The sequence below is a fragment of the Rhipicephalus microplus genome, chromosome 3 (assembly GCF_043290135.1).
Source record: "Rhipicephalus microplus isolate Deutch F79 chromosome 3, USDA_Rmic, whole genome shotgun sequence".
NCBI classification, from domain to species: domain Eukaryota; kingdom Metazoa; phylum Arthropoda; class Arachnida; order Ixodida; family Ixodidae; genus Rhipicephalus; species Rhipicephalus microplus.
Window position 1 is genome coordinate 10,106,306 of NC_134702.1, and position 60,948 is coordinate 10,167,253.

Here is a 60,948-nt window from a genome sequence, read left to right on the forward strand (position 1 = left end):
TCTTCGGCGGAACGGCAAATGATTGAGGAAAATGTCGCCGACATGCTCATAACGGGATATTATTCGACCTTCATCTAGCTCTTGGTCGTCTCCTGTGGTGTTGGTCCGGAAAAAGGATGGCTCTGTCCGCTTTTGTGTTGATTACAGAGTGCTAAATAAGATAACGAAAAAAGATGTATATCCGTTGCCACGCATAGATGATGCCCTGGACTCCTTACAAGGCGCAGAATATTTCTCCAGCCTTGACCTTCGATCCGGGTATTGGCAAATACCTATGCGCGAAGAAGACAAGGATAAAACAGCGTTTGTAACGCCTGATGGTCTTTACAAGTTCAACATCATGCCTTTTGGCTTATGCAACGCTCCAGCAACATTCGAGCACATGATAGATACTGTCTTACGTGGTCTAAAGTGGAAAACCTGCTTATGCTATTTGGACGACATCGTAATTTATTCCTCTACTTTTCCTCAGCACCTTAAGCATTTGGACGAAGTTCTTACGTGCATTTCGAACGCTGGGCTTCAGCTCAATACAAAGAAGTGCCACTTCGCCAGCAGGAGCATCAAAGTATTGGGTCACTTTGTCAGCAAAGATGGCGTTCGACCCGACCCAGACAAGGTTGCTACCGTAATTAATTTTCCACGTCCGGGCAATCAAAAACAATTGCGAAGTTTTGTGGGCCTGGCGTCTTACTTCCGCCGCTTTATCAGTCACTTTGCTGCCATTGCGGGGCCGTTACACAAGCTTCTGACGTCAGGAACGGCCTTCACTTGGACTGACGAGTGCGAGTGTGCTTTCCAAGCCCTTAAACATGCTTTGACATCAGACCCCATCCTCCGTCACTTCGATGAGAGCGCACCCACTTTCCTTCACACAGATGCCAGCGGCCACGGAATCGGTGCCATCCTTTTCCAGCGCGACGACACTTCACGTGAGCGAGTAGTTACATATGCCAGCCGCGCACTAACACCTGCAGAGCAGAACTACTCGATAACAGAGCAGGAATGTCTTGCTGTCGTTTGGGCCATCCAGAAGTTTCGACCTTATCTGTATGGACGCCACTTCACTGTCATTACTGACAACCATGCCCTATGCTGGTTGTCCTCGCTGAAGAATTTGTCTGGGCGACTCAGTCGCTGGATACTCCGTTTGCGAGAGTACACTTTTGACGTTGTGTACAGGTCTGGCAAACAGCATCAGGATGCCGACGCTCTCTCTCGCTGCCCTTTGCCACTTTCATCTCCAACCACGCATCCTCGATGCCCCTCAGGTGATCAAGCGGCTTCCTCTGCACTCACGTTATCACCCCTGGCAGTTGCTGGGCCACTATCTTTAAACAGCAGCGCTCAGTTTGCCGCGTGCCAACGTGATGACCCATACTGTAACCGCATCATCGGGTACTTGAATGACTCGCCTTCTCCACCTAATGCTAGACTACGTCGTCAGCTACGGCAGTTCAAGCTAGACAACAATGTCCTTCAACACTATACTTACAATGCGGATGGGCATCGGTGGGTGCCAGTACTTCCCCGTTCACTGCGAAAACAAGTTCTCGAAGCACTCCACGACGATCCATCAGCTGGACACTTGGGATTTCAGAAGACCTACAACCGCGTTAGGAGCCGTTTCTTCTGGCCTGGTCTTTCTACCTTTGTGGCTAATTATGTCGCTTCTTGTGCACTGTGTCAACGCCGGAAACGACCAACTTCTGCTCCTGCTGGATTATTACAACCCATTCCATGTCCCGATACACCTTTTGTCGTTGTCGGAATAGACCTCGTCGGACCACTTCCCGTAACGCCAGCGGGCCACCGCTGGATCGTCACAGCCGTCGACCACCTCACACGATACGCGGAGACTGCTCCTCTACGCACTAGCTCCGCCTCAGACGTTGCCGCCTTCTTTTTAGAAGCCATTGTGTTGCGTCATGGTGTACCTCGCACGTTGTTGAGTGACCGGGGCAAGGCCTTCATGTCGACAATTCTTGACGAAATTCTAAAAACTTGTGGCACAGTTCATAAGACCACATCCGCTTACCACCCGCAGACAAATGGCCTGACAGAGCGATTCCACCGGACTCTAATCGACATGATATCCATGTACATCGGACCAAACCACGATAACTGGGACAAAATCTTGCCGTTCGTAACGTTTGCACACAACACCGTTGTTCAACGAACCACCGGGTATTCACCTTTCTTCTTCGTCTATCGTCGTGCGCCGACATTCACTATTGACGCCTCTTTCTTCAATGTAACGACAAAAACGTCCACGACTACGCCAGAAAATTTCGTCTCCAGGCTCGCTGACGCACGGCAACGTGCTCAACTCAACACGGAGGCCAGTCAACTAGACCGCAAGCAACGATATGACAGCTTTCGTCGAGATGTCACTTTCCGTCCTGGAGATGAAGTACTACTTTGGATGCCTGTTCGTACACCCGGATTGTGTGAAAAGTTTCAGTCACGCTTTCTCGGACCTTACGTTGTTAGTGAACGAACATCTCCTGTCAATTACCTTGTCACTCCCGTCGAGGGTTCCTCGGACCGTCGTTACCGTGCATCCGAGATAGTTCACGTTTCATGCCTTAAACCTTTTGTTCGCCGTACCTTTCCCGCCTAAGTCTCGGCCGGGTCGGCCGATCAAGTGCGCGGGAAAATAAGTGTGAGCATCATTACTCGTTCCATCTTTTCATCTGTACATACTCATCATCACCACTCCAGTTTAAATTGTGGGGCACATACTCGAGACAATAAAGAAGAGTCTTGAGGGTACTGGACGCCATCTTACAGCAATATTGAACACAATTATTGAAACACCCTGCACACACACGCATACACGCACGCACACACACACATATATATATATAATAAAACGAAGAGCGGCGCGGCAGCTGTGGGCCATGGGCTGGACAGCGAGAAAGAAAAGGCAGAATAGAACAGCTTGCCCGACGAACGGGTGTTGTGTCTGTCTCGCTCATTATAATAGTGCAGTCGTTCAACGGACCAGTGCGCGACGACCTGCGTGAAGAAACCGTCCTACGGAGTGGACGCACTCTCCAGCGGCCCGCAGCTCCTGCTACCGTGGCCATTTCATCCGACCTGGCCACCGCGGGTACCGAAGCCAGCGCGCGGCCTGCAGGCATCCTTGCCAAACCACAAGGCGACTCCACTGACTTGGCTTCGCAAACCGCCTCCTTGTCTAGGGACGTCGTACACGCTCCCTTGGACTTCGCTTCAGGTACCATCCCTGGAGAAACGTCAGTACCGTCGCCAGAAGACAGGCGTAATTCCTCGCCTGTAGCCGCCAGCGAACTCTGCACGGTTCTGCACGCCATCGCTACTTCGAGCAAGCGTCTTGCAGACGCCTCCGTCGCCTTCTCAGCAGCCTGTGCACGCACCACGTTGCCTCCTCCGTCCATGGCTGAAATTCCTGGCTTTACTGGCGTTGATCAAGACCCAACTGTCTGGCTAGATGAAATCCATTCGTTGGCCCGTCGACATGCATAGACTGACGACGTGACGCAATTGCTAGCCCTAACCCGACTGCGCGAGTCCGCCAAAGCGTGGCATCAATACAATGGCTGCGAGTACAAATCCTGGAGTGATTAGACTACAGCCTACGTCACGACCTTCCCACCACTTCCAACCGCATATGACGACCATTTCATGCGCATGCGATCCTGTCGGCAGGCTCCATCGGAAGACGCCCGTAAATATGTCTACGATAAGCTCGGGCTTCTCGACAAATGTGGCATTACATGGATCTCTCCGGCTGCCCGCCAGTATGTCGATGACTTGGCTGACCCTACCCATGCTGCCATCTTATCTTGCCAGTCACCTGAAGCGTCACCCCAGGTTTTCGCTCAAAAGGCAGCCGAACTTCAGCAGAACTCTTGCGTCGGCTTAGCTTGGACACATTATCGACTGTCCGTTCGACTTACTCCTCCACACGACACGGATGCTTCAAGTGCGGTCGCATTGGCCACAACGCCAAGGAGTGTAGTCAACCGTTCCAGACCCGAATCCACTACCAAGCTTGTCAAATTCCTCGGACGTCCATTCATGTTGAGGGAATAGGTGACCTATGTGCTCTAGTGGATATCGGTGCGGAACGAACGGTGCTACCATGCTCCGGACACTATCCGACTCTGGACGCAACCTCCCCTCTGCGGACTTGGAGGAAGTGCTATGCCAGTTGGAATGCTCGACATTTCAGTCCAGACGGCAGCGGGCACTAAAGTTCTTCCAGGCATTCCAGTCTTTGAAGACCTCCCTGCCGACATGATCCTTGGTGCTGACTTCTTGCTATCTGATGACATTGAGCTCACCATACATCGCGGCCACGTTCAGCTCCGGTCTTCGACAGCTGGGACTACCGCCACAATCCTGCCACCACCGTCAGGTGAGCCGTCCTCTCCGCCTACCTTACCTTCTATATTGGCTCGCCATCAGCCAGTATTCGCTAGCAATACAGCAGAACTGCCAGGCACTAATTTGCTGCTTCATCGCATACCAACGGGAGATCATCCGCCAATATGCGTACCACTGCGACGATATGCTGAACGAGAACGGGCAGTGATCGCAGAACAAGTAGATGAAATGCTTTCCGTGGGCATTATTAGGCCGTCATCGAGTCCGTGGGCAGCACCAGTCGTCCTTGTTCGCAAGAAAAACGGATCACTACACTTCTGCGTGGACTACAGGCAGCTCAATAAGTGTACAATGCCCGACTCCTACCGTTTACCCCACATTGATGAAGCTGTTGATACAGTACATCACTGCAGGTTCTTTTCGTCACTTGATTTACGCGCAGGGTACTGGCAGATTAACGTCGCAAAGGAAGATAGATGCAAAACGGCCTTTCGCACACTTTTCGGTTTGTATGAATTCAACCGCATGCCATTTGAACTAAGAACGGCTCCTAGCACTTTTCAGCGTGCTATGAATTCAGTGCTCGGACCATTGAAAAACCAAGCCTGTGTGGTGTACTTAGACGACATCCTAGTCGTTGGCAGGATGGAGGATGAACACCTTCGCAATTTGGACGAAGTACTACACAGACTTTATGCAGCAGGGTTTCGTTTGAACCAAGAGAAATGCCAGTTTGGGGTGTCCAAGGTTTCGTACCTGGGACTTAATATATCTCCTGTCGGCATTCAGCCACTCCCGGAGCGAATAGCTGCCGTGTCGCAGTATCCCACACCAACCTGCTTGAAGCAGGTTCAGTCATTTCTGGGTATGGCCTTGTACTTGCGAAGGTTCATTCCCCACTTCGCAGCTCCCTTGAGCGGTCTTCTTAAAAAGGACACGCGGTTTGAATGGGGCGTCTCACAAGAAAATGCTTTTCGAGCTATAAAACAAAAGCTCACTTGTTGCCCCATACTAAGTCACTTCAACGAGGACTTGTCCACCAAGTGCACACTGATGCCAGCCAAGTCGGCCTAGGAGCTGTGTTAGTGCAGCATGATCCGGACGGCGTGGAACACGTGGTCGCTTATGCCAGCCGAAAACTTTCAGACACCGAGCGCCACTATCACTCCAACGAGCTTGAATGTCTTGCAGTGGTATGGACCGTCGATGATAAGTTTCGACGTTATCTTTTCTGGCGTAAATTCACTGTTGTGACTGATAATGCTGCTATAGCATGGATGTTCTCCAAGCAGTAACTTGAGCACAAATTTGCCCGGTGGATAATCACACTGCAAGAATACGATTTTGACGTGCGCCACCGCGCCGAGGGGCTAAACAACGTCGCCGATGCACTCTCACGGAACCCCCTTGACTGCGCCCAACAAACCAGGCAAACCCACATTTTTTTTTCGCCCAGATAGATATATCCCGAGCCCAACAGGAGGATAAAGATTTGGCGTCCATTATTGCATCTATCACTGACAAAGAAAATCACAGTACTTTTGTGATGCACAACGCCGCATTGTACTGGCGTCACTGGCGAGTGAACCGATCCGAAGAACGTTACCTCCTGGTGATCCCGAAATCCCACAGATCAGAAATATTACGAGCCATTCATGACTACCCAGAAGACGGACACACCAGCCAATGAGCCACGCTCCGAAAACTACAAGAACGTTTTGGTGGCCAAAGATGCAAAGTAGCGTCCGTTCTTATGTCGCCAGTTGCGAAATCTGTCAGCAGTTTAAGCGACTGCCTGGGTGTCAACCTGCATTACTAACACCAATCCAGATAACCGAAAACAATTTTCCACACGATTAGCATTGATTACATGGGACCTCGACCCATCACCACTGCGGGAAATCGTTACGTCATTGTAGCAGTAGACTACCTGTCAAAATACGTGGAAGTAGAGGCCCTGCCATCTCTTGCATCCACTTACCTAATCGACTTCCTCAAGCACCGATTTGAATGGAGACATGGTTTACCAAAAAAGTTAATATCTGATTGGGCTACAACGTTTCGTAGCGGGGAACTGAAAAAGTACCTTTGCACGGCAGGCTTGCAGCACCACTTCGCATCCGCGTTTCATCCTGAAGCAAACGGCCTTACTGAGAGAACTAACCAGATCATCCAGGCACGACTCGCTCCATATACGAAGGCAGGGAAAAGAGGAGAGGCCGAGTATATGTCCATCTTCCGTCAGCCGCTTTTGCGATTAACACGGCACTGCAGACGTCTACTGGGGAAACGCCCTACGAAATTGTTTATGGAAAACTACCACAGCTGAGAGCGATCCTCAGTCTGGATGCTCCCATTATAGTTCCAAGTGCCAACGATCGCCAAGCGGCCTGTCGGAAGATCCGAATTAAGGCGATCAAGAAAGCCACCCACGAAGAAGAAAATCAAAAGCGCCACTATGACAGACGCCGTAGGCCCGCTCCTGCTTACAACATTGGCGACGAGGTCTGGGTGCAAAGGGGCACCAGCGGGCCCGGCAAGAAGCTACTCCCCAAGTTCGACGGGCCATTCATAATTACTCATCATGTAGGAGAAAATACCTGGCGTGTGAACACCTCAAATGCGAACTTCACTCTCGATAAACGCAAAAGAAACAACTTCGCCGTGCATATGTCACGCTTGAAAAAAGCAGTCGGCCCGCTGCAGGTGCAATGAACTGTAATTTCTTTTTTCTTTTTTTTCAGGTCCGCAGTGTGGCCGAATGTAACGAAGAGCGGCGCAGCAGCTGTGGGCCATGGGCTGGACAGCGAGGAAGAAGAGGCAGAATAGAACAGCTTGCCCTACGAACAGGTGTTGTGTCTGTCTCGCTCAATATTATATATATATATATATATATATATATATATACACACACACACACACACACACACACACACACACACACACACACACTTTTTTTTTGTTTCTCAAGTGACGAAACTGTGAACAATGCTTCGGACTATTTAGAGGCAGCTATGTTTCAGGGAATGCCTCTAGTGTAGGCCACGTGTGTGTGTGACTAACTCTTCAGTGGCTTGCTTGAGAGGGCATGCTACTTTTCCACTTCTGTTTGAAATTGTGACCGCTTTTAAATCTTGCACGTATTGCAAACTTTGCATACTCGATCTCCTCCCAAGTGATCACTGTGCCATACTCGTTTGCTTTTAATCGTCCAAGTATAGTGGCAGGCCTTTTGTGAAGGGCATAATAGTACTCCACAAAGAGCAAGCATATGATATGGTAGCATTCTCAGCAGTGAGGCCTACTTGACGATTTCAAAATATATCAAACTTTGACAATAGACCCAGTTCTCCCTCTCTCCATGAAAACTTTGTTATGGAGCCTTCTGGTCTTTAATCAAAATGCTTTGTGCTGAAGAAAAAAAAAGCCAAGCCAGTTTGTGGGGGTGCTGACACCCCCTGCAGGGTTGTTCGCATCGCATGGCACACGTGTCTCGCGCAGAAGCCGTGTTTCGGAGTTATGGCTGTTGAGCAGTGGGTGGCGTGTTCGCGAGCATTGATCACCGCTATCATCATCATGGTTAGATTGGTAGCGCCGGTGGTGACCCCTGGCGGCGGGCTTTGGTGGCGGCAGGAGAGAATTGAGCGAGTCTCTCTCTCTGGTGGCGCTTGGCGCGAATGGTTGTCTTGCGCAGTGGGACCACGGTGCATGGCACCGCAGGCCGTCTGCCGGGGGGGGGGGCCCTTGTGGTGAGTCGGGCGTTGGCGACACCGCCTTGTTTGTCATGTAGTTGAGTGTCGTGTAATATTGTGTACCGTTGTTTGGTGTGTTGATCACGAGTGATGTATAGTTTTACGGCTGACGATGTCGTCGTTCCGAAAGTAGTAAAATAAAGGTGTTTGGCTTAGTTTGGTACGACCGTGCCTACTGTATTTACTCACTCAAAAAGCGTGGTGCTCGCTATTTCGAGGTCCTACACTGGCTTCCCAACACGGAGCTTTTGGAGCATCGGACGACAGTGGTCGCGGTTCGGTACAAGCTTTTGTTAGAGCTGGGGTAGAGTAGGCCTAGAGGGACTTCTTTGCTAGCATCGGCGTGTGCTTTGTTGAGAGCGAGGAGATAGATTTTCGTGGTGTATTTGAACTTGTCAGCACGTAGTTTTTTTTTTTTTTTGCTCGCAAGTGGTTTTTTGTAGTACTTGGTTTTCAAGAACGTTGTTCTGCTGGGACAAGAGCCATGCGGACTGCATACTGGGGTGAGCAAAGCTTAGAGCATGTGGATTGTAGGCCAGGCCCGAAGCAAGTTAGTACAGACGCCTCGTGGGTTGTCCGATTTTCTGTAAATAGCTTATTCTATTTCTTTTGGGCTCAGGGAGCCGGGCGTCGTTGCTGTCTGGTATTGCAGCTCGACGCCGGAGCGTCATGACACCGTCTGGGACGGTGGACGCCGATCGCTCGGTAAGCTGCTGTGTGCAGTGAGCAATAGGGTCACCTCACGTAGTGGATGTCTCCTTGCGGCTGCCTCTTCTACGCCTAGGCTGGGTGCTGGGTCGATGCCGTTTGTAGTTGAGAGACTCATTATACTCTGTTCCAGAAGCTCCATGCAGCACTGTGGAAGCTACAGGCCTTCTCAACCAATCAGGAAGGCGAGCACATCTAAGTGTACCCTTCCGCACCCTGTGGTCCACTAGCGACGTGCGCTGCAGCGAAAGCGACCAGAGCGTCTCGGGACACTGCGCAGTGAGATGAGCTGTAATTGTGAAAGCTGTTAAATATTCTTTTCGGCACCGTAAAAGTGCGCGTCTTCGAGACACTTGCACGTAGCCATTTGAGAGATAGGGTTCAGTGGCTCATGTTTCGGTGGAAAGCGCCGCACTAGCCAAATTGAATATGAAAGCACCATCCTTCATCAGATTTCGTAACGCATGCCTATGGGCATGCAAAGTGCCGCTCGTGTTCAATACCAAATGATGGCTCTATTCCCGGTACCTCGCCGTGCTTATCGTGCTCCGCTATCCACTTGTACAACGCATGCTCGCTGATGTTGGTGAACACAGCCATTCTCTTAATGAGAGAGCTCATGCTTGCATTTCTGCCGCCCTCCTATCGCAGTGTCCCGAACACATTTAGAGCCATTTGCTTCGCTCCCTTGTCGTAAAAGATAATCTGGGAACGATATCGCACAGGTGAACCAAGCGCCGCCATTTTGACAGGAGTGACCAAATCTGCCACGGCGGACTAATCACAACCCAAGATTGGGTCCTCTGCCGCGCTGTGGACGCTCGGGCTGTGTGGACTACTCATAAATGTTTAGACAGTGTGGTACCATTGCTTCGTACTTTATAAGTAAAAACATGACACATACGAGCCACAACAGCATTAATTTTTTCGTCATTTGCAGGTTATAAACACGTACAAGCAAGAACTCTTTTTTTCAGTATCATGGTGCTACAAAAATTGTTTTCGACAGAAAATGCGACAACATTGTCATAAAAATCAACTACAGCCCGCAGAGAAGCCTTTAAGTAAAAATCCTCCGACGAGACCGCTTGCAAAAATAACGAGGACAAACAACGGGCTACGGTATATGGGGCACTACATCTCGCTTCGCAACAACCTGCGTTCGAGGGTTGTGTAGCCTTGGCTCTGCTGCACGGAACTTCTGGAACCAAGCGTAGGCCTAAGGCTCTGCGGAGCCGCCTGTCGCACAACTAGGTAGATCGTGGCGTTGAGGTGTTGCGCTCTGCTTCTCTCATTTTTTTTTTTATCTTGCGATGCACGAGTTAGGACAAGTGATTTTTGTTTAATTTTGATGGCCGCCATGGCTGCCGCTGATGTATTAGGTAGCAGTACTGACCATCGTACCACGTGGGCGAAAAGCCCGAAGCTCCCTTCCCTTTGGCCTACTGCATTGTTCTTTCAAGTGTTTTGAAAGTACGCAGCGGGAGTGATGTAACCCACGGCTTGCTCTTTTGCACATCGTCAGCGTCGCTGGCCAGGAATGTGGTCATGAGGTCGGGCGATGGACATGCCTGGGACCTGCGTAACTGCCTGCAGTCCGGTGCCCTCGCGAGTGCTGGTCACAACTGAAAGACCGTGTCGGCGCGAGTGACTGTTCATTGCGCCGACGGCAACGTTGCTGTTACGGGACCTGTACTGAGGTGAAGTCGTCGAGCCGGACAGTGCTGCAGTGTCGACCGGCGCGGTGTCGTGGTGCACGGAGATTATGTAGGGACATGGGTTGTCATGTTTTGTTAGAGCTAGTGTAGCGGTTTCCTTCTTTTCGGGATATAGTTTGAATTAAGGTTGAGGGAATGTGGGGGTCTCGATATCCCCTGTAGGGTTGCTTGTGCCGCGTGGCACACGTGTCCCGCGCAGAGGCCGTGTTTTGAAGTCACGGCTGTTGAGCAGTGGGTGGCGTTGTGTTCACGAGCGTTGATCACTGCTATCATCATCATGATTAAATTGGTAGCGCCGGCGGTGACCCCTGGCAGCGGGTCCTGGTGGCAGCAGGAGAGAATTGAACGAGTTTCTTAATATGGTGGCATTTAGCGCGAACGGTTGTCTCTTGCAGTGGGACCCCGGTGCACGGCACCGCGGGCCATCTGCCGGGGGGGGCCCTTGTGGTGAGTCGGGCGTTAGCGACCCTGCCTTGTTTATCATATAGTTGAGTGTTGTATAATATCATGTAAGGTTGTTTTGGGTGTTGATCATGAGTGATGTTTAGTTGTTCGGCTGACAATGTCGTCATTCTCAAAGTAGTAAAATAAATGTGTTGGGCTTGGTTTGGTTCAACCGTGCCTACTGTCTCCGTACACTCCAAGAGTGTGGCGCTCGTCATTTCGAGATCCCACAAGTTGCATGTCATGAAAACAGACAGTGAACCTGTCACCTTTTTGTTATGCATTACACTTTGCTCCTATGTTTCATAAAGTTCTAGCGAAGGATTTCTTTGTTCTTCAGGTTAAGCCATACGATTCCTGCACAACAATATACTAATTCACAGCCGCACCGAAATGCTATGGTAGCATTACAGTGCCATTTTGGCCCATTTCATCTGCCCAAAACACGTATTACTGTCACGATTGCACTGCAACAGATGCAGCATTGCAAGCGCTCCTGCTAGGCATGACAAGCACAGCCATGCTAGTAATGTTCCACTACAGCCGCAACTCTTATACTCCACAAGTGTTCTTAGGTAAGCTGTTTGGTTCATGAACATTGTGGCAGAACAATGCGCAGAACGGAACAAAGGACATAAAGGACACAGTGCTGCCTGTCTATGACATAGCTCTGTGCTCTCGGTCCAGTTTTCCGCACTGTACAGCCACAAGGTTCTTTGTACCACCTTCAGTCACACATTATCTTTATAGTTGATAATGTAAAACTTTCCTCTCTCTCTTATAAAGCTCCTTCTTTACCCTGGTGCTCAGTCTATCCACTAGCTTCTCCAGGTGTGACACCCACTACAACGTTGGCACCGGCTGGACTAAGACAGCTTTACTGTATGTGTATGTATATATATAGAAGGTCAGCACCAGCAATCTATCGTAAGCCACCATGACAGCAACTTGATTAGTTTATGGGTCACATGAGAATAAGCAGTCAGAAAGCTTTTTGGCTTTATTATAATACACCACTGTTATTTTAACTAATGTGACCTGACACATCAAAGTGTTGCATTGCTTTTGCACACACTGCAAAATGTCAATGTTTCTTCTGATGCTTCCCTGAAGGTATGTGCAAATTTAAGTTGAGAAAATTTTATTATGTTGACAGACACCATCTCAAGCATCATAGCTATTAAAAATTTGTCACGGTGGAAGGTGAAAAATCACAAAAAAAAGTGCACAAATACTTTTTCTTTTCAGTTATTTAGGTATCCAAAAAAATTTTAGGTACTAAAAAACAAAAGATGCTGCTGAAATTCAAACTAAGAAATAACATATTTTTTTAGTGTTTCAGGCAAATGCAAACATCTTCAACTAAATGGTAAAAAACAATGTACACAGGCATCAGCAAATCAAGAAAGTGAAACGTACAGGTAGTGATGCACACAAGCAACACCAATTCATAACTGTATGCCAGAACCTTCTCAATATTAAAAAAGAAAGCAATTGCCGTCATGTTTGGTTTTAATTTATTTCATGGAGACTGATTAAAATGTAGTGCTCGATCACTCACTGAATCTACATTTTGCAGAAGTGTTGGCACTTGCATAAAAAGGCAAGGTGTCACAGTACGTGCTATGCCTGTCATTGATAAGTATGACCAAACCCAGACAGACTCTTGTCCATGAATTTCCTCTTTGCAAAACACAGCCACCACTGTAAAGATAAAAAGAATACCTTTAAAAAAACTTTAAGCTTGATTTAATAAATTTGACTGTGGAAATAAACTACCAGCAGCATAACTCAAACTCACTATTATCAATATCTTAAATTCTTTTTTATGAAGTCACAGTGCGACCAAAGACAAAGCACTATGAAGAGATACAAGCTACAGATGATACAGACAGTTCATTCATGAAAGCCGATACATACAAGCATTGTGAAACAGTAGTCCCTAATATGGCTTTCTGAAGTTATGCGAGTGATCAAGGCTACAGCTGGTGTAAATAATTTGCACCTGAATTTAAGTAAAACACCTTTTATCAAGGATGACAATAGCAATTACAGGTTGCCCTCCTCCTAAGCTGCGCTTTTTCTCTTGAACTAGGTTTTGCCTTCTACGATCGTCTACTGGTGCACTGTAAATTGCAGAGTGACTGCTCCATGTAGCCGGAGGGGAGAGTTCGGAGTGTTTCAACAGTTTCAGGGTTCCTTCAATCCAACATTTTGCACGACAGCTGCATTATCCTACGAATTATTTTTTTGTCAATGCACACACACTACAGTAGAAATATGAACGTTTAAGGTGAATAATTACTATATATACAAGTCATTTTTAATACATGCTGTAGTACAAATGTCCCCTCTTTTGTTATGTTTTGATCACAAAGCAAGGCATTCAACTCCAAGGCAAGGCTCAAACATGGACATAAGTTGACATATGTTTACAGCAAAAAGATCAGAAGGTGTCCTATAAATCAAAAGGTACGTTTACAAGATATCACCTCTGAATTCATGAAGAATTTCATGCACGCAATTCTCAATATCTCAAAACAAAAATCACCAGGCCAGCGTGGAACACGAAGCATCGTCACAGCGAAACCTGGAACAGTGCCCTTTCTGGAGCCTGTTGCAGACTCTCTCAGGGCATTTAATACAAGCACATACGCAAGGTACCCACTAGGCCATGAATCATCCCTTTACTATTATTTGTTGTGCAGAGAAACATGGTAAGCACATCTGTAAGGTATTACAGTAAAAGCTCGTTAATTCGAACTTCGCGGGGATGCCCAATGAGTTCGAATTAAACCGAATTCGAACTAACGAAATTCACTGAAAAAACAGCAAGAATTGAGATCGGTTTGTTTGAAGATGAGACAAAATATTTATTTGCGAAAGTAATCTGTGATAACTTTCTGCTTCCTTTCTTTGAAAGTGATTGCCATCGCTTTGTTTTCCAATGCGCGAACGTGGCGGAAGGCATCCTCTTCATCTTCCTCGAAGCTGAAGAAGAGGCGCGCGACACGCATAGCCTCCATTACCTCCGAAGCTGTCGGACGCGTCGGCGCCTCATCCTCCTCGTCCTCACCCACGTCGACGACGAGTGCTTCCTCGCCAGTCACCTGGGCGATGATATCGTCGTCGGTGATAGTGCCACAGACCACTGCACTGCGATCTGCATCGACGTAGTCGCCGAAGTTCACGTCCCCCAGCGCATCCCGCAGTCCGGCAGGAATGACGTCGGCCTCACGCTCATCGAGCTCGCCCGCTGTGCCCTCAATGGCCACACAAAAGCCACTGTGGCGGAAGCAATTGGCAACAGTTGTTGCCGTGACCTGATCCCAGGCCCGCACCAACATATGCATGGCCGAGAGCAGCGTCACGTCGTAGCCTTTTGTACCGGCGGCGCACAACACCAAACGCTCCAACATGTGGCGCCTGTAAAAGCATTTCAAGTTCTTAATGACCCCTTGGTCCATTGGTTGCAAGGCTGCCGTTGTGTTCGGCGGCAGAAACGAGAGCTTGATCGCCTTCAAGTCCACATCAACCACGTGCGCTGAGCAGTTATCGACTACCAAGAGCACGCTTCTGTGAGCTAATTCAAACTTGCGGTCAAGCTTTATCAGCCACTGTTTGAATATTTCCCGCGTCATCCATGCCTTGCTGTTGGCTGTATACTCTGCCGGTAGTGTGCGGATGTTCTTGAAGCAACGAGGCTTCAGGGCCTTCCCTATGATCAGCAGCGGTAGTTTTTCTGTACCATCCATGTTTGCTGCGACCAAGACAGTAACGCGCTCTTTGCTTCTCTTCCCGCCAGCACAGGTGTCGCCTTTGTACGTCAACGTTTTACTTGGCAGCAGCTTATAAAATAATGCCGTTTCATCGGCATTAAATATATCGCGGGGCGAGTACTCTTGAAGCAGTTCTTGCAAAGCACCGCTTTGCCACTTTGCGCATGTCTCGCTGTTGACTTCTTTGCCTTCACCAGACACAGTGCGGAACACAATCTCGTGTCTCTCTCGGAAACGATGAAGCCAGCCCTCCGAAGCTTTAAAATCATCTATGTTGAGGCGAAGCGCGAAGTTTGCTGCTTTCGCCATAACGATAGGGCCGCTCAGTGGGATGTTTTGGCTCCTCGTTTCCTTGATCCACGTGAGCACTGCGCGCTCCAATTCGGGGTGCTTCGCTGAGCGAAGCCTCTTGCGACTGCCGGTGAACGCATCAGTTGCGTAGGCCTCCTCAATCGCTCTCTTATTCTTGATATATGTTGAAAGAGTGCTTTTTGGGATTCCATGCTTCCTTGCGATTTCAAGCTTGCTTGTTTTCCCACAGTCCACTTCACAAAGGATTTCTACCTTTTCCTTGAGCGTTTTGGCGCTCTGTCCTCTTCCGCGAGAAGTCATGTACACTAAGTGCGGTATGCTAGGTCCAGCAGTCGAAGGCAACACCGTCACAAAACCCACGGCACTGAACAACTTCGTAGCGTTGACGCACACGAGGCCTAGCGACTGAATGTGTGGCACACAAAGCACACGGGGAGGCGTCCAACACGACCACCACACGATGCGAAGAGCGCGCGCAGTCGCCCACAGAACACCCACGCGTAGCCTGTCGCAGTCGTGCAATGACGCCACGTGGCCACGTATCCAGGCACTAGATTGGATTGGATTGATTTGCGCTCAGCCCTTGCGCCATCTATCGTAGAGCCGTAAAAGCTTGCGGCGGAAGCATAAAAATACTACCACGCAGCGGCGCGCAGTTCGAATTATCAATAGAGGAGCCGATGCGCGCATGAACTAACGAGTTGGTTAACTCATAGACGCCTATACATTGTGGCCGGACCATGACCATCAGTTCGAGTTAACCCGAAAGTTCGAATTAATGAGGTGCGAATTAACGAGCTTTCACTGTATGTGCACTTCGTTTGTGCAGCGGCTGATGACAAAGAATTCTAGCTAAGCCCTTTGTAATGGGTTGGAAGCATTCAACGACCCGCACGTTCAATTCTTATTGTGTGACAGCTGCTTGTTACTCTCCTACCACCCTACATCACATAAAGCTTGGTGCCCACTACAAATCTGTAAGGCATTATGTGCACTTTTACCTGCGGCTGATGATGAATTATGGCAGTCTATTGTCACGGGTCAGAAGTAGGGGAGTGTGAATAGCAAAATTTCCCCACAAATTGAATTTAAATCTAGCCGAATAGTGGTCAAAAATATTGAATTTCGAACTGAATATCTAATACAACAGATTTCATTGAAAATTGAAAGAACAAACAAATTAAATGTGCTGTGTCCTCGAGCACATGATGTGGTGAATGACTACTACCGACCACATGAACTGTTCCACATGACCTGGCTTCACGATTGCTTGCCATGATGTACTGGTGTTTACTGCAGTTGAAAACATGCACCCACTGGTCGCCTTAGTAGCAGGGATGAGAAGGTACTGCAAAGCGGCTATGGCGATACCTGGATAAAGTGCAGCTCCATGCTCTTTTCAGTATTTCAAGGGATCATCCTTTCTTGGGATCAGGGGCTCACTAAGTACTTTTTAACCTCTTGACTATAAGGTATGAGCTCAGTGTACGGGTTATTTATTTTTCTACGTTAGCAGTTCAACAATGTCCCAGTCTATTTCTTGGCCTTCTTTGCAGGAGCAGTGATGCGTGGAAATGACAATCTCGTTTAAAAGTAAACACGAGCTTGGTCCCGAACCAAAATATTGGTGAAAGATTTAACGAAAACCTACTGCAACATTATTAGTGTTTCTTTTAGCCACTTTACTCTGACTAAGCTGTCACATTTGAGACATTTCTCCTGTCAAATTATTTGATTATATATTAATTTCATTCGAATTCAAAACTCGAATATTCACACACTCCTAGTTGGAACATTTTAACAAACCACTCGTTGCTCAATTCCCATTGTGTGACAACCAGTTTTTTCACTTTTCTACCATGCTACATTGCACATGCTAACAAGATTCCCTGCCTAAGATGAAGCCTACATTAGTCTTTTTTTCGAACGAGTTTAAAGCATAGGCATGGCTCTGTGGTAGAATACTGGACTGTCACACAGAGCGCCCAGGTTTGAATCCCATAACATCTTAGAAATTTTCGTCTTATTTAGTGCAATAGTGGTTATTGATGCCAGCGGTGGATAACTACGGCCACACAATCAGCTGTCGTCGTGATCTCACAACAAGTCTCGCTGTAGAGTGCTTAAATTCCCTCACCTTGCTTGGCTTCCCAGTCTCACTGTCAAAAACCTTGTCACACAGACGTTGCCCACATTCTTGCCGCAGCTGTGTAAGGTAAGCCCGCATTGTCTCTGAAATGAAATGAGCCATTCTTGTCCAATTTCGCCGATAGTGTAATGAAATAAAGAAATCAGTAAAATATAGAGTGTGTATGAAGCTTGTCTCAGCTCATGCCAGGAATTAAAATGAAGTACGGTAAATCAGACAACACAGGCACCATTTAGGAAGCTTGGCACCAATGATGTCTTACTCTGTTGTGCACACAAACAATGTGAAACTGAAATGTCATCCCATGCCTACAGCTGCAACAGTGGAAGTACGGTAGACACAACTAGCACGCCAAAAGTACGCAAGGAACTAAACAGAAATATAAAGCACAGGTTCAACAATAAATTCCTCAGCAAGACATGGCCTTACCCGCTTCAGCTGGAGACGAAGGCTTTGCATAGACTGGATTTAAAGGGAATCCTGCTTCTCCAGGAATGTCAAACTTGGAGATGGCGAGTGCCTTCATGTCCTGGATACCTTGGTTTTTGTTTGAGCACTGTTATGTAAAAAACATGCTAGGTTAGAAACGAGACTGGGTGGTTTTTTTTAGAGTTAGAACTAAGTGTGAAACGACAGCAAAGAGACAACACATTACAGGGGGAGGAGGGGATGCAGCTGGTGCACTTCAACCCTTTTGAACTTATTAAAACAGAGTGGCATGCAATTTTTTCATGAGCATAAAGTTAAGTGAGATTTCTAAGTTAGAAGATTATCTCCACCTTGAGGCTTGCTCTGAACCCTGTTTATCACTGCCAGGAGGAAAAGTCACACTTTAACAAGCAAAATGATTATGTAAAATGTTCACTGAATATTCACGTAACCGCAGTTGATATGTCGGTAAGCTGTGCACATTTGTTTTATCACTAGGTGAAGTTGTCGTGGGAACAAGCCCGTAAAACTGATGTGCACAAAAAAAGAAATCAATGTATAAAAAATCAGTCAGTGACTATTCTTTCTGAAGAAGTGCTGCCCTAAACTGTGCACAAAGAAAAAACAAGAGATATGTTTAATTGGTGCTCGTACAACCACCGCAAAAATGTTCTAACTAGTTGGGATTTTACTTCAGTGTAAGAATCAGTATAAGGTTCCAGAAAGCTTGCAGGCATGTACAAAATTTTTTCAGTGCCTGTGTATGGACATGTGTACAGATTTTACCAACTATGCGTATCTTTGCAAGTCTTATTTCTTTGTTCCTTTCAAGAACAAAATGTTTAAGTGCTTTGGAATATGTCTGCTACGTTTATTCAATAGTGAGGAACAGTTCAATGGCTGAAATTTCAGGCCAACTATGTTACAACATAAAAATTTGTGAAATACGCTGCCCAATTTCACACACTTGCTGCATGATTTGTGAATTAATTAAGAACACCCTGCAGCATCACTGGGCATCACAACAAACCATATTATCATCGCTTCATAAATTTTACATGTGCTTTCCGCAATATTTTTATGTACTGATGCACTTTTTTTGCAGCCTCAGTTCTCCAAAAAAGCTTACTTGTTAGTTAGAAGGAAAGGTGGAAATTTTTAGGAACTCGTTTTTTTTCCTTTGTTAGACACAATATTAGGTAATGAAAACTAGCGGACATTAACTCCAAGTGTAGGGGATATTATTAGTAGTAAATATGGCATAAATGTGAAAAAAGTAAGGCAGATGAAAAGGTAACTTGCTGCCGGCAGGGCCAGGGACTGAACCTGAAACCTTGCTAGAGTGGCATGTGCAGTATTATTAAAGTTGACTTATGCCGAGTTCTTAAAACGGCAATGGCATGAGTGATAACAGCTGGCAGTGCAGCTTCAACAACAAATCATGCCAAACTTGCCTTCTGGAGTTTCTTCAAGCACTCAGAAATGTAGAGCGTCAAGTATATCAGTACACGATCAGCCTCATTCTGAAAATCAGGACAAAAAAATACACTATTAAATGGGCTTCCAGGGTAATATGTGCCAGTACTACTATGCTACGATTATGAGGCATGTAGTAGTAGGGAATCTCTGCAATTAGTACTGGCCAAGTAGGGTGAATGTAAAAGATCTTGGGCAAATTAGCATAGCTTTTGCTGAATGAAGACATACGGGTCACAATTGTGACGAACAGCTCCAAATCCAGACCAAACTGCAGACGTTTTTGCATGATGATCCTATAACAGTGGGTTCCCCACAGTCGTGTTATGGCTACAAACGCAGCAGTGCTACTCTATGGCCACTACACTACCACTGCGGGTGAGGAGTATGTTATTGATAATAGAATTGTAACTAATGATAAAAAAAAAGAAACTTAAGAGAGCTTTGCACTAGGGGTGCCAAGCCTGAAGGTACTGTGGAGCTGGGCTGTCTTTTTTGTTTTGATTTTATTTTTTTCCCTTCTTCGTTTCCCCCCTCTTTTTTTGCCTTTATTGCTATTTATTTCTTCACTCTTTATCAGTTCGTTCATCTTTCTTGCTCTCTCTATTTTTCTATATATATTTTCCTGTTCTCTTACTATTTCACATTTGCTTTATCATTTTATCTATACTTATGCATGGTTTTGCCACTGTTATGCCAAGCACACTAGACTTTTTGCTGAGGATGGTAAGTGATCATAATCAAGGTGCTCAAAGAACAAGACGAAAAAGACTTCTCGTCACGAGTGCACGCTCAATATGCCACACATGGAGCGTTACATCAAGCAACGACGATAGCACACGAATGCCAAACACACTTAAGTCCTTCGCACTTAAAACAAAGAGCAGAGATATGCATGCTTTTAACGTTAATACAGGTAATTCAACAGTGAATCCCTTCCACTGTTACATCAAACACCTATTAAGCGCAAATAAAGCATGCTTGTGCCTCAAATGGTATGAGTGCTTCCAGACACAGACACGAAAGACACAATGGGATGAGCACTAGCTTTCAGCTGAATGTATATTGCCAGAATTATCAGTGTATGTAGATTTGTAACCAAAAAATTGGCCCTGGATCTGCATGGTACATTGCAAATGCCGCCGAAAGACGATAGTCTTGTGTCTGGAGAGAGTGAACAAAACATTTATTTGATGTTGGTATGTGGGGTTTAACGTCCTAAAACCACCATATGATTATGAGAGATGCCGTAGTGGAGGGCTCCGGAAATTTTGACCATCTGGGGTTCTTTAACGTGCACCGAAATCTGAGCACACTGGCCTACAACATTTCCGCCTCCATCGGAAACGCAGCCGCCGCAGTCGGGATTCGAACCCGCGACCTGCGGGTCAGCAGCCGAGTACCTTAGCCACTAGACCACCACGGCGGGGCGTTTTTATTTGATGTTCTGCGCAAGAAAATCGGTGAAAGGTATTCTGTAGGCGCTGCTGCGTTAGAGTGCCTCGAGTGTGCAGCGGAGGCGAACAAGTGCATTGAGGCACATTAGACGCGAGCGCCATCTGCCAGTTATCTTTGAAAATGAAGGAAGGCATTCGCGCTTACAAAAAAAGATGCATGCCATTCCCGGAGGCGATAAGGTGTACAGCGCAAAGCGACGGGTAGGTGCCACCACCGTGCCGATTTAGCAAAGCGTTGGTAACACTTGCCTTTTTGAGCACTGCGTTGCATTGTCAGCGCAGAGTGTTTAACGCTGCGGCCCTTAGAATTACTTGTGTGTGCCTTCTCTAGTATAAAGGTGCACATACAAAACAACGACGTATTGTTATGGTACCTCAGATATGCGCAATGATTGCTTTTTAATTGACAATTGCACAAGTATGAACGCTGAATCTTGAGCAATACTGGTGGGTGCTGCGGATGGGGTCGGCCATTTGAGGTATCGTTAAGGGTAGACAAACAGACAAATGTACAGGCAGACTGACCAAAATTTTTTTGTCGAAGGTCCCCAAGAAAGGCTATCGTCCTTAAAAAGGCCCAATAAACATGCATGCAGAGCTGCCATGTCCACAAGCGCAAGTTCATTTGCAGTCAGAGCCACCCCGCAACAGCTGGCATGGCAATCATTGGCCTCTACCTGGACACTAATTGTGCACAATGAGGGACATGCAAAAATAAATCTCACTATAATGGTCATAATTTGAAAGTATAGTAGCAGATGCTTTATTACAGTAGGGTGCTCACCATATGCACACAATTATATAAACATACACTTTTTTTTGCTAAATATAGCCCTCAGATTTGTGTGTACGGCACATTCGAGCTCAAAAGCAAAATCAGCATCAGGTGATCATTTTCAATTTTCTTATGTAGAACTACTAGCATGCTGCAATCTGGGGCATGCTATAATGATGCAAATATAGTATGCATGTCTAAAAGAGCCAAGGCATCTGTTCAGACCAAGGTGTCACTTCAAATTAACTGCAAGCTCGAATTAACTGAACTTAAATAAGCAAGCTTTTACTGTGTTAGCGCATGATGGTACACAAATCACATGTAGCAAGCATCATTAGAAGCCATCGCGTAAAGTTACAGGAATGTGTCACATGCTTCAAGCAGTTTCTCTTTTCTTTTGTGCCAGCGAGCAAGATGAAAACTATGCAAGGAGCGGGATGACAAAGGGGCAAGAAGATGTGTCTCTTCATCGGTACACATCATTACATAGAGCACTTTCTTTTCTTATTTTTCTTCGAACATTTTTCTTCACAAATACACTGCAAATATGCAGTGCATTTGTGAGTGCGCATACTAGGTGGTCATGCCTAGGTGGCCACGGTCACTATACAGTTGACAAAGCTCAAATCAGTCAACCACTGGGGACATGGGCATCATTTGTAGAGAGAAGAGGAGCGATTTCTGGTTGACTTTGAGAATTGTACATTCTAAGCCCCGTACCATGCTACAATGTTTGGCTTGTTTGTTTTTGGGAGCCTCGACAACAAATTGGCAATGTTTTCTGAAGGTGTTGCAGGGGCCTTTAAACCATGTCAGAATTTGGTACAGGGTATTCAAATGTGTCACTGCACTTTTCATGCCAATGCGGCTTATAAAGTTGTGGTGATGGTTTAGATAATTTAGGTGGTTTTCATAAATTGAAATGAAGTAGTAATTAATCCCAGCAAAAAAAAAAGTACTAATCTGCAAAATGGAATCTCCAGGTGAAGATTGAACACTGACATACTAGGAAAACCTTTTATACATTTGATTAAAAAAAAAGTGGAATAGGCTTACTACCTGGGAAGACGTACAAAACAAGTTCCTTGGAACATAGTCTAGTTTTGCTTAATAACATTATCACTAACGCTTACACTCTGAAAATCATGAACAGGAACAAATGAACAAGATACTGCTATATAGTGCATTGTTGGAGGTTCTTTACAGGTGTCTGATAATCAAACCGAGCCTTTTCAGGAGCTGCATACTCACCTTTATTTCATACGTTCGAAAGAAAACATTGGCTTTGAAATAATACAGTGCTTCATCAATAATGTCAGTCTCATCGGCTGAAAAAGAAAACATATGACATGTGACTTTGCCACTCATATTATTTTGTGACAGGCAATGACAAAAAAAGAATTACGTACAAAATATGATGGGTATTTTTAAAAAAAATGCAGTGAGAACCACAAGGTCAATTCTCACAGGGGTCATATGTGGATGCTGCATGTATTTAGAAGTGAGGTATTTCTTTTTAGCCCTATAGGGCTTTTATTTCTGCTTAACCAAACTGTACAAGATATTAATCTAACAGTTCACGAAACTTATGAACAACAAAATTACGGTGTTCTACGAGCCAAGACAAAAATATTGGCACGAGGCTCACCGTAGCAGGGGACCCCGGATTAGTTCTGACCCACGGTGATTTAGGGCACTTGAGGTTTTTTTTGACCATTCGACTACTCAATCTAGACACACAAGTGTTCTTTCATGTTGCCTTCATTGAAATGCAGCTGCTGTAGCCGGGATCTGCACTTACATTCTTGAGCTTAGCAGTGCCGCACCTTGTCTTCAATTTTATCATAGTAAGCAATACTGTGTTCCTTCACTATGAGATCGACACTTCCAAGAGTGTAGTTGGGGACCCAAAAACAAAACACTCTTGCAATTAGTTTTTTTTTGCCAAACTTAGAGCAACATTTGCACAGCAATAAGCATTATGAAAAAGTGGGGACAGTTGTCAGGTACGGGTGCATGCGAGTCCTCCCACCAGAGGAAGACTGAGCATAATCGTGTTCTAAACTACCAAATCATAACTCAGAGCAAGTTCTCTGCAATCCACTGACATCTGTTCTTAGTGCACAACATTTAACCTTTAAGGACTCTCCTCTTTCTCGATGCATTTTGTAGGTGTTTCCCCCAATAAGCCAATTTTTCTGCAGAAATTCAGTGCTCCACTTTGGACGCATGCACTAATGCATGCATGCAAAGTAATAACAGCATGCAGCCTGCATTCTAAGGCAGAGGTGTGCCATTGCATTAAAGAATAATCCACTATGTGTACACTTGTCCATTAAACACAACAGTAACGAAAGTGTGTTTAAGGTATTCTCAGTGATTCGAGTCAGTAACTGGTCAGACTGCTAGATTGAGTCGTCACTCTGGTCAGTAAGAATGCAAGATCTTTAAAATCCTTCTTTCATAAATTACGCTATTTATGCAGGTCATTTAAATGCAACCCTTGACGTTCTCAAAAACCTTGCCTACAAATCCAATGCATTCATGCATAAATGTAAACGTTGCTTGAGGGTAGGGTCCTCCCAAAATACCCGAGAAGGGAAAGACACTTTAAGAAGTGGTACTCACAGCTCTTCGGTGCTGGGCCCCTGTACTGAGACCTGATGGGAAGAATGGCCATATTGCCCACCAATCCTGCTGACCCATTTGTAAATTGGGAGTGGTAGGCCTAGATTATGATGCATACTATATTAATACCATGTCAATACGATGCATACCATGACACACAGTGTTAATTTAAAATCACTAAAACTGCATGACCCTTGTTTTAGGAGATCTTGACTAACACAAAACAGCTGCAATGATGCCCTATAATGGTCTCAGTGATAAGACATCAGCCAGGACCCTATCATGTATTAGTAAAAGCAGAGAAAAAGGCAGGGGAAACGAAACTGATGCAAGGCATGGCTGACAACATTATCAGGAGAAAGATACCCAGCAATTAAGTGCCCAAACAGCAGCTGAATGAGAAATATTGTGAAAAATATATGTTCAAAAATTTAAAACAGCAATTGCGGCGTTTGTTCCCTATACGTCTAGACGTAGTTGGATGTGTGGATGAGTGAACTAGACAAGGCGTCACTGTACAGCAGAAGGCGGCGCTTCTATAGAATCTTCTTTCATTGCCATGTTGTTCACAATCTGACGGAAAATAAGCGCCAAACTACTTGAACGCAAGGTCATGCAGAATCAGTTATCGGCAATGAAGAGAAACATGACCTGCATAAAATGTTCAAGAGAACCAGTAGTACTTTCCCGGCCAAAGGGCAACTACTTAAAGCGCTCCTGCGGAAATATCAAACAGTGAAGATCGCAGTATTACGCACCGTGCAATTTTTCATCCATCCCTCTATATCCATCTTCGCAAACGTCCGGCGTAAAAAGGGCTCACGCGATGACAAGCTAACTGCAATGCGGTGCCTGTTTCCAACTGCTCCGACACGGCGAGGGTGCTTTCGGCGGAGACGCGCAACTAGCACGTCGCCCTACACGGAATGAGTAATCGCTTATTCAGCCAACCGCGCCACAGCTTTGTCCTTCTCACGGGTCACTTGATCCTGTGTGTGTATCACGCCTCACTGGTACAACACGCAACTTTGAAAACAGTTCGCGAGGGGCAGGTTCTCGCAGCACTTGTTTATAAGAGCGGCCGACGAGGGCCGACAGTCTGGCCCCGCACGAAGTAAAGCACCAAGATGCTCTTTCCAGTGATACAGGCCGACCTGACAGATAGCATAGAGTTCTCCAACGATATGTAACGAACTACGGCCCTAAACATGCGAGCACCCTGTATTAGTCAAAGTAGAAAACTAGTGCAAATTTCAGCTATTCTTGGGGTGAAGACTCACTCAACATGGTAAGGCACAGTATAAACATTTTGACCACTTACCGGCATGAGGATATTATTGAGAAAACGAAGTTGAAAGCAACAAGGTACGCGTGCACCAGAATCAGGAATAAAGTTGTTCCCACCCACACACCGGCCTCTTGACGGGAAGTGAATAGGTGGATCCGCTTGATAACAAATTTTCGATATTTTCGGTTTGCGTAGCCGGTTGTTATTGTCTTGGATTGGCTCTATGCGCTAGCCTAGTTTACTGTCACCGACGCAAAAGATGCACAAAAGGAACGACTCAAAAGCATGGTATGCAAAGATTAATTTCAATATGACGATTGCTATTGCGTTAAAAAAAAATCAACACAAATCTGCGACCAGTTTATAAAGAGGCCAACAAGAGGTGCCACATATGTACTACAAGAGGCGTGAATGACAGCATCTAACATGCCTTGTCTTTTTTCTTTATGTGTGCATTGCTAAACTTCCAAGTAGAGTGTACTAGAATGGGGGAGTGGGTCCACTGTGGCCGGCGGCAAGCGGTGCGGGTGAAGCAAAAACGGCGGAAAATTTGGTGGCGCTGCAGTAGCCTTCTCCTGAAGTGACGTCAGTTTCGGCGGGAGCGTGCGAGTCGTGCGGCGGTTCGGGCCGCACGACGCGCTGGCGGGGACGCTGAGCGCTCGATGTTGTCGTCTGCTCGACGCGCCGTCGTCTGTTCGATGCACCGTCGTTCGTGCGCTGTTTTCACAATTTGTCTCCTGGTTCTTTTTTTACACATTATTAGAGACAAAAACAAGTGACATGAAATAAAATGTATGCTTTTTTTCGTGAACGCGTAGGTTTGTATTTCCCTTTGAGCAAAGCCGTCTGGACAAAGAATACGCGGCAGACGGCACGTTTGCGTGCGCAGATATGTGTCTGCTGGTTGCATAACGGAGCGTTCCAAGCTGCTTCAAAAGATTAGAGGATGAGCACGTCTAGGCGTAGAAATTACTGTTGTGTCGTAGGCTGCCAAACCGGATACAGCAGAGTTAAAAACCAGCCCAAGCTCTCACTCTTTGGAGTACCTCAAGACGAAGAAAGACGCCGGCTATGGGACCAGAATCTCAACCGCGCTGATCGGCCCTTGCAAGTCACCGATGCCATTTGCGAGCTGCACTTCGAGCAAAAATACATACTAAGGCAATATGTACATATTATCGAAGGCCGAGAAGTATATATAGAGCGGGGAAAGCCGGAACTTCGCAGTGATGCTGTACCCATAATTATACCTCATCTCCTGAAGTGTCCTGACGAGCAGCCCACACCGGAGCAGTCAACGAAGAAGAGAGCGGCTTCACCACCAACCTGTGAAGACCAGCCGTCAAAAAGAACTGCGCTGCAATCAGTTGAGCCGCAACTGAGATTTGAAGATTGCGAAAGTGCGAGGCAAAGCGACAACGCATTTGAACTTGAAGACGTTGTCCGGCCAAACGACCACTGGGCAATGCACAAGTTTCGTCATTATGACGGAATTGCTTATGTTTCGGCCTCCCTAAGTCGTGAACTCGTAAGCATCGAAAAGACTGTGCTCATGAATTACGGTACCGACCGGAGTGAAGTGATTTGTCGGACATATGTTCGGAAGACGCTGATCTCCGAAAAGGTCGCCTATAACCTTGAAGATGCCAAACAAGTCCTGGACTGCGCAGAATCTCTTCACCCTTGCAGAGGAGCAGGTAGGGCGAAGGACTTCACCTATGACGTTCTTACGAAGAAACTGGAGCAGCAAATCTCTCATTCCGACGGCCTTGTCTTCAGTGTCACGTGCAAAGGAGCGGTTAAACAACAAGGTGAGTGCGGCAAACGTTTATTGAGACGTCACTTGTAATTGTACAATTAATCAATCAGTAACCTGTTTAATGCTAGAACATTTGTGTGGCCCCTAATTTTTGTAGTACTCATTAACATTTACGAAAGAATAGTTTGCCTACAGAAAGTGAAAGTGCATAAATTGCGTTTCAAACATGCATGGTAAAAAACTGGAAGCTCTTCATAATTTTTTTCTCGTATACTTCCAGGTTCTTCATGCATTTCATGCAAGTACGTGAGGAAAGTAATACTCACCAGAAAAAGCTACCTAAAACGAAAAGAGCGAAGAAACTCAGTCTCCACCAAACTGCGGGTCCTGAGTCAGAGAAACAAGCGGATGGCGACAAGGCTGTTGGACATTGCTGGTCGTCTCGAAGAGATGAGGGCAAACAATGCGAATGTCGCGGATAAAATACTAGAGGATAAAATATCGTCACTACCGCGAAAGCAGCAGGCAAGTGTTCGCGCTTGCTTTCAAGCTGCCAAACAAACCAGCAAGCAGGGCATGCGCTACAATCAGGAGTGGATCCTCGAGTGTTTACTCATGAAACTAAAGAGTCCCCGGCTTTATCAGCACATCAGAAAGAACGAAATTCTCATGATGCCCAGCAACACTACTTTGAAAAGATACTTGAGGTCATACGAGTCGGCCTTCGGTTTTAATCAAGCAGTAATGAACACTCTAAAGAAAAAAACCGCGAGCATGTCAGACCTCGAAAGACACGGCGGACTATTGGTGGACGAAATGAAATTGTCAGAACATTTCAATGTGACGGCGTCTGGCCAGATTCAAGGCTTCGTGGACCTTGGAGAATTTACGAAGCCCGAAGACAAGTACCAGCAATGTGATCACGGCATGGTCATCATGTTTGTGCCTTTCGCTGGAAAATGGAGCCAAATTGTGGGCGTTTTTGCGACAAAAGGAAATGTGAGAGGAGACATTTTATTGAAAATTCTCATGGAAGCTACCATCCTCGTGGAACAGGCGGGCTTGTTCGTCGACCACATCACTTGTGACGGAGCCCCCTGGAATCGAAAAATGTGGAAGCTAGCGGGGGTGTCGGCGTCATCGAAGAAAATAAATGGCGCCATACAGCATCCTGTCGACGAGATGAGGAAATTGCACTTTATCTCCGATTTCCCGCATCTGCTAAAATGCCTCAGGAATGGTCTTCTCCAGAAAGGCTTTGCAACACCAGACGGATTGGTACGTATAGATTCATGGTTGACATTTTACAAAGATTGTGTTTTTTGCATACATTGCATTACCTCAACCTATATTTCTAGGTGTCTGTGCATCCGGTTCGGGAGGCGTACCTTCTAGACAGAAGTGTTAGGACACTGAAAGTTATGCCCAATTTGACCGAGACGCATCTGGAACCAAACTCATTTGAGAAGATGAGAACCCCTTTCGCCTTCCAACTATTCGGTCCATATGTCCTACGGGGCCTGGCCTTCTACAAGGAGGACATCGAGAGAAGGTGTGGCAGCATCGAGGCAACTCAGCTGTTCTTCTCGTGAGTTGCGCCTACGTTCCAAATGAATTAAGTGTAATCGTAAACATCTCAAACGCATGATGAGCGCTCTTCTGACATACATTCTTTTTGTTTATTTTGCAGGAAGATCCAACGACTGATCACCGTGATGACTTCCAGGTTTCGGGCCGAAGCGCTGAGACCAGCTTCTACAGACGTGGCATTCCTGTCCAATTTTCTGGACTTCCTGAATGACTGGGAATCATTCAGTGACAACAAGCGGCACTTTCTCAGCGAGTCCACTGCCATAGGTTTTAGGGTCACTATAGCAAATACCCTTTCATTGCTGAAGTACCTGACAGAGAGCGTTGGATTCAAATATCTCATGACATCTCGACTTAGCACCGATCCCGTGGAACATTTCTTCGGCATCGTTCGCCAGTCAAGTGGCTGCAACGCGCACCCCTCTCCGGATGAGTTTCTAATAACCGTCAACTGCTTGTCCTTTTATAACTTGGCGCACAGTGTGGACAGCGCAAACGCAAACCCTGACATGATAAACGCTCTTGTCACTGTGCATGACAGACAGGGTCTAAAGGTCACGCACAAAAAAATTGATGATCTTATATCACAGGGAAAACTTGGCGAGGTCGAAAGCACGATTGCCACGATGCCAGAAAAGTTTGCTGACCACATCGATGTGACTTTGGAGAAGAGTGACTCGAGACTCATTTACTACACAGCAGGGTACGTGGCCAGAAAGTGTGTATTGAAGTTGGCATGCGTACAATGCAAAGAAGTGCTTCTGTTTGAGAAAGCTGTCGCGGTTGCTGAACAGCTCCCTTCGCAATTCACGGAGCAATGCGACTGGGGTGGACTTCTGTACCCCTCACGACAGCTGTATGATTTCATTGCCTCACTTGAAAACTTGTTTACTGAATGTTTCAGTGTTTCCATGTTGCACACAGATAGCATCTCTGACATCCTTTCATTGGTGAAAACTAATTTTCTGAACTCGAAAGCGGTCGGCTGTCCAGACCACAAAGATGCAGTGAGCACAAAGCTCGTTTCGTTCTACGTGCTCACTCGCCTTCACTTCTTAGTGAAGGGAATGAACAGGGAAAACGCTTCGAAACGAGCGAGAGCAAAACACTTAAAGCTTAGCAGGACAACATAGAGCCTGACGTTCCTTGAGCGACGGTGTCGAAGTCTTTCGATGATATTTATTTTGTTTTTTATATTTATGCGAAAAGCTTGCGCAGTCAATTTAAAATAAAATATTTTGCGCATATCACTTCTTTATTGGTGTCTTTCAGACTTCCTATCTATAGGTGAAAACACGTTCATGTTTCGAGCAAATGTTTGCATGGACACGTACCGCAGGCACGAAGAGAAAAGGTAAAATATAACATATTTCATTAATACCTACAACGTATACCAGCACTAGATGCCGAACAAAAACTCATCATAAAACCACCGCGACGGACGTGCGTCCGCCCTATAAGTCATTTCCTACGAATAGCACAGTTGCCGTCCGATGTGACTAAACTTCCTTTGCCAACACCCTCACGTAATCGCAACAGGACTGGTTCAGTTTTTCAATAATATCACGCGTCCCTAACGAATAGCTGCAAATTTGCAGAAGGGTTCGCATACTTTAGCTTTAATTCTCGTGATAACAGCTGGTAACTTTAGTCTTGCATCATATTCAATTTGCTGCCGTGAGTCTAAATTTGCACCAAACGCAAACTTACTTATATATCCCAGTTATATTGACATTTTTAAAAGCATCGCAGTTAATGCTCATATTACACTTTCGATGCGTACGTTTTCGCAAAAGCCAAATTCAACTTACGCTCTTGATTGTAAACAATTACCGTGGAAATCACGGTACTTGCGTGCGTGACTACCTATACGAGCAGGGCGTTTCGCAATATAAACATTTAGATTTTGTTGAACTGGCGCGGAAGCACGGTGCGACGCCGTTCACGGCCACGCACGCACGAACGAAGCAACAACGCTGCGAGACTGCGCCAGACGCGCGAGCAGCACGCGAACCGCGCGAACTATCAGACTACCCACCCGTCGCGAACCGCGTGGCAAAGGGGACTTGTAACCATGGCAACCACGGCTAAGTCTTCAGGTGAAGGCGATGGTAGCGCCACCTGGATTTTCCGAAAAAAACGCCTCAGCGTGGAGCCTTCAGTGGACCCACTCCCCCATTCTAGTACACTCTACTTCCAAGCCTTTCCTTTAGACCACGGAGGAAGGAAAAAGGTGCTTTAGACTAAACACCAAATTACTCATGCTCTATTTTTCGCGAATGGTTGAAGCGCGCTAGAAGCAGGGACTTAAAGAATCAAGGCTTACGGAAACACACAAGCGTGCGAAATGTTGGCTTGGTACTTGATTTTATTGGTCGCTTGCACTATGGTTATAATGAACTAGAACCTTGTTGCACAACAGTTTAGAAAAACGAGGGGGGGGGGAAGCCCTCTTCAGTCCCCTCATTCCTAACTACTTATCGCAGCCATCAAGCTTCCAATCAAACATGCTGCAAAGAAGGTCATAATAGCTTTTTTTTTAAATATTTGTAATGACGCAAGTTACGAAATAACTTGCTCTTGTCCTGACATATTTTTTTTTGCTAATATTTGCCGTGACATTTACAGCGTTAACGGAGCGTTAGATAGTCATTTACGGCTACAGAATGTCTTGACCAGGACATTTATTAGCCCTTCCTGCAGCCAGCCGTTCAAGACGTTCTTAAACGTAAGCGGCTTATTTTATGTTTCGCGGGTACCTGTTCATGAACGCACAGAGTCATTTACGAATTTTCGACGTTGAGTTACACCTATTGCAACCCGAATAAAGTTGTTTCGTTCACTCACTGATACAGTGATAATCAATGCGCAGGAAAAATTAATGGTCACTTCAGTGTATCACATATACACTATCTAAGACATATGGGCGCCGCCATCTTGGCTGCCAATGTCTTCTTGTTTTTATATATTGTGACGTGAATTAGTTAGGCCATGAAACATCGCATGCACCAACCCATCAATTTGCGTTTCTATGCGTCTATCGCAACATACTAACATTGTTCGTTCAGCCTTCAAGGATGCAAAACACAAAGAACGGGCACTAAAGTCAAATAACAATTTACGTCAGAGTGGAAGCTCATTGTATGACGTCTAAAACGACAATATTATCAACGGCAGTGCCCTACTTACCGAGAAATAAAAATACACACGAATACATGCCCCACAGTAGGACACTCTCAAAATGTTCCCGATAACGTCAGATTAACCGCCTACAATTAATCACTAGTAATAGATCTAGCTACACTAAATAAAGAACCCTCCATGCATCAAGAGACGCAATAAAATGCTGCTTGTTCGTTTCGGTTTGATTCATGTAAAAAAGAACCGCCGGACGTTATCTTGAAGAATGGCGCGACTGGTTTGAAAATTCAATTTTCACGTGGTTGAACCTTGATTAAACTGGACAGATCGTGTCATCTAGTGGGGCCCAGTTGAACCAAAACTCGTCTGTCATCTCGGAGCCAATTACAGGAAATTGATCAATGCCGTTGTTGCTGCTCTGGATCCCGCTGCTTTCGTTCTGCTGCTACTAGTGTCAGCGGCCGCGCAGTAAAGCCGGGCAACGTTTTGCACGGCAACAGTGACGTGAGACGTACCACTTCTTGAGGCGGGTAATTTGAAGTGTTCTAAGCCGATGCGGACCACTTAAAGGTGTCAAAATAAGCTCTTTTTTGACACAAAAGTTTACGAGGTTTATGGACCACTATTTCAACAATCAACGTCCACTTGATAGTTGCCTTTAGTGTCCCTTTAACAGCTCAAAATGGAGGAACTCACTTAAACCCATCCGTGAAATATTTTTTATGAAGCTTGAGTATACTCAAGCTTCATATAAACTATTTTACGGGTCGGTTTCAAGGTTCATATAGAACACAACAGTTCACTTCTGATAAATCTGGACATGTATAGATTAACGTGTATACTTTATACATCACTTATAGTGTAAGACACAAATAATCATGCTGATCATGATCTTTTGAAAGCAACTTTATTAATGAATAAATCACAACAGAATGTTGCACAAAATATAGGTGATCGTTTTAGCTGAATATGCCGCGGCTGAGCAACATAAATTCAGCTGCTGCACGCGTGCACACCGATTCCCCCTCCCCCCCAATGGAAATTTCAATGGCTTCAATATATATATATATATATATATATATATATATATATATATATATATATATATATATATATATATATATATATATATATATATATATATATATATATATATATATATATATATATATATATATATATATATATTGTTATGGCGTTTATTAGCAGGCACACAGCGAGTATACACAATGGCGACAGTAACGGCCAAGCACGGACTCTCAGCGCGAGCGGCGTCCTTTTTGGGTAGACCCACTAGAGAACACTTGAGAGTTTGACCCACTTCAGTGTTTGGCGGCTTCTGTACAATTACCCCGGGGTCGAAAAGGGAGCCGCCTGGCGACCTAACAGTTTGTCACTACGAGCGGGTCATAGTAAGCCTTCAGGCGCTCCACGTTGACTATGTCGCGCCCGCGACGGCGCATGTCCGAAGATTCTTCAATTGGCTCGACAAGATAGTTGACTGGAGATGTGCGCTCGATCACACGGTAGGGACCTTCATATTTCGGGAGTAGTTTGGAAGAAAGGCCAGCTACAGAGGTCGGGATTGAGAGCCATACAAGGGAACCAGGAAGGAACGTGGGTTCAGAAGTGGCGGAGCCATCACGAATACTCTTCTGCTGCTCTTGCTCATGCGTCGTAAATGTCTTGGCCAGCTCGCGACACTCTTCAGCAAGCCGGGCTGTCTCGGATATGGGTGTACACTCAGATGGATCCGGCGTGTACGGGAGTATCGTGTCAATGGTGTGTGACGGGTGCCTTCCGTACAGCAAGAAGAAAGGTGAAAAACCGGTCGTGCTCTGAGGGGCGGTGTTGTAGGCGTAGGTGACGAAGGGCAGTATAGTATCCCAATTCGTGAGGTTGGCGGCGACGTACATCGAAAGCATGTCGCCGAGGGTGCGGTTAAAGCGTTCGGTCAGACCATTCGTCTGCGGGTGGTAAGCAGTTGTTTTGCGGTGGACAGAATGGCACTCCGTGAGAATGGCTTCGACGACTTCTGACAAGAAGACACGGCCTCGATCGCTGAGAAGCTCCTGAGGTGGACCGTGGCGCAGTGTGAATCGATGCAGTAGGAAGGACGCAACATCACGCGCAGTAGCCGCAGGGATAGCGGCGGTTTCGGCGTATCGCGTTAAATGATCTACGGCGACGATGGCCCAGCGGTTACCAGCCGACGTCAGAGGAAGTGGTCCATACAAATCGATACCTATGCGCCCAAACGGACGCTCAGGGCAAGGTAACGGTTGCAGACTGGCTGGCGACATGTGTGCTGACGGTTTGCGGCGTTGGCAAGCGAGGCAGGATCGAACGAACTGCTGCACGTAGCGGTACATCCCGCGCCAGAAGTAGCGTTGTCGAATGCGATGGTAGGTTTTGAATACCCCAGAGTGCGCGCATTGCGGATCAGAATGGAAGGATTCACATATCTCTGACCGCAGACTGCGGGGTATAACGAGTAACCACTGCCGGCCATCGGCGTCGTAATTGCGTCGGTGTAGAAGGCCGTTACGTATGGCGAAATGGCGAGCTTGTCGACGCAAGGCACGCGTGGATGGCGTTGCGGATGGATCAGAGAGCAAGTCGATGAGCGGGCCGATCCAATTATCCTTTCGCTGTTCGGTAGCGATGATGTCAACATCAATGGCAGAAACAGCAGCCGAGGATACTGAGCAGAGCACATCACCTTCAGGCAGAGGGGAGCGCGAGAGGGCGTCGGCGTCAGCATGCTGGCATCCGTTGCGGTACAGCACGTGGATGTCGTAGTCTTGTAAGCGAAGAGCCCAACGGGCGAAACGGCCTGAGGGATCCTTCAATGATGAAAGCCAGCATAGTGCATGATGGTCGGTGACGACATTGAATGGGCGACCATACAAATAAGGTCGAAACTTTGTAAGAGTCCAGACGATCGCCAGGCACTCTTTCTCCGTGACGGTGTAGTTTGTCTAGGCTCTCGTGAGCGTACGGCTTGCATATGCTACGACATATTCAGGGAATCCGGGTTTGCGCTGCGCCAGGACAGCGCCGAGGCCTACACCGCTGGCGTCTGTGTGCACCTCCGTCGGGGCCGTAGGGTCGTAGTGGCGTAGAATAGGAGGAGACGTCAGCAAATGGCGGAGTTTCGCGAACGCGTCGTCGCACTGAGACGACCACGAATTGAGGGGCCCGTTACTTCCAAGGAGCTTCGTCAGCGGTGATATAATCGTAGAAAAGTTTCGTATGAAGCGTCGGAAGTATGAGCACAGGCCCACGAAACTACGCAGTTCTTTGACGGACGCAGGTTTGGGGAATTCAGCCACGGCCCGAAGCTTGGCTGGGTCAGGAAGAATGCCATCCTAAGACACGACGTACCCTAGGATGGTGAGTTGCCGTGCTGCAAAGCGGCACTTCTTCAGATTTAGTTGCAAGCCGGCATTGCTCACACGTGCGAAAACTTCTTTCAGACGTTGGAGATGCGTGGAGAAATCTGGGGCGAACACAACAACGTCATCAAGAGAACACAAGCACGTGTGCCATTTCAAGTTGCGCAGAACGGTGTCGATCATGCGCTCAAAGGTCGCAGGTGCATTACATAGACCAAACGGCATGACGTTGAATTCGTACAAGCCGTCGGGCGTGATGAACGCAGTCTTCGGTAGAGCGTCATCAGCCATGGGCACTTGCCAGTACCCCGAGCGCAGATCGAGAGAAGAAAAAAATTCGGCTACGTGAAGGCTGTCAATTGCGTCATCGATGCGCGGCAGTGGGTAAACATCCTTGCGAGTGATCTTATTGAGCCGTCTGTAGTCCACACAGAACCGCAGAGAACCGTCTTTCTTCGCAACAAGAACAACAGGAGACGCCCATGGACTGTCCGAGGGCCGAATAACGTCGCGTCTGAGCATATCATCAACCTGCTCGTTAAATTCGCGACGTTCGGCAGGCGACACGCGGTAGGGACGTTGCCGTAATGGTGTATGGGCACCAGTGTCGATACGATGTGTAACAGCGGACGCGCGACCGAGAGAACTTCGCCCGACATCGAAAGAAGAATGATATTCTCGCAGCAAGTCCAGAAGCTGGGAACGCTGTACCGACGTAAGATTGCCATCAATGTAGGGGCCAATTACATCAGGAGATGATGAATCATAAGTGGAAACAGCACTGACGGTACGCGAATTGGGACAACGCGAGTCATCAGGTACGTCCAGGACTTGTGCGCTATCCACTGGTTCCACTCTGCCGAGACATTCCCCTCGAACCAAGGTAACAGTGTACGGGGATGGGTTGGTCACAAAAATAGCAGCGTTGCTCTGGGTGATTTGCACAGTCGCGAAAGGTACTAGCAACCCTTTCCTTCGGCAAGCACGGTCGGATGGCGAAACGAGTGCAATTGTGTCGGAGAGTCCAGCGCAGTAGACAGATACACCCATTGCCTAGCTTGGAGGCACTATGGTATCGTCTTTCACGAGAATCTTGCTCAGTTTCGAGGGACTGTCTTCCGGCGTCAAATGCGAGAAGGGTGAGAGTTCAATTTCGGCAGCGGCACAATGAATGATGGCGTCGTTGCGGGAGAGAAAATCCCACCCCAGGATGACGTCATGAGAGCATGCAGGAATGATGATGAATTGGCCGACATACAGAACGTCCTGAACGACAACGCGAGCTGTGCACTCTGCTAAAGGATGGATACGATGCGAACCGGCAGTACGAAGGGACAACCCAAAAAAATTGCCCGCAGCTTCCCTCGGGGGAACACTGAGGAGGATGCGGAGCATATAATTGGTTAACGGGGTGTTAAAGTGCTACTTACTTGGGTCGATGGCTAAATTGGTTAACGTGGTTGTGAAATGGGGTGTTAAATTGCGAATTACTTGGGTCGATGGCTAAATTGGTTAACGTGGTTGTAGGAGGGGGTGTTAAATGAGTGAACACGTACACACGTATGCGAAAGCGCGGCGCTGGTCGAAGGGACGTCGATCATTGTGTTTGTGGATTCGTTGGAATTCATTTCACCGCGACCTTGGACGTCGACGCGCCGTACAAACCAGCCGACGAGCGGCAACTGAGCGAGCGAGCGCCGACCTTGAGTATATATTGTCACCAATCTTGTCTCACTCAAGGAAACCTTCCGCAGAACTGCTCGTCAAGCTAGGACAAAAAGAAAAACTGCTCCAACCCAACCTCTTCGTCCTCTTCCACACGAAAACCACGCGAATTCATGCGGCATTAAAAAGCGGCTCAATCCCAACCTCTTCGTCCTCTTCCACACGAAAACCACGCGAATTCATGCGGCATTAGTGACAAGATTGGTGGAGCTGCTGGGTACGACAACTGACGACGCACCCCATGCACAAGAGCCCATCCAGGAGCCGGAACACAAGCCCTGTGCCCGTGGACACGCCAGTTCACAGAACAAGCCGCCGCCAACGAGGCCTACCACCAGAGACACCGGCACAGCTTATCCATAGAGCGACTATGACTTCGCCTCAAGGCGTCATGGAAACTCCTACGTCGTCGGCACCAATTTATTGCACTGTCCAGAACCCGCTGATGCCTAGTCCCTTTCACGGAGAGCTGTTTGAGGATGTGGACGACTGGCTGAGCGAGTTCGAACACGTCGCAGCGATCAACTACTGGGACGAAGCCGCCAAACTCCGCAACGTCTACGCGTGTTTGAAAGACGGCGCCCGAACGTGGTTCATGAACAGAAGTGATGTCTTGACATCCTGGCGCGAGTTCCAGCATCGCCTCTTGGAGACCTACCGGAGCCCCGACCGCCGCGATCGTGCTGAACGTGCATTGCATTCACGCATCCAGATGCCTAATGAGACCGTCACCATGTACGTGGAGGACATGACGCAGCTTTTCAGGCGAGCGGATCCGGCAATGCCAGAAGAAAAAAAGCTACGCTATCTGATGCGAGGCGTGAAGGAGCAGCTTTTTGCTGGTCTAGTGCGGAGTCCTCCGAAGAGTGTAGCAGAATTCCTGACCGAAGCCACTACGATGGAGAGGGTACTTCATCAGCGGTCAGCCCTACTCAACCGGCAAGTGAATTCTGCATCACCTACTGAATTTTCCGCCAGCTTCGGGAGCAACAGCATTGAGTGGATTCGCGAAATCGTCCGCTCCGTCGTCCGCGAGGAAATCGCGAAACTACACGGGGCGAGACAGCCGGAGGTAAGCAGCATCACCAATATTATTCGGGACGAGGTCCAGCAGGTGCTTCACAGCCGTCGCCCTCAACCAACGGTTACAAATCTAGAACCACCTCCTGCGTCCACTGATGTTGGGAACCGCACATATGCCGAAGCTCTGCGCACTTCCATGCCGGTCTCAAGCCCTGCAGTCCCAATCCAGACGATGCCGCCAGTTTCAATTCAATCTGCGCATGCTGGTTTGGACATCGACGGTCGCCGTGCCCCTCCGCGGAAGTCCGATATTTGGCGTACGTCGGATAGAAGACCCCTCTGCTTCCATTGCGGTGAAGCCGGTCACATCTACCGGGAATGTCCATACCGACAACTTGGACTGCGCGGTTTCTCTATTCATTCGCCTCGTCCCCTAGTTGGTCAGAGGCCAAGAGAAATTGAGGACTACCTCGCGCAGCAACGTCTGCCTTTCCCACGGCGTCAATCGCGGTCTCCATCTCCACGACGACCCGCAGCTATTGGACCACGTCTCAGTACGATGGCACGGGGACGTTCCCCAAGCCCTCGTCGGGAAAACTGAAGGCAGCGACCTTCGGGGGCGAGGTCGCTGGGACTAAAAGTGCGGAAGACCTCCTATCGACGCTTCCACAAAACGCTGCAGACATTGAATTGACGTCTGAGTGCAGTGCGAGAGAAATGCCGGATTGTGCGTCTGAACCCAGTGGCCGAGTCTCACTCGACATTCCCGTGCTGATAGACGGTCTTCAGGTCAGCGCATTGGTGGACACAGGTGCAGATTATTCTATTATGAGCGGAAAATTGGCAACCAGTCTTAAGAAAGTGATGACACCTTGGAATGGGACGCGTATTCGCACTGCTGGAGGCCACGTTATTACTCCATTGGGTCGCTGTACCGCAAGAGTGGAAATACGCGAGTCAACGTTTGTGGTAACCTGCCTCGTACTACGCGACTGTTCTCGTCAGCTCATCCTTGGAATGGACTTCCTTCGAAAGAAAAACTGCTCCAACCCAACCTCTTCGTCCTCTTCCACACGAAAACCACGCGAATTCATGCGGCAATATACAGCGCGACGGCGCATGCACTGTCAGCTGTCGAATGTTCGAGAAGGGGGAGAAGCGCAACGGCGCATGCGCGCGCGTCAGCTGCCGATGTTCTCGAAGCGCGGCGGCGCATGCGCGCGCGTCAGCTGCCGATGTTCTTGAAGCGTGACGGCGCATGCGCGCTACATTATACAGCTAGCGAATGTTCGTGAAGAGGAGAAGCGCACGCGGTGTGTAGAGGAGGAAGGGTGCACAGATGGTGGAGGAGTGAAGCGCGCGCGGTGTGTAGAGGAGGAAGGGATGCACAGATGGTGGAAGAAGGAGGAGGAAGCTTGCGGACGGCGCCGCACTACAAGCCTCGAGTATTAGATGCTCCGCATCTAAAATCGGCGTTGTCACCTTTCGAAGCAAGCGGCAAAAGTTTTCGTCCATAACGGATACTGCAGCTCCAGTGTCAATAAGAGCAGATGCATGGACACCGTCCACAAGCACGTCTATGACATTAGATGGGCGGCTCTGAGGGCTTTCACATTGCAATAGCATCGCAGTCCTTGCCTCGGGGACTGCGACGACTAGTTTTCCCGATCATGAGTAGCCGAACTTGGCCTCATGGGGGACAGGGACCGACGTCGTGGAGACGGCGACCTTCGAGGAGATGGACCTGGGCGACACGGCGGTGGCATAGACGGTGGTTCGTCGTGATAGGGACGGCTGAGGTGGCCAGCAACAGGCGAAGAAATTGGAGCCGGCTGTACGCGATGGTAATAACGGGCTACGTGACCGGCGTAACCGCAGGCAAAGCAGATGGGCCGGTTGTCCGGTGTGCGCCATCGGTTCGCTGGGGTAGGTCTTGTCCATGACGCAAAAGCCGATGGACGGAACGGTGGCTGGAAAGGCTGCATGGGGTGCTGGAGCTGAGTCTGAGAGGTCACGTCAACATACGTAGCCGGCATACCCGCTGCAAAGGATGGAGGTCGTGCGGCAGCTTCGGCGTAAGTCAGTGGGGCGGGCGGTTGAACGACTGGAGGCGGCCTGGCGACCACTTGGGCGTAACTTGGGGGCGCAGGGGCCGGAAGCTGTTGTGGTTGGTACGCAGGCATGACCTCCGCTATTTCCTGCTCAATTTCTCGGCGGATGGGCGGAAGAATGGCAGTGGCGGATTGTTGAGCAGCCGGTGGGTGGGCAAAGGGCAGGAGAGAGAACTGCCGCGCGATTTCCTCACGTATGAAGGACTTGAGGTCTGCCAGCAGTGCCACCTGATCACAGTTCGCCTCCAAGGCTGCAAGCCCTGCATCTCGTGGTGTGGAGCGACGGATCATCGAACGCTGCCGGCGGAGCTCCTCGTAGCTCTGGCACAGCGTGATGACCTCAGCTACTGTGCCTGGGTTTTTGGCAAGCAGCATCGTGAAGGCATCATCGTCAATGCCCTTCATCGCGTTCCGGATCTTGTCTGATTCGGACATGCTGTCGTTGGATTTCTTGCACAGGTCCGGGACATCTTCTATGTAACTGGTGAATGATTCACCGGCCTGCTGAGCGCGTTCGCGTAAGTGCTGCTCGGCTTGCAGCTTACGAACGGCAGGGCGGCCAAAAACGTTGGTGATAGCGGTCTTGAAATCGGACCAGGTTGCGAAATCGGACGCGTGGTTGTTGTACCACAAGCTTGCAACGCCCGCAAGGTAGAACACCAAGTTTGTCAACTTGCCGTTCTCGTCCCATTTGTTGGGGACGCTCACGCGCTCGTAAATGGCGAGCCAGTCCTCCACGTCAGTGCCATCAGCGCCCGTGAAGATGGGAGGATCTCGGATCCTGGGGACACCGGGACAAGGGGGTGGCATGGGAGGAGGCGTTTGCTGAGAGGCGTCGTGGGACATGGTAGATTGCAGGGTACGTGAGCGCAGTTCCAAGGGCATCGAAGGGGATCGTAGCACCCTCCACCAATTTGTTATGGCATTTATTAGCAGGCACACAGCGAGTATACACAATGGCGACAGTAACGGCCAAGCACGGACTCTCAGCGCGAGCGACGTCCTTTTTGGGTAGACCCACTAGAGAACACTTGAGAGTTTGACCCACTTCAGTGTTCGACGGCTTCTCTACAATATATATATATATATATATATATATATATATATACAGCAGGAAGTTCAAGGGGTCTGGTACGTATAAAGAACACAAGCGACGAAGGCCGTGCCACGGCTGAAACGTTGGCATAAAAGTATTGCTCTTTCGTACGTGTACTCGCTTGTGTTCTTTATATATATATATATATATATATATATATATATATATATATATATATATATATATATATATATATATATATATATATATATATATATATATATATATATATACATATATATATATATATATATATATATATATATATATATATATATATTGCTCTGCAAATAAACCCCATTACAAGTGGTGGAGTCTGCTGGGTTTCGATCACCCTGGAGCTTCGAAGTCGCATTTTACCATCCATTATGCCTACCGACGCAAGCGCCGCTCCAACTCCTCCACAGGCACCACCTACTGTTCTCTGCGCCGGTTCTCTGCGTCTGCGAGATCCCCCTGTTTTCTCAGGCACAGAAGACAAGGACGTTGACGACTGGATTTCAATGTACGAGAGAGTGAGTACTCACAACAAATGGAATGACGCCGCCAAGTTGGCCTACGTCTCCTTCTACCTGTCGGACATGGCCAAGCTGTGGTTTATAAACCACGAAGCGGAACTCCCTACATGGTCGGTCTTCAAAACGAGCCTCACACAAGTTTTCGGACGGCCTGAGGTACGCAAACGCCGTGCCGAACAACGCTTGCATACTCGGTCCCAGCAGCTTGGTGAGAATTTCACAAGCTATATTGAGGACGTTCTGGACCTTTGCAAGCGAGTCAACGAGTCGATGTCCGAAGAGCTTAAGATCAAGCACATCATGAAGGGCATTGAGGACGACGCTTTCCAAATGTTGCTTTCTAAGAGTCCTCGCACAGTCCTAGAACTACCTTTCTTTTTTTTTTCAGGCCCTGACGCAAATGAGCTAATTATCCGGCGTAATAAGCTATTGAACAAGCTTTTCTTGTGGTCTAGCAAAAATTTATTAAAAATTAATCCTCTGAAAACAAAAGCCATCGTATTCCGAGCTAAAAACAAAATATTTTCATCAACACAAGCGTTAGCTTACGCAGGTGAAGACATTCGTTTTGTGGATGAACATAAAATTCTCGGAGTCACGTTTTCATCAAACCTCAGCTGGAACCAACACGTCGTTGACATCTGCAAAAAAGCCTCTAGTGTAGTTGGTGTGCTGGCTCGTGTTAGATATATCTTACCCACAAAGGTGAAACTGCAAATATACCATGCTCTTTTTCTTTCGCACATAAATTACTGCAGTTTGGTGTGGGCAACCACGACAAAAACGAACATAATGAAACTTCAGACCATGCAGAAAAAAATTATTAGACATGTCGCTAATTTAGATTATTTGTCATCAACACAACTTGTGTGTCGGGACTACGGTATTATTAAAGTAGAATATATGTATATCTGTCGCATTCTGCGATCCTGCTATTCCTCTTCCATTTCGTTTAAACAATACATTAAAAATACCGCATGTTTAACTGCAAAAAATGTTTTGTTCGGAACAAGAAGCAGTGATGTTTGGTTTGTTCCGAGGTTTCGCAATAATTACAAATCTCAAACATTGCAATACAATTTACCAATGATTCTCAATAAATACAGTCACGTAAACAGTTTCTCATTAAAAGAACTACGATCCTTTTTTGTAAATATAGGCTAACTTTTTCACGTTGTAAAATGTGCTGTCTGTACGATAGTACAATTTCATTTTTCTTTCGGTGTGTGCATCCATGCTGTACCGAATAGGTTATATGATATAATTCGGTCTATATAATTTTGTCTGTCTGACATGTGATGTACATTGTATGATGCAGCACATACACAAGGAGCAAATTTGTATATATCTTCCCTGATATTTTCATCATTTATTTATTTCTATTATTTTATTTTTTCGCAATAATGGTGTTATGGTTGCTGGATTTTTCTTTTGTTTTTTTTTCTTTGTTTTTTTCCTTTTTGCTCCGTCCATGTAATCTTCTGTGCTATGCTGGTATCAGGATGTTTCGTAGGAATGTATATATATTGTAGCGATGTTGAAGGACTCGGAGTATAATAAAACGTATTTATTAAAGGGCGAACCTGTGCCCACAACTCAAAGAGACTATGGCCGTAGCACGTTACAGCAGAACACCAAGATGTCTTCTACTTCTACTTCTTCAAGAAGAGTCCCAAGCGCGTGGCGCACATCAGCAGGGGCCAGCTGGGTGCTCGTGCCATCATCATCGTCTCTGCGCAACACTAGACGGCGCGCATGTATGTCCCTGTGCGCGTGGTGATGGGCGCGTTGTTTGAATGCAGGCACTATGTCGTGGCATAATCCCCCTCCTCATACGCATAGTCCCGATGCGTCAGGTAATGAATAGATTCATGGTAGGCGTCACTGGTCTTCCGATGATCTTTCATAGTACGGCTTCATCCGGACTAGATGTACAACCTCTGTAGGGTTGCGGCGTTTTGAGCTCCCGTGTATACCGGATCTGACTTGGTAAGTTACATCGCTTACACGATGGAGTACTTCGTAAGGCCCGAAGTAGCGGCTAAAAAGTTTTTCAGAAAGTCCACGGCGACGCACTGGGGTCCATATCCATACTTTGTCACCTGGTTGAAAATGCGCTTCGGTACGATATATGTTTTTATTACACCGTATTTGGTATTGTAATGATAGCTCATGGTCTTTATTGTTATACGCATCTTTGTCATTGTCCCACCTGCCTTGTATAGGGCTCACTGGCCTCGTCAAGCTGTGCATAAACAGCTTTTAGCCAGTGAACCTCTCCAGAACTTGTTTGAACTTGTTTCTTTCTGGGAAAATAAAATGATTTGATTTTGATTTTGATTTGAGTTATGCCAGAGTTTTGACGAGTTGCGCAGGCAACGTCTTTCCACCCGACGTCCCTCGGTGCTCGACGGCTCTTTGTCCAGCCTGTCCACCCTTGACATAGGAGAAGACCATGCCCCTCTTCTCTCCAAGATCCAAGAGTTCATCTGCGCTGAGGTCGCACGTCAGCTCTCTTTGATGTCCTGCGTACCCGATCAACCACGCAGATTGACGTCTACACTCCGCGACTTCATTCAAGACCAGGTCGCACAAGTTCTTCCTCCCGCCCGTGAACCGCCGCCAGTCACCGCACCTCTCACGTACACCGAGGCCGTTGCTCGACCTCGACAGCCTGCGTTCCAGCCAGCGCCTATGTATTCGCCGCCGCCCTTTTCGCCGCCGACCTATTCACCGCCGCCTATGCCGATACCACCACGGGCGCAGTTTTCTGCCCCCCAGCCGCAAGTCGGAGTCTACTCCGACCAATGGCGGACACACGACAACCGTCCGATATGTTTTGCTTGTGGCGGTGTTGGCCACGTGGCACGTTATTGTCGTCGTCGCCAGGCTGCTCAGAACATTCGACGAATGCCCTCTTTCGACCCTCAGTTTTCTTCTACGCCTTCAAGCCCTACTTCCTCTTCCTTTCCTTCTGATCGTCCACACGGTCCCACCCGCCGCTCCCCATCTCCACGTCGACGTTCGCTTTCCCCTATGCGTCGCCGTTCCGGACCCACCGACCAGGAAAACTAACGGCCGCAGTTCCCGAGGCACGAACTGCGTCCCCGTCGACATGCACAAGTCCTCGCCCCTGTCCAGCTAACGTCATTGAAGTGTCAGTCGATGGTATCGTCGTCATGGGGCTTGTCAACACCGGAGCCGCTCTATCCGTCCTTTCCATCAACCTGTGCCGCAAACTCCGCAAAGTTCTGACGCCATTATCCGGCCTCTCTCATAGAACGGCTAACGCACAAAGTGTAACACCTCTCGCAGCCTGTACCACACGAGTCGTCATCGAAGGAATTGTGTATATCGTCGAATTTGCAGTGCTGCCCTCGTGTTCTCATGGCATGATACTCGGCTGGGACTTCTTTGAAAATAATAATGCCGTCATTCACTGCTGTCGCACTGAACTTGAGCTATCTGCACTTCTTGATGTTGACGCTGTCGAAGCCTCCCTGCCGTATTATAAACTGTCCGACGACACCACCGTACCACCGCGCTCTTCTCTGCTGGTGACTGTGTCGTGTGACGCTATTTCCGGCAGTGATGTTCTATTTACGCCCTCTGCCCTGTTCATTCAACGCAAATGTTCTCCACTGCCCGTTGCTCTCCTTACTCTCCACCACGGCGTCACGAAGACGCTTGTGTACAATACGCTAGAAGGGCCTTTACCTTTATTCTATGGTGAATGTCTCGGTTACGTGCACCCGATTGACGCCCGTCACATTTTTGACGCTCCATCTAGTTTACTTTCTACGGACCTCAGCGCACTCATTTCTGACTCTGTTGTTGACCAGTCACTCCTTGACGCTTTCCACCGCTCCATCGATGTCGCAACGTCTTCTTCAGAACGAAGCCAGTTGGTGAACCTGCTGCAAAAGTTTCGTACTTCTTTAGACAGCCACGCTTCTGGCCTCAGTCGCACATCGAAAATATCTCACAAGATTGACACAGGAAGCCATACGCCTCTACGGCAGCGCCCCTACCGAGTCTCAGCATCGGAGCGCCGTGTTATTGACGACCAGGTTGCTGACATGCTCCAGAGGGGTATTGTACAGCCTTCTAACAGTCCCTGGGCGTCACCGGTCGTTCTTGTTAAGAAGAAGGACGGCTCCATTCCGTTCTGTGTGGACTATCGACGTTTAAACAAGATCACCCGTAAGGACGCTTACTCGTTACCGCGAATAGACGACGCCCTTGACTGTTTTGCAGGGAGCAGAATACTTCTCTTCGCTGGATTTACGGTCTGGATACTGGCAAGTACCTATGGAAAGCATCTGACCGACCGAAAACAGCATTTGTCACACCTGATGGATTATGCGAATTTACCGTTATGCGTTTCGGCCTTTGTAACGCTCCAGCCACTTTTGAAAGAATGATGGACACTATTTTACGAGGCCTCAAGTGGAACACATGTTTATGCTACCTCGATGACGTAGTTGTCTTTTCCACCGATTTCGACACCTATTTAAATCGTCTTGAGCACGTCCTCACACGCCTCACCGACGCCGGCCTTCAACTCAAACTCAAGAAGTGTCGTTTTGGTGCCCGGCAGCTCACCATTCTTGGCCACGTCGTATCGCGGGACGGCATACTTCCCGACCCCACCAAGCTTCGAGCAGTCGCCAATTTTCCGAAGCCAAAGAACTTAAAGAAACTTAGAAGCTTTGTCGGCTTGTCGTCATACTTCCGACGCTTTATTAGACATTTTGCTTCCGTGTGTGCGCCCCTTACGGACCTTTTTAGCGGCGACAAGGACCTTTCCACCTGGTCACCAGCATGCGACGATGCGTTCACCAAATTACGCCGCCTGCTAACTTCACCACCCATCCTCCGCCAATACGACCCTGCCGCTCCCACGGAGGTTCATACTGATGCCAGCGGTGTTGGACTTGGCGCTGTGCTCGCGCAACGAAAGGCAGGGTTTGATGAATATGTCGTCGCCTACGCAAGCCGAACTTTGACGAAAGCCGAGGCTAACTACTCCGTGACCGAGAAAGAGTGTTTAGCTATTATTTGGGCCCTTGGAAAATTTCGCCCCTACCTGTATGGTCACGCATTCGACGTCGTCACTGACCACTACGCCCTTTGTTGGCTATCCACACTTAAAGACCCTTCTGGACGACTTGCTCGCTGGGCGCTCAAACTTCAGGAATACGACATCCGCGTTATTTACCGATCCGGTCGTAAGCACACAGACGCCGACACCCTTTCTCGCTCACCCATATCGGATGAAGGTGTTTGCCTCACTTCCCTCGAGCCTGCACTTGCGTCATCCGCCTTGCGCAACATGACCGTGGAACAACGAAAGAATCCCTGGATCAGTGTCCTCATAAGCATTTTTTCTGATCCTCTCACCCCTTCGCCGTCTCGCGCTCTCCGCCGTCGGGCTAGCAACTTTTGCCTAAGGGATGATCTTCTTTATCGACGCAACTACCTTTCTGATGGTCGCAAGTGTCTCCTTGTGATACCCCGCCATCTTCAAGCTGCTATCTGCGAAGCTTTTCACGCAGACCCACAGTGCGCCCACGCAGGCCTCTTCAAGACATACGCTAGACTTCGACTAAGATTTTATTGGCGTGGCATGTATAACTACGTGCGGAAATTCATTCGCTCGTGTGCTCAGTGCCAACGACAAAAGTTACCTCCCGGGCAAGTCTACCCGTCACAACCTCTTCCTTGTCCTAGTGGACCTTTTGATCGCGTCGGCATTGACATTTACGGACCGCTACCATCAACTCTAGCTGGTAATCGCTGGATTATTGTTGCGATAGACCATCTGACACGCTATGCCGAAACAGCCGTGCTGCCGACTGCCACATCCCGTGACGTTGGAACGTTTCTGTTGCAATGTTTCATTCTGCGTCATGGTGCCCCTCGCGAGCTCTTAAGTGACAGAGGCCGTGCCTTTCTTTGTGACGCCTTGAAGGCATTACTCAACGAATGCCGAATCGTGCACCGCACAAGTACAGCGTACCACCCTCAAACGAATGGCATGACGGAGCGCTTCAACCGTACTCTTGGCAATATGCTGTCGATGTACGTCGCCTCTGATCATTCAAATTGGGACCAAGTTCTCCCGTTCGTCACCTACGCGTATAATACCGCCGTACAAGCTACTACTGGGTTTTCGCCATACTTTCTTCGTAACGGACGAGAACCTTCAAATACAGTAGACACTATTCTCCCATATAAACCTTATGAGTCCGAAAGTACAACTCTGTCCGAAGCTGCTCGACATGCTGAAGAATGCCGCCAGCTTGCCCACTCTTTTTCTACCGAGGACCAGTGGAAGCAGCAATCCCGCCAGACTGGGGACCGTTCGGCTCCAAACTTCTCACCTGGTTCATTGGTATGGCTTCGGGCACCTGCTACCGCAGCTGGCCGCTCCGCAAAACTTCTTCCCAAATACATCGGACCCTACCGCGTTGTAGAGCAAACGTCACTTGTCAACTATATCGTGGAGCCCATCATCCCATCCACAGACCTACGCTACCACGGTCGCGACACTGTCCACGTCTCTCGCCTCAAGCCATAATATGACCAATCCGCCAGGATTGCGTCTTTTTCTGCGGAGGGCGATTGTAGTGAAGAAGAGGGGCCTCAGCGGCATTTCTCGGCGCCTCAGGGGCACCGCCATCAGCATAAGCTCGTGCTTGCTGCACTTGGCCGGACGCTGCTGACTGCTGCGCCTTCTGCATTCTGCTCTGCAAATAAACCCCGTTACAATATATATATATATATATATATATATATATATATATATATATATATATATATCTGGCACCTGGCACTGCCAAGTATTGGCTAGGTATGATTTCAGGCAAAGAGCAAAGCACATATTCGCAATTACAGATTCAACAAAATTTCGTCATGAATAACATTCACACAGCTACCACAAGCGAGGCACTTATGGTAGAAGGGTTGCACTTTATTTGTCAGCGTCAGGCCGACAAGAATGTTAGCATGCAAGCGCTCGCATGCATGGACGCATGCACACACCTACACGTGCACTAGCTAAACCGCAGAGGAACAAGGAAACCCAAAAGTAGGCGAGTCTGGCTAGCGATACTCACCAGCGCGTTTTCTATAGTTTGTGTTCGTTCGACGAAGATTCTACCACCAGCAATGAATTGCCATATTTAGCATTTTAATTACAACATAACTTAGAAGTTCCAGAGGGTAGGTAATTAAGTCAGGCGCACTGAAATTAACTTTTATAAAGAAGTGTTATTCGAACGTCCGGCGTTCCATTTAGCTGCTTCATGAGCAACGAAGGCGCCGAGCAGATTCGGCTACCATCGGGCATAACACACAGTAAAGCCCGTTTTACGAAACGCTTATTAAAAAAAACGCGACAGAAAATATGAGCACAGTACCTTGAAGGGCCCCTGAAACGCTTTTTAATTAACCATAAAATGAATCCACCAGAAGAGCTTATTGCTTCACAAATTCAACGCCGCAAAAATTTTAAGAATCCGTCCAATACCAGCGGACACGGTTAAAAAGATTTGTTGCACGCTACAATCGCATTCTCTCTTCTCTCGTCCCGACTAAAACGCTGGAAGCTAAGCAGGGAGGTATTGCACGGGGAAAGAAAATACGTCATGCGCACTTCTAGACTTTGAGCACTTTTTTTTTCTTCTTCAAATGCGCAGATTTTTCAGTGCGCTCGCGCGTGCACGCGTGGACGAGACACGACCTCTCGTGGTCATTTTTGTATTGACCGAACGCGCCATATTCAAATCAGCCAATCGATGGCCTTCTACGAGTGATTTCTGAGCGTCTTCCATCATTTGTAGAGGGAAGACAAAACAATTGTTAGCTGAGTTTGATAATTTATTGTGAATTCCAGGCCGCGTGCTGCGCTATAACATTTTGCTCACGTGTTCTCGGGAGCCTCTGCCACCGATCGGCAGCATTTTCTGACCATGCTCAAAAAGTGTTGCAGGGGCCCTTCAATGCAGACAACAGCCAATAAACCGTACAGAATGGCTGGCAACGCCACGCAAAACGATGGCGTCGCCGATATGTCGAGGCCCTCGGGGAAATTAATCGGAAACACACGGGGGCCATGTTCTTTTGTTGCAGTACACAACCAATATTGCCAAATAAAACGAGGCTTCCGCAATTGCAGATACGCAATCGTGAAAAACGTGAAGGACATGTCTCAGCACGAGTACCAATGGCACTGGTTGCACGCAGCACACCGTGCTAACCGTCCGCTGCGTGCGTGCCTGAGTTGTTGATGGGGTGCTCTAAGCATCCCCTCCCCCGTCTATACAAGTCAACTTCGAACACCATCATAACCATGTTGCATTTATTTTTATTTCAATACGCTCTTCTGGTCACGTGACTTCCGTGACACCGTGGGAAGGCATACAGACGGCGCCGGCTCGACGTAGAACAGCTCCACTGCTGAAAGAGAAGCTATGCAACCCGCATGAAAACTCGTGTCAAACCACCGCATATGACTCCAGTCTTTCGGCGCGACAGAGGTTTGTACAGCCACCTGACTACCCGCCGCGGTGGTCTAGTGGCTAAGGTACTCGGCTGCTGACCCGCAGGTCGTGGCATCGAATCCCGGCTGTGGCGGCTGCATTTCCGATGGAGGCGGAAATGTTGTAGGCCCGTGTGCTGATATTTGGGTGCACGTTAAAGAACCCCAGGTGGTCGAAATTTCCGGAGTCCTCTACTACGGTGTCTCTCATAATCATATGGTGGTTTTGGGACGTTAAACCCCACAAATCAATGAATGACTATCGACGAGACGAGAACGTCACATCGTTTTCATTGCACGCCGATACTCACCAACATTTACGCATGTCACACCACCACGGAAAAGGGTATAAGACCTGTCGGTGCGCAAGTGATTATTTTCAACTCCCCAAAGTTGCCGGAATCCCATTGACACGCAGTGAATCCACGTCGTTGGGTGACGCTGAAGCGGCGTGGACGTCCTCCAGGCTACCTGTCCGCCCTGACGTCTTTTGTTGAGGCGGGCGGCACGCAGAGAGCGCAACTGCACGTGGGATGGATAGGAACTTTTTAGGGATGGATGCATGCTAATGCAGAACGTGGCACTGCTGCTCAACGGGCAGCTGGCTGGCCTGACCTTCAGCGGCTGGGAGATTGCCGACGAGCTGGTGCACAGGCTCCGCTTCGAACGCCTCAACGTGGCCATGGGATGATCATTCTATTCCATTCCTTCCGGAGACGTAATGGAATGCTCACTCCTGCAATGTAAGCCCGCGCGGCCATGGGGTGTTTTTTGCTTGGTATTACGCGCCCCCCTTTTTTGCCTTTCGCGTAGCACTGACGTGCGATCACGCAACGAGCACGGCTTCTAATCTTCGTAGGAAACTTACCTTCGAAATCTTGATGTTTTTAGAGCGTTTGAGTGCCTCTAATCGTGGTGGCCAGGTTTTTGTCTGACGACGGTTGCCGAGACAACCCAGCTTACCTTAGTGGGAATACGAAGCATATACGCTAATTTGACTGAGAGTGGAAAGCACAGATACGGCACCCTGGGCGCCTAGTTGGCCTTTGCCCTGATCTCTCGCGTCTCGGCCGACGAGCTGGCCACTGCCGCGAGTCCGGCCAGCGCCTCCGTCCGGCTGGTGCGTGAGCTGCAGCTGCGCGCCCTCGTCGACGCCCGAGCATCAAGAGCCGAGCTGCGGGTCTCGAGCACCTCTCCAAACAGGACCTACTGTTCGCCGTCGGCTGCCTGCTGCTGTGCGACGGCTATCCTTCGGAGCAGCTGGTGGCGCTCTGCAACTGACCACTCGCCGGAGACGCGCGCTTCGTTGAGGCGTTCGGGTGCCCTCAAGGAAGCGCCATGACGCGACCGCATGCGTGCGACGTCGGCGACTGAGAGCAGCGCGAGCAGCGAAGTTAATGAACTTTACTATGAAAGCTGCACAAAAAATTCTCCACTGAATCGCCTGTGCGCTCGGCGCACATCTTGAAGATTTTGAAGAAATACTAATCTGTTCGCGCTGTTTCTTCGCATCTGTGATGTATGAAGCTGACACATATACGACAGAAATATAAATCGTTCTCTCTTTTTGGCAATGTTTAGAAAATACGGTCCTGGAAATAGTAATCAGCATTACTTGCAGATACCTATATGCACACAGTAGAGTGTAGAGAGGTAGGGGGAGGGGTTGATGGCTTTGTTGTGGGGACTGACCCTGTAGAGAGGACTCGGTTGAGCTTTCGTCCTGGTGAGTATTGGGTGAAACGGGTGATTTATTTCAGTATTGTATGCTTTATAACTCTCGTTTTGTGCACAAGAGCTGTAAACACGACACTTCTGAGCTTGCTTATGTTGAAAAACAATTCGAAACAATGTCGAAAAACATATTCTTGGCTTCAAATGCGCAACCAGCAAGGTTTCTTAAGGCACTGAGCTGTCACCTAGAGTCAATCCTGAAACTTTATGGTCAGGAGCAATGCAAGACCTCAAGGAATGAAAAACAAAATGGCGTACATAAAAAACTGGAGTCGACTTATGCACCATGTGTACGATGTACAGGAAGGTTTCTTTATAGCTCCACTTACACGGAGACAAATAGGTGACCCCCCCCCCCTTCCACCAATGATCAGTTAAGAACAACTGACACTGACGCACGAAGTGCCTCGTCACCTTTTATTGGTGTCCTTTTTCAGCAGACGTACATTAACGATCCGCTCCACTTTATTGATATACACATGACACATGTAGAGCAGAAATAAACAGCAAAATATAGTGTTCATTAGCATCGAATAAAACACATGTCTCCAATGTCAAGCACATTACACGAGACAATGGTGGCAATCACTCGAGCCAATGGCTACAGACTAAGCTGCCCGTTTGACAATCGGTAATGATGCCGTTCTACGTAGATAAGTCGGGAATCACGTAAACGCGCACTCGAAGACTGATAGAGCCATGAATGTTTTTTTTTTCTTCTTTTGCACTTCGTTTACTAAGGCTGCGCCTATCAATTGAGACGACAAAACAGTCAAGAAGTTCTTGTCGGTCTCAGTAGCTTATCGATGGGATAATGATTCCGCGGACTACATGCAGCTTACCCAGCTATTGATTAACGAAATGACGGATGAGGTGACAGAGTGGTTTGTGGCCTTTTGTTGGCACCGTTGTCTCGCTTGCCACACAGGAGTGGAATTTGGTGAGGTCTCGTTCGCTAATTAAAAGGTCGTGTTTTTCGAATACCGAGTAATGAGGATGATCTTTCGAAATGGCACAAGCCGCATATTGAAGCGCTTAGGTCCTGACGTCCTTGGTCTTGCGCAAGCTACCAATCCAGTCAGTTTAACTACTTTACACGAAAAGCATAGTGATGGGACGTGCGTCCACTCTTATCGTTGGCCTAGCGTGGCGTCGTAGTTCATGCTTTCCAGAGAAAAGAAGCTGCTAGATCTTTACTAAAGACTACTTGGATCTATTAGCTATTTCTGTCTACTGTATGCGGACGCTACACTTATCAATTTGTTGTCCACAGGCACTTGTTTGCTTTAAGAGGACTGTACGCCGGGAGAGTTGGTAATACATAACTGACAGGATAACCGCTGGTCATTAAGGGTAACAAACTGGATTGCCAGAGAAGGGAAGCGGGTTAGGGGGAGACAGAAGGTTAGGTGGGCAGATGAGATTAAGAAGTTTGCGGGTATAAATTGGCAGCAGCAAGCACAGGACCGGGTTAACTGGCGGAACATGGGAGAGGCCTTTGTCCTGCAGTGGACGTAGTCAGGCGGTGGTGATGATGACGATGAACTGAAAAAAACCACGCGAGAAAGAGACGATGACACAGACTGCGCTTGTGCGTGTGGCTTTTGTGTTCTTTTCTATTTTTTCCGCAGTTTTTGCAGTTATTTTAGCGGCGAATTGATTGCTGGCATGAAATCCAGGGACCTGTGTTGCCCTGCAAATTCCATTCTTCTGTTCTATCGCGTAAACAGATTGTGTTTATGCATAAATAATAAGTAAGCGCTAATGAATATGCAACAATATTGATGGCAGCACGTCGGACCTGCTTGACGGTGGTGCCAATAACACAAATTTCAGTGTCAATTAAGAGATAAACGCGAGAAAAATGTTTTCAAGCGCTGAGTTGGTACAGCTCAGCAGGTTGTCTTTTCAGGCTTCCGCTATGCTACTTTGAGCTTCCCGCCTTGACGTCACCTCCCAAAATTGGTTAAAGCGACTGCATACCAACTCCCAACATTTCGTCGTAATTTTACTCTTGCCCCCACTTGTGGCGTTATAACCATTTTTACGTGATGGCTATATAGTCACAGTTAACACACACATGTACTTTATATTGGTCCGTAATTTTCGTCTAGTAGAATTAATTGCTTGAATCACTTCATTTACATTTAACTATTTATATATCCTCTACCCCCCCCCCCCCCCCAATAAAAAGATTGCCTGTTACTCTTTTTAATCAATAGTTACTCGTCACATATATAAAACTCTCTCTAAAGATACGCGACTCCCCGAAATAGAGTTGACGTGTATACCTTTAAAAATAGTATACATTATATGTGGTAAATTTTGCTCTTTTCGTTAGTATACGTGGCAAATAGGAACCCACTAGAAAGAGTAACAGGTACCTTTTGTATATTTATTTCTGAGAGTGTACACATATTCTTTGTACCGCGATGCTCTTCCCACTTTGACTCTCCCAATGATTATTGAAACGTGCTGACACTCCATGGAAGGAATGCCCAACGCTCGCAATGCCTGCTCCGCGTGTTTAGTTTATTTTGCCGATTGGTGATAATTTAAATACCCGCAGGGATTATGCGTTGTACGCGCTTTCATTAAACAAGAGCTAAAGCGAGCGGGAATTTAGCAATATCAGGATACCATATAAGGGCAACATGTGCGGGACTCGTGCGTATAGAATCACTTTCAAACGGACCAACAAAGACAGGAAGGGCAAGATGAAAGTTTGCGATGAGAAGTTCGCAAAGCGATGGTGTGTGGAGGGGCTGTGTGCCAGCACGTATACCCCACGTTTACGAATTTTGCGTCACAAACGCACCGTCGCATGCACATGGCGTCGTATCATCGAGGCCAGTTTACTACAGTCGGCGACAACCTAAGAATAAAAAAGCAGTATGTGTCACTGCCCGTGCGCAAAATGCGCTTCCAATTGCGAACGCCCTTTTCGATGTCGTAAAGGTTACGAAGAACCAGCGAAAAAAAAAAATGCAACGTTTGGCGAGACGAGAAACGAGGCACCGCTAGCTGCACCCGTGCACTTTAGTTTCAAATAAGTATGTACACATTATAGAGGGAACTCCAGCGCTAGTGTCTATACAGCAGCAAAGCATGGTGGGTTGTCCACGGATTTGTATTAACTTCGTTTTTTTCCGGCTTCTTGTGGCTTCGTCTGGCCTGAATCCGCTTTTTCGCAAGACAGACATCACCAAATGTTCAGCAGTTCCACTCCACATTATACTTTTTGTCAATATGGTTGATTGGGCGAGTTGGTGACACATGACCGTTTTGAAATGAGAGCGCACTATATACTTAAACGCAGACAGAAAGACATAAATCCAGAAAAAATCCCAAGAGGGGGGCACACATCTTGAAATGGCGGCCATTTTTGTTTCTATGAGTGTTACCTTTATTTTTTACTCGCATAAAAATAAAATCATAACCTCCAAATACAATTAAAAAAAACGAACGTGTTCCCAACACACGTAATTGCATTGTTCTAGTTGTTGTTCTATTTGATCGAGCGGCAGTCGCGATTTCAGTGATGGGAAACAGCTGAGGGATTTTTAACACCTACACACTGCAACAGGCATTAAAAATGTTGAACGCGCTATATGTCGATCCATTTAGATACATGATGCTTGAAAGATAACCTTCAAGAATGGTCACTTGAAAAGGGCGTCCCCCTCCCCCACGGCCGGTGCACGGAGTGGAGAGGGGGGTCGAGACTCCCCCGGCCCCACCGTGATTTACGCCACTGCTCACCGATTTTTCGGATATGCTGTGGTTGTTTTGTGCTCGTCAGTTTTTAGCGCTTATTCTTTCAGTGTTCATGGATAGCTAACAGGCCCAACAGTCTGTTTTGTTTAAATATACTTACACCCGTATTCACAAACGCTCCTCGACTCGAATTTCACCCTTCACTTGACAGAGTTGCGCACTGCGCCTCTGCTCGGCTGAAAAGGACGCTGCGCTACTCAAAAATAGCAGCAAATTATCACTGATATGCAGTGACATTCCCTGGCTAGAGATGGCGCTCCCGTCGGCTTTCTCGAGTGAAGGTGGAGCGTTGAGTGAAGGGGCTTTCTAGAATACGGGGGTTATTCTTGGGTTGCAACCAACCGTAGTGCGGTCCTATTCTACGTGGCACGACAGAGCAGCGCACCGATTGCGAGCGCCACGCTGAGAACGCTGGCTGCAGCCATTGGCGAATGACCGCTGGAAGCTGGGGTAGTGACGTTGCCTGGCGCATCCGTAGTCGACTGCGTGGCCGCGGTACTGCTGTTGCTCGTGGCGGAAGAAGTGGCTGGCTTAGCGGTCGACCCGGCTTTCGTAGAACTGGCCGTTGAGTTTGTGCCGTTGGTGCTTCCAGACGCCTGGTGCTCCGTGTTGCAAGTGTCATTCTGGCACACCCCGTACGTTGCTGTTTTGTTGCCTTGATTCGCCTGCGTAACGTCAGTTTCATTAAACACGTGGGCTGTTTCTGTGGATGAAAGAAGGTCACATTCGCAAGCGGCACTGCCTGAGTAAGCGAGCTACACAAAGCGTGCTTAATCGTACGCCTATTTCGCTACAGCCTCAATTTACGATTGACCACGATGAGGAGTAATTAAGCGTCTACGACAGATAACCGTGCCAACGAAATGTTTGTAAGCTGATTAGGCCAAAATTCGGGTTTACGAGCGCTTCTTGCATCGGACGATTTATTCACTGGTCCTGATCATGGGCCCTTTATCGTAAGTATTCTGTTTGTCAAATTGCGAGGCCCGTTTCTTCATTTAATATCAAGAATAAATTAATAATAATAATAATAATAATAATAATAATAATAATAATAATAATAATAATAATGCACCCGCGTTCAGCCTATAAACTGACGACACATATATACTCACATTGTAAATAATGCACTTCGTTCCATTTAAGCCATTGGTCCCACTGAAAGAATCGGTTCCATTGCATACGATGTGGCAGGTAGCGTTTGCCTATTGTAAGAAAAGAGAGAGAGAGAGAGAAGAAAAGTATCAGAAAGGTAGGGAGGTTAACTACACTAAGTCTAGTTTGCTAACCTACACGGAGGAGAGGGGGAATGAGGGAGAAAAAGAGAGAGGAGGCGGAGATACACATTGCACATAACCTGCACACCGCACACACAGTTCAGGTTTCACTGGCGGTCGCACAGTGACGTTGCCCTCAAGAATTCTAGAAGGGCTCGTGTAGATTTCTGGGCTGAAGGACGTGAAGGCCACGCTCCCATAGATCTCCTTCAGATCGCCTTCACGTACTTCAATTCTCCCAATTCTCGATCGGTGGAGAAATGTTTAAATGGATTCGGAGCTACTTACTGAAGAGATTCTTTTTCGTGCACACTGCAGGAGGCCGCACCATAGACCATTACACCTCTCGTGGCGTCCCACAGGGTGGAATGCTCAGCCCTATTTAACCCCACGATTGTAAGATAAGAATGAACATGCAACTGGGCAAGAGATAACCCTAAGGAGACCTACACGTCCGTGTTTTGCTATCGATCTGATCTTTCTTCCGGCGAGATGGCGATTCATGATGCTTGAAATACGAACGCATAACTACGCACAGGGAAGACAGCGACAAGCGTTTGTCCCTGTCTTCGCGTATCCCTGTGTAGTCACGCACTTGTATTTCAAATTTAACTATGTTTCATCAAGCAAGCATCTAACTAGAGCACAACTTTGTATCAATTCACAACTATATACATGCGGCGTTTTTTTGTGCGGTTTTAGCCTATACACCCCCCCCCCCCCGTCAAATTTACAGAGTATGTGTGTGCAATAAAACCTGAGTGCGTTAGTCAGCGCTCTTATATTTTCCTTGGTATGAAATAGTAAACTAGTCGTCATTAATATTGCGTCTAACATAGTACTTGGGTGATGTGCGCACGCGTGCGTACGTGTTGTCTCTATAAAAAAGGAAGGTATAGGCTGCGTTAGCGCCATCTATGCTATTACAAGCACCTGTGTCCATCTGTTACTTCATTTTGTCCTCATTTGTTCCTGCGCTATGCTACAAGTCAGAAGGATTAAAGAATACTCCTTAGTTACGAGCCAGTTTACGCTTCCCATATGCTGTTCAGTACGGGAGACACGTGCAGGAATATTTTTCGTGCAAGTACACTGCCTTTTATATAGTCTCGTCCACACTCTAAAAAAAAAAAAAAAAAACTTGAACTCCTTCTAGGTATTCTTGCCTTGGCACCTATCATGTCTCTTTAACAAGACACGTGATCTTTGCTGTGGGTCACACGACTTTCCAAAGAGAGTATAGTTAGCGTGCCTCTTTAAAGAGAATCACTGCACGTGGTATGCTAAAACTCTCAAAAAGGAGGACAAGAACTCTATTTAGAGTGTATACGATGGTTCGAGCATAACGATGCTGCGGTGGAGGGAACTTACCAGTAGAGCACCTGCCTCGTTTCCTTTGCACTGATCAGTGCTATTTTGTGCCTGGCTTCTGGTAGCTGCGAATGTAGACGAGTAAAAAAAAAGCACTTTAACATCCCCTACAGCATAAGTGTCAAGTCTGACACTCCCTCCGTAATGCAGCTCTATTCTTCTAGGTCGCAAGATCACATCTCCAGCATCTCAATATGACTGCTTCTTTCCCACGAATCTATTTCGAATAATGTAAGTAAAATGAGTGTGACCATGAGAAAATTGTAGACGGTCCTGAAGAACAGCAGATTCAACTTACTGCTGCTCTTTACGCTTACGAATGTTTTTACCAGACCTGAACTAAAAGAAGCCCGCAGTGCACTGAAAACGTGCCGACGGCGTTTGTGCGCCACACTCTGTAAGTAACGCACCACTTTAGTCGGCTTCTTTGAATACCCACACTTCACCCGAATACAAGAAACATATCCAGCACATAAATAACACTAAAGAATTCGCAGCTGTACAGCTTAGTGGCCTCCGCTTAGCACGGCTAAACACGATGTCGTGGGCTTGATTCCCTGCCCCGGTGGCCGCTTCTCGATGGGAGCGCGTTCTTTCTTTCTTTCTTTCTTTCTTTCTTTCTTTCTTTCTTTCTTTCTTTCTTTCTTCCTTTCTTTCTTTCTTTCTTTCTTTCTTTCTTTCTTTCTTTCTCTCTCTCTCTCTCTCTCTCTCTCTTTCTTCCTTTCTTTCTTTCTTTCTTTCTTTCTTATTTTTTGACACGCTAAATTTTATATGATTTAGGTTGTACCAGAATGTATGCCGATAAGTCACCCTTGATTAAAACGTTAACACCAATCCCCATGTTAGCGATTCTTCAATACCTTAACATCACCTACAAAGCATATCCGTTGTTTTTAAATCAGCTATATTAAATTGTTAATGCCAGAAGCCGTTATAACAGTCGATCGACGAAACTATAGAAGTGCACTCGAATTGTATGTATACAATAAACGGCCTTTTTTTACGAGGCAATTAGAAAGAGAGACAGAGGAAGAAAGAAAGGGGGAAGGTTTTAACCAGTTTAAGACATTTCATGTTCCTTGTCCTGCACTGAAAGGTAAAAGGCACAAGACCAGACAATAAAGGAAAGAAAGAAAGGATTACGATGAAGCAGGAAGAATATTACCAATGGATGCTTAAAAAAGAATTCGGGACGTTTAACGGGGGTTTTTAAACCAGGCATTGTATTGAGGCACGCCGTATAGTGGGGAACACCTGATAAATTTTGACAACCCGTGGTTCTTGGACGCGCACCTAAGTCTAAGTACACCCCTTTTTTCACTACCACCTGAATGCAGCTGCCGCGATCGGCAATCGAACCGACGCCTTGGCGCTCCACAGCGCATCGCCATAGCCGCACCCGCCATGGTGGGGCGTGGAGTTGCCCAAGGCTCATTCGCAGATGCGACTATATATAGTATACCGGTGTCGTGACCATGCATGTGCGACTGGCGACCGAAAAGCGACAACGCGTCCAACGTTCACACGTGCGTGCGACCTGTATACCATGCAGTTCACACACAGAACACACGTGTGCTCGGATTGCCATTGCCCTGCAATGTGAGCTGTTAAGCCTGTTCCTGAACATCTGATTGTTTCAGATGTTTGCGACCGAAGTGCCGAGTCGCGAGTGACTGAGCCAAAGCCCGCATCCATGGACATTTTTTTGCGACTAACTTGGTCGCGTGCTCAGTCCCATAATCGTAATGTGTGAAAGGGCCTTTACAGACCATAAGCGCTAATGCACATATACAGCCCAATAATCCTAAAGAAGCGCTAGAGACATGCAAACGTTAAAACAGCCTGCGGCTTCTATTTCAGTGCCCACTCGAGCTCCATTAGGTCTGACGGCATATCGACGATAGTTATAGCGCGAGAACAGAACGACGACGCAGAGACAAGAAGGACTTGTCCTTCTTGTCTCTGCGTCGTCGTTCCGTTCTCGCGCTATAACTATCGTCATGTCACACCTACTAGCCCAAGCTGCCACACTCCTAAGGCATATCGACGTTTTAGAACTTTTCCTTGAACACGTACACAATGCGCAGAGAGAGACGTACCGGCGAAGAGCAAGGCGCAGGCGACGAGCATCAGCGCAGAGGTCATGGTTGGCTCCTTCAGCTCGGTCCACCTGGAAGACGAACAGTCTGTTCAAGGGTGCGCTGCCGGCTAGCAGTCTAATATGAGCGCGGCGGGGCGAGAGTATAACGCGGCGTTACGCGATACTCCTGGTCCCTGGTTTGCGGAGCTTCGACTGTGCCAGGAAATGAGACGCTGCTGTGTTTTCGCCGCTTGCAAATGCGGGTGACTGGGGCGTAGCGGTGACACAGAGCTGGAATCGTGCGTTGTGGACGCACGTTGCAGACACGCGCGCGCCTCAGTTCGTGGACAGCAGTTGCGCAAAAGAGAAACAGCGTCGAGTGACTTCCGGTTCGCTTGTCGTTTTGCCGAAACGGCACGCGAGACGCACCATGATGTGTTCTTCAGCACTGTCCATAGTAGAATGCACAGCACGTTTACACACAAGCTTAATAATTGCTCGGGTTTAACGTCCC

The 60,948-nt window shown here is 47.6% G+C and overlaps 2 protein-coding genes across 3 annotated transcripts; both read right to left on the reverse strand.

Moving 5' to 3' along the window:
* Window positions 1-12,496: 12,496 nt before the first annotated feature.
* On the reverse strand, window positions 12,497-25,495 carry Arpc3A (Actin-related protein 2/3 complex, subunit 3A). 2 transcript variants are annotated; one of them, XM_037433459.2, is made up of 7 exons: window positions 25,323-25,495; window positions 24,002-24,101; window positions 22,625-22,701; window positions 19,120-19,188; window positions 17,666-17,792; window positions 17,225-17,319; window positions 12,497-12,700 (listed from the first exon to the last, which is right to left on the reverse strand). In XM_037433459.2, exons 1-7 carry the CDS (start codon window positions 25,326-25,328, stop codon window positions 12,629-12,631), a joined length of 546 nt encoding a protein of 181 aa, XP_037289356.1. In that variant the 5' UTR covers window positions 25,329-25,495; the 3' UTR covers window positions 12,497-12,628. The 2 variants fall into 2 exon arrangements, with proteins under 2 accessions (XP_037289356.1, XP_037289349.1); XM_037433452.2 differs by lacking the exon at window positions 25,323-25,495 and adding an exon at window positions 24,760-24,906.
* Window positions 25,496-52,332: 26,837 nt separating this feature from the next.
* On the reverse strand, window positions 52,333-60,664 carry LOC119182750 (uncharacterized). The gene is made up of 6 exons (XM_075888863.1): window positions 60,613-60,664; window positions 60,454-60,524; window positions 58,355-58,419; window positions 56,822-56,911; window positions 56,092-56,371; window positions 52,333-53,474 (listed from the first exon to the last, which is right to left on the reverse strand). The coding sequence occupies exons 2-6, from the start codon at window positions 60,497-60,499 to the stop codon at window positions 53,401-53,403; spliced, it is 555 nt and encodes a 184-aa protein (XP_075744978.1). The 5' UTR covers window positions 60,500-60,524; window positions 60,613-60,664; the 3' UTR covers window positions 52,333-53,400.
* Window positions 60,665-60,948: the final 284 nt, after the last annotated feature.

Excerpts from the sequence above, each read along its gene's own strand:
- Arpc3A (XM_037433452.2), bottom strand. The coding sequence starts at position 24,792 with ATGGATATAGAGGGATGGATGAAAAATTGCACG. Across the intron at positions 17,320-17,665 it reads TTCGTCTCCAGCTGAAGCGG|AGACAATGCGGGCTTACCTT; the intron begins GTAAGGCCATGT and ends ATTTCATTTCAG. Across the intron at positions 12,701-17,224 it reads AGACTGGGAAGCCAAGCAAG|TGGTGGCTGTGTTTTGCAAA; the intron begins GTGAGGGAATTT and ends TTATCTTTACAG.
- LOC119182750 (XM_075888863.1), bottom strand. The coding sequence starts at position 60,499 with ATGACCTCTGCGCTGATGCTCGTCGCCTGCGCCTTGCTCTTCGCCG. Across the intron at positions 56,912-58,354 it reads ACGAGGCAGGTGCTCTACTG|GCAAACGCTACCTGCCACAT; the intron begins GTAAGTTCCCTC and ends TTCTTACAATAG. Across the intron at positions 56,372-56,821 it reads CGAAGTGCATTATTTACAAT|GCGAATCAAGGCAACAAAAC; the intron begins GTGAGTATATAT and ends GACGTTACGCAG.